This window comes from Drosophila arizonae, chromosome X (genome assembly GCF_054131065.1).
Source record: "Drosophila arizonae isolate 15081-1271.41 chromosome X, UAZ_ARI_1.0, whole genome shotgun sequence".
Lineage (NCBI taxonomy): Eukaryota > Metazoa > Arthropoda > Insecta > Diptera > Drosophilidae > Drosophila > Drosophila arizonae.
This window is the reverse complement of record NC_142927.1, coordinates 30,719,934-30,792,022: the sequence shown is the minus strand read 5'-3', so window position 1 is coordinate 30,792,022 and position 72,089 is coordinate 30,719,934. Positions and strand designations below refer to the sequence as shown.

Below are 72,089 nucleotides of genomic sequence, written 5' to 3'. Positions count from 1 at the left end.
CTTTGTCATCTAAGTTTAGGTTGCAAGAGAACTTTATTATTGAGTATTCGCCATTGAATTGATTTGAATTTAAATTCGAAAAACGGATCGTTTTATATGGATTTGTGTTTCTGTTCAAGATCTTATTTAATTAATTCACACCTTTTGCGCTCACTTTTGTAAAACTGGCTTAATGAAACAGAGGAATGGGAATTCGATTGGAATTTCATTATATGTATGTATATAATCTTAAAATTCGGTGTACGTATTGTGCGCCTAATGATATATATATATATATATATATACATCTCAAATATATTTATGGGTGTGTGTGTGAACGTCCTTTTCGTGGTAACGCTTTTATGTGCGAGGTTCTGTGTATTAGTGAATGTGTTTGTTGTTGTTGACTGCGCTCTAAGTGGGTTTCTAATGAAGGATGCGCAGGAATCTCACTTCCAAGAACTAAAATCACCAACAACAAAGCAAGAACAAAAAAAAAACAGCTCTCTTAATATGCTGCCAGAGGAAGCAAATGATGAAAAAGAAAAGAAACCCGCAGACGAAGAGTGAATTTTGAGTCAATGACTCCATTAAATGCAGTTTGCTGAATACATTATGAGTTTGCCAGGCATCGCTGGGCAACAGGTTGCCCCATGCGTCGCCCACTTACCACTTGCCACAGCCATAGCATGCAGAAAACGCCGAAATACCTTAAACCGGAAAGCACTTTATTAGCAGACAGCCAATGTATTAGAGAGTGAGTATATCTCTCTATCTTTCTCTCTCTCTCTCTCTCTCTCTCTCTCTCTCACTCTATTTCAGTTTGTCTCTTTCTCAGTCTCTCCCACTCTCTTTCTTCTTGTCGCACGAAACACATTAACGACTGCAGCTAATGCTGCTTCACAACTTTTGTACAGTACGGAATGACACATCGGCTGTATTATGTTAGAAAGCCACGCCCATTTTTGAGTTGTTCCAGGATGTTGCAGGCAGCCAAAACAGTCAATAGAATCCCATCTAGATTTATTTGACTAATCTTATTTTATTTGACTAAATTGTGAATAAATATACATACATATATTAATTTAAGTTTATCATAAGTTTATTTTGTCTAACTGAAATATTTAGTGTGTAAGTTCTTTCATAATAAAAATTCGTTTTCTCCATAGAATTGTATTAAATAATTGAGCTGTGCATCATTTGCGGAGCCTATCTCATACACTCAGAGGCACAAATTCATGTATATACATATGTGGAGAATACTATATAGTATATTAACATTTATTCATTTTTATCATGCACAATTACTGCAATTGAAAGATGAGCTTTTGCTGATGGATTTCAAGTGAAGGAGGGCGTAACCGACTTTTAGATAACCTAATAAAGAACTTTACTGTTATTCTATTCATATCATATCTGCTTTATGATATTTACATTACAAATGTCGGCTTCAAAAATACCTCTGAGTGGTGTTTCGTGCATCTTTGCATAGATTCCGTTAGTAGTTTGGTTCTTAGATTCAATTCTTGTCAGCAACAGAATTGAGTAACTACTCTAGTTGATATTACACTAACTAATCTGATGTCTTGGTATACGTAATTGTTTACAATAGGAGCCACAATTCACGTCTAGCCCGTTTGCTAATATAACAAATTAACACTTAAGTTACTGACCCATGACCCATGCTCGCCCGTTGCGAGTCGCGACCTACCCACAGCCAACACGCACACATCTGTCCACATACATGCACATATGTATTTATTCAGTCTATCCGAGAAAAAAAAGTGAAATTACCAAGTGGGAAAACGGTACAAATTTTATGCAAAATTTACTGTGTCAACATTTGTTGTCGCTCTGTATCTCTTGTGTGCTTTGTGTGTTTGGCGAAACTGCACACTGGTTCCGCTTGAATGAAACCACGGCCATAATTACTTTTTATAGAGATAGAGGGCTGAAACTTTTCACCAATGCTAATATGAGATAATGTTTAAATCTGGCGTTAAATGTAATATAATGAGTGATTCCCAACCCCTCCAAAAAATATATTTAAAAGCAAGTAAGAAAGCTCTAGTCGAGACTACGACTACGATATCCCCTGAACCCTTCGAGCAATAGCTATTTCAAACATTTTTCGCGTCTTTCTGCTTACACAACCCATTGAGAATAGGATACCAGGGTAAAATGGTTTTGTTTTTTTAATTTCGACTTTCATATTTTGTATTTTTGACCTCTGGCGGAACCACTGTGCACTGTTTGGCACTGTTTGCTGGCTGGGGTGGGGCTGGTGGGGGCAGACATTTTGCGATTGCAGCTTTGTCGACTTGTCATTGGGGTTTGAGGTGGCATGGGGAGTGTATTAGTTGGATACATACACAGACAGTGAGAGCGTGTGTGAGAGACAGAGAGGCACACTCACGCAGACATCACGCGCCTGGCTTGGGTGCCATGCAAGTCATGGGCATAGAATGAAGCCGTGTTCTTCGTAGCCCGCGGGTTACACAACCGCTCCCCCCACGTAAGCCGTCTTGATCGTGCGTTTGTTTCCCATGTGTATATGTGTACGCATGTATGTGTGTATGTGTGTAGCTGCTGCTGCTGTTATATTGTTGCTGTTGGCTCTACCTCAACCCCTCCCGTTGTTGGTTCATTGAACGCCAAATTTTGAAGGCCATGAGTTTTGAGTTTTTTGTTTTTTGTTGTCTTTTTTTTGCGCTTTCTGTTTAGCTTCTTCTGCACGTTGCTTTTGTGCTTATTGTTGTCTTTGTCGTCGTCGTTGTTGTTGTTATTGTTTTCCCTTTCTGGTAATATACATATGTATGTATGCTTGCCGGCGTACGGCTGGAAGTATATGTGAGTGTGTGCGATTGGGGTTGGTGTGGAGGGGTCTGAGAGGCGTCCATAAGCTTAACATACTTGCGTTTGCCTTAGCTGCGTAGCTACTCTACAATACGAACACTTTGACGCATCTGTATCTGCGTGTTTGCGAGTGTGAGTGTTTGTTCAAGTATCTTGTTATCTACTCCGTGAAAGACTATATCTGTATCTGTATCACGTCTTAGCTCTGTCGTCGCAATTTACGCACTTCTTTTTATTAATTTGTTGTATGTATACCCTTTACATGTAGTGGAGAGTGGAGAACAAAAAATGAAAAGAATTTGGAATACAGGCAATGCATACGCACTAAAGAAGAGTATCTGTAAAGTATTTGTATGAAGTAAGAGTGCTCTAGTTGAGACTGTTCGACTAGTAGCTTTCCTGAAGCCTGCAAAGAAATGATATTCCAAACATTCTTTTCTAGATATAGATATAGATATAGATATAGATATAGATATAGATATAGATATAGATATAGATATAGATATAGATATAGATATAGATATAGATATAGATATAGATATAGATATAGATATAGATATAGATATAGATATAGATATAGATATAGATATAGATATAGATATAGATATAGATATAGATATAGATATAGATATAGATATAGATATAGATATAGATATAGATATAGATATAGATATAGATATAGATATAGATATAGATATAGATATAGATATAGATATAGATATAGATATAGATATAGATATAGATATAGATATAGATATAGATATAGATATAGATATAGATATAGATATAGATATAGATATAGATATAGATATAGATATAGATATAGATATAGATATAAATATAGATATAGATATAGATATAGATATAGATATAGATATAGATATAGATATAGATATAGATATAGATATAGATATAGATATAGATATAGATATAGATATAGATATAGATATAGATATAGATATAGATATAGATATAGATATAGATATAGATATAGATATAGATATAGATATAGATATAGATATAGATATAGATATAGATATAGATATAGATATAGATATAGATATAGATATAGATATAGATATAGATCTATCTGTATAGCAGAAAAAAAGCGAATAATCATTGAAATATCAGTTGCTCAAAGGGTTCAGAGGCTCTCGTAGTCAAACAGTCGACTAGAGCTTTCTTTCTTATGTTCTTAGCGCCTGGCACCAGCGTACAGTATCAGCCGCAAGCGCTGAACAACAATATTTTAAGATCGTTAAGGCAACTACATATATATGTACGTATATGCTGCCAGAACTGCCAACCTGTGCAATCATGTTACGAAGCTTCTTTTTATGCCCTGAACCCATTTTCAATGGGAAATCAGGGTATAATGGTTTTGTTAAATGTATGTAACAGGCAGAAGGAGGCGTGGCAGACCCCATAAAGTATATATATTCTTGATCAGGGCGAAGAGCTGTGTCGATATAGCCATGTCCGTCTGTCCGTATGTTTGAATGCGTCGATCTCAGAACATATAAGAGCTAGAGACTTGAAATTTTTTTTCCTAGGTACTTGTGTGCTTGTGTGCGTGTATGTGTGTGTGTGTGTATCCGTGTGTGTGTGTGTTTGTGTGCGTGTGTATGATGTGTGTATATGTCTGTGTCTATGCTTGTGTGTGTGTATGTGTGTGTGTATGTGTGTGTGTGTATGTGTGTGTGTGCGTGTGTATCTCGCGTAAGCAGAAAGACGCGAAAAATGATTGAAACAGCTATTGCTCGAAGGGTTCAGGGGATCTCGTAGTCGGGCAGTCTCGACTAGAGCTTTCTTACTTGTTCATTCTATTTTGGCTAGATACAGTCGTAATTTTAAATCTTTCCTGATTGGTTTGGCGCTGATTTTTACTTGCGTATACCCTGACAATTTTGAAACCGCAAAAGGGGTCGCTCAACTCTAATTCAACTGACAGAAAGCGAAATTGCTATGCCTTTATCTTTATATATGATATCCAACTAAAGGATTGAAAATCTAGAACGCCGTAATAATATTTTACAGTTATAGTTTTAAGCTTTATTTTTGAAGCACCTTTATTTTAACTGTATTATTAGTTTATTGTTTATTTTAGTTACAGGGTATATCTAAGTTGTCCTCTTTTATGTTTACTGGCATTTTTCGGTTGCCGTTCTCAGAACCCGTCTTTACGCGTGCGGTTTATTTTATGTTTGTTTTTTTTTTTTTTTTTTTTTTTTTTTTTTTTTTTTTTTAATTCAAGAATTTCAGCCTAAGCAGTCACACACACAGAATGAGATCGATATACACACGCACACAGTGAGAGTTCAGCGTAGTGAATGGGACTCTTGGCTGGATGCCTCGTTAAAATGGAAACTACTTGGACTTCGAGGCCCACTTGAAGAAACGGCATAAGTTTTGCCATTTTGCTGATTTAGCAGAAATCAACAAAACCTCAAATCATCGATCGAGAGACAAACTTCCATTTGAGAGATCAGTTAATAGAGCTGATAAATGATAGATACACTTTTGGCTGCGGAACAACAATAAAAACAAAACAGAATACAAAAAAACGAGTTTCAATAGCCGAGCCAACAGATACCCAATACATAGATAATTAATACGAAATCTCTTTCACGCATAAAAAGGAGCACGCATTAAGAATATATGATACATATGCTACTTAATGTTGGTCAGATTACCGACGCCTGCTGCTGTAACGAACATTCGCACTCATTCATTGCATATTTTTTAATGAGCACAGGGTATAAAGAAACTTTGCAAAGCAGTGGATTCGCGCTATAAGCGGAGTTCAGTGTCAAGAAAAATTTAAGTGTATATATGTATATGTATGTATATTTATATATATATATATATATATATATATATATATATATATATATATATATATATATATATATATATATATATATATATATATATATAAATATATGTGTGGGTGTGCGTCTGTGCGTGTGTGTCTAATTATATGGTAATATAGGCATACGAATGTACATATAAATACAAGCATACAAATGTACATATAAATTACTTTTATTAGAGAGCGAAGCCAACACTGTCAAGCGATCGAGCAAGCGACCCTAGCATAGATATATTACGCCATCCCATCACTACGTATAAGTAATGTTAATGAGTTAGTCATGGTATATTGGCTAGGCCTATAGATTAAGTTGCTCGTAATCAAAGCATTGCGAACATGGGTCAATATACTCGACTCTAACAAATTGAATATGCCAAAATCAATATCTAATCAATCAAGTGTGTGTATGTTAGTATACACATGGCATTAGAGTACCAACTCAATGCAGCCTTTGATCTCATCTCGGTCTGTCTTTGAGGCAATTGAACGATAGGGGTGTTCGTAGACAAACAAAAACACGCACGCACACATATTTCTGTCATATGTTTGTGTGTATGTTTGCATATGAACCAATTAAAAAAATAAAAAATCAACGATCGCCATCCGCTGATTCGTCATTAACAAGATGAATCAATTTTTAACTTAAGCCTGACAAATTTGAAATATATCTAGATTTATGACCGTCTAGTCTCTGATTTTATAGGTCTTGTCTAATATTTCGATTGATGGAGCTGACATTGCCACTTGTTAATCAGAGATGATTTGATACTTGCTTATGTCTTTTTATATTCTCACGAATTGCCTTTTAATCTAATAGATTATTTATTAACCTTATCAAAATCTTTATGCGCGCGGACAAGGCAATCTCTGTTTTTTTTTTTTATACCCTGAACCCATTTTCAATGGGAAATCAGGGTATAATGGTTTTGTTGAAATGTATGTAACAGGCAGAAGGAGGCGTGGCAGACCCCACAAAGTATATATATTTTTGATTAGGGCGACGAGCTGAGTTGATTTGGCCCTGTCCGTCTGTCTGTCTGTCCGTCTGTCCGTATGTCCGTATGTTTGAACGCGTCGATTTCCGAAGATATAAGAGCTAGAGACTTTTTTTCCTTGGTCCGTGTATAGCACGCGCATATCGTGTTTTGCTTTAAATATCGATAACTCGCTCCGTTATGTTGTTATCGATTAAAAACATTATCGAAAACCAGTAATAAATGTATATCTCCTACATATTTAAAGTCTCAAAATTTTATATGTATACTTATATACATTTTATACAATTTCGATTTTTATCAAAATTAACCCCCCACCCCTAATTCACCCCCTCACCATCACCTTTGTAAAAGGCGTATTTCAAATACTAAGGACTTATGCTTTGGCAAATACATACATATCTATGTTATATTCATAATCTGAAAGTTTCATGAATATAGTCCAACCACAAGAAAAATTATTAAACAATTAATTTCCCATAGTAAGCCAACACTGCAGCCCATGCGTGTTTATGCGTGGGTGCTTGTGTGGGTATGTGTTTGTGTATGTGTGTGTATGTGTTTGTGTATGTGTGTGTGTGTGTGTGTGTGTGTATGTGTGCGTGTGTATGTGTGTATGTGTGTATGCGTCTGTCTTGTGTAAGCAGAAAAACACGAAAAATAATTGATATACCTATTGCTCGAAGGGTTCAGGGGATACTAAATGAGCATTTTTATTAGTTTGGTACAGGGTAGTATCTAGTCGAGCACTCCCGACTGGAGCTTTCTTACTTGGTTTTATTTTATTTTAATTTTTTTTTTTTTTTTAAGACCATGTTGATGGAAACCTGGTCAAAGTCAAAGCAGAACACTCTATCATACATATACATATGCATATATGTTTGCCTCAAAACCACTCTTCTAACTTTTAACGATCACTACAGTCAATATGTTTAGCTATATGACAATGTGACACCACCTAATGATGGTCTATAAAAAAGCTATTTCTAGTTTGAAAATAAATTAAACAAAATGAAATAATCAGTGGGGCAAGTGCTTAGAAATGTAAAGGCATTATAGCAATCAATTCTTTGAAGCAATAACTTCCATTCCTAATCACATCATTTTTTTTTTTTTTTTTGAGTTCCATGAATAATTAAATAAATACATATGTATACGAAAATTCGAAATGAAATAATGCCCATCATATGGGTACTTAGACATGTGGCCTGTGGCCCCAACATGCGTACATAAGTACGGCTTTATCTATTTAGGTCCAATCTCAATCAAGCTCAGTGCTCGGTTCCATTCATAAAAACTTGAAGCACATACACAACCAGACCCATCTTCATGTTGTGGATCATCTAAACCTCAAATCATTGTCATAATAGTCATCGCTTAGCTCAGCTTACGTAAATTGATCTGTCGCTGATAGCACATTATCAGGCGCCCGTACGGCCTCATGGCTTCTGCTGTCAGGCAAAGAATTGCCCGGCTGCGCCTCAAACTTGGGCGACGGTCCCCATAAATCGCGTAAGTTAACTATGTCTTCCCCACGGTCACCCGTCCTAGCCAGGCAATCAGCTAACAGCTCCCAGGTTTCCAGTCTTCGCGTCGATCGCGCCCCTCGACATATGTATTTATTCATCTCAACAGCTTTTATTTTGATTTCAATTTCGAATTTTAGCTGATCGCCCGTGTCCCGTGTTCCTTTACATGTTGCCCATTGTCGGTTGTTTGTGGCGGCCTCTTTGCAACGACAAGCACGAAAAACTGCGGCAACTTGTTTCTTTTTATAATTTATACGTATTTTAGTTTGATTTGTGCGTTTGGCCTTCTAGAAACGCGCACACGTGTTGCAAGTTTTCAATACCACGTAATTATTTATAGTTGCGCAGGATAGTAACATTAACACATATGTATAGTAGAACACTCTGCAAATAACGAGACAAACACTCACAATACTCACTTTCTTAATACCCTGTAAATACTGTACCTATACAAACGATTGTTTAGCATGGCTTTTTATTACTCTCTAAGTAAACTATTTTCAAATCACTAGATATTTGTAATTTTTAATAATATAATTAGCAACGTTTTGAAAGTTTTTTTTTTTTATAAAGCTATTTAAAGATTTTGAACATTAAAATGTAATATATTCAATATTTGTGTGTATGTGTGTGTGTATGTGTATGTGTATTTGTAAGCAGAAAGGCGCGAAAAATTATTGAAATAGCTATAGCTCGAAGGGTTCAGGGTATCTCTAGTCGAGCAGTCTCGACTAAAGCTTTCTTACTTGTTTTTTAATGAACGTATATAACCTTTAAAATTCGATGAATCATCCCGTTATTTATTTATCGATTAAAATCATTTAAGTTCAGGTCAGGTGCCAGTGTAACTAATTGTGAATGATTTTTAATTTGTTTAAATTTGTCAAATATTCAATAGAATATGTAAATCATATGCAGAAAGTTTCAAATTCCGTTAGGTCAATCAACGTTAAAAAATAATGAAATATTTGGCCAATTTACAAATATATGTACGTGCAGCAGCTACAACAGTTTTCGTATACGTGTGCACACATACATTCAAACTTCTTCTAACACATTCTTAGAATCACAGCAGTTAGTTTGGTTTAGTTTTGCTAGAGGGCGCTGCAGCAGTGAATCTATTTCAATTTTGCCATCATAGTTTCGAAAAGTGAAGTGGCGTTGTGACTAACGGCGAGAGAAGTCTCCGGTTCGAATCTAGAGCATGCAATTGATGTTAATATTTTTGTTTCAAAAAATGTATATATGTATTTAATTAAATGAGTTTTCTATTTCTCTTATATTTTTAAATACATACATCGAAACTGATATTTAAACCATACGAAATGTGCGTTTTTATTAGTTTGGTTCAGGGTAGTATCTAGCCGAGCACTCTCGACTAGATTTTTCTTAATGCTCTCTTACACTCCACAATTAAACGACGCTGGACATCGCTTTGGAGCGCGACTTGCTTTTGTATTGTATGCCCTCTGACTTAATTTGGCTCAGTCTTTCAATCATGTTCACAGCAACGCAACAGCATTGTTGGGGTTGTGGGTGATTTCGTTTAATTATAAAACAAACAAAAATTATAAAAAGACCAAAAGTTGCGCCCACCACAATGTGCGTCGCTGCCTATGCGGATCATTAACTCAGCTGCGCTCCTTTTATGTGCTGCCCCCTTTCCAAAGATTTGTTGTTTTTGGCGGCCCCGCATAGTAAACATTGACAGCATTTAGCTTACTACTGCTGCCATTGCTGCAGTTCGTGGTTTCATTCACATGAAAAACTTCATATATGTATGAACGTGGGCAACTCCCATACGAAAACTTTAGCAAAACACACAGAGACGCAGGCCAGTTGCAGCAAATAATTTGCCAATTGAATTTGATGTGCTCTTCTTAACAATCAATATCTGCGAGAGAGCATTATGTATGCGTGGCTTCGTCTGGCTGGGTCTTGGATTTGGTGTTGGTCTTGGTCTTGGTCTTGCCGATTTCCATTCATTAAATTCGAAGCCAAGTCTGTGCTGGCAATTCAAATGCTTCAGCATTTGTCAGTTTTGGAACGTTCGATAGCGTTATTTAAATGCTGTGCACGAGGCGCAGACGCAGTTTCCACTGACAATTTCAGGTACATTGCCCCCTCCCGAACCCAACGATGACGACGACGGCGACAGCGTCGGATGCCAATTGAAAGGCCTACTTGCCATCTATGCTGCCTCAAATGGCCAACAACTTAATGCTAGGCCGGCAGTCGATCCGCATTTGGCGCTAGCTTTTTGGCCTTTCCGTTCTGCGTTTATTATGTGTAGTTGGTGCCAAATTGCTTGCCCCCACAGTAGTAACACATCAGCTGTGGTTGTGTGTGTTTGTATTTGTGCACCCACAATAGACCACTGCGCATATGTATGTATACATATATACATACATGTACATTTATATATATATATTGTGTATGGCCAAACAATTGGCCATTCTTAATGTGGGCGACGCAAAGCGGCGCCTATCATCTGCGCATGGTGTTATACCCGGATGAATGATAGAGTAGGTCGAATATAATATAAAAATATTTGCTTCCCATCATCACATAAAAATTATTTAATTGACAGCTTAAATATTCTTGTATGGAGATTATCTTTGAAAGCATAATCAGTTTTCAGTTGACTTTAGTTTAAACTGATAGCTTAAACTGAAAGTACATATGCTAAAATATATGTATGTATATGTATATTATTTATATATGTATGTATGTATATATGGATCCTACAGTCTCTGGCATCACCCATATATACTAAGTATTAAATAAATTTAATTGAATTAAAATTGATATTTCCATATTTGAATTTTGTAATTCTTGCAAACTATAGATATATATATATATCTATATTTTGGTGAAAAGTCTTCAAAATTGATTTTCAACAATTTGGTTTTATATAAAACAGAGTCGCTTATCATTTTTGAGCTACCCGAAATGCGATAGTGAATACCCATTTAGAAAAGAAAGGAATGAATTTCTGGGTATCTGCACGTAGAACACTACTCAACACTGTTGCTTGTGTGTGAATTACCGCTAATCAAGTGCTGTAACACATACAATTGTATATGTATATAGTAGAATTTGTTGGTTGTTGAATTGAATTGAATGAAATTGTTGTTGTTGAATGGGCCAATATCATAAATATCGTGACTGGTAAATACTTACTGTCGCTTACTCACCGCATTTACTCTAACCATCTGTCCATTTTCATATTGATAGACGCAGATGTATCTGCAGTGAGGTAGTTATTGTTCTTGATATTAATTTTCAATATGTTTCACATACATGGTAGAATGTTTCCCAGAGCTGGCTAGACGCTTGTAGAAGGTACACCTAGTATATTCGTACATCAATCTATCTACCTTACTATGTCTATATACATACATATGTGTGTATTCATAAACTAAAGTACAATTACTTTTTTGGCATGTGAGGTTTCTAGAAAAGATATATCAGAAATGAAAAGCCAGGCGTTAAATTCCAAAGTTTGTATTTAATCAGTTAGTAAATCATCGGAAATACCTTAAAAGTCGACTGGTTCATATGAATCCTACGCGACTCACGACTGGTTTAATCAAACATATTTAATTGATTAGCTGGCCGTTTTTGCTTCCTAGACTTGACTCGAAAATATACTGAAAATCTCCAACGTTTTCAAACATAAATATACCGTTGCGTTATATAATCAATTGTAAATCAATTTTATAATTATACCCTGAACGCATTGAAAACGAGAAATCAGGGCATAATGGTTTTATTCAAAGTATGTAACAGGCAGAAGAAGGCGTGGTAGACCCCATGAAGCTGAATCGAATCAGCTCCGACCGTCCGTATGCATGAACGCGTAGACCTCAGAAGATATAAGAGACTCAAATTTCTTAGGTCCGTGTATATCTCGCGCATATTGAGCGTTTCTCAAAAGATCGCGTATTTGTGTGTTCGTGCGTATGCCTATGTGTAAGCGTGTGTATGTGCATTGTTTATTGTGTAAGCAAAAAATAATCGAAGAATTAGTCGTAAAATTATCAGTTGCTCGATATATATTGTTGATCAGGGCGACGAGCTGAGTCGATTTGGCCCTGTCCGTCTGTCCGTATGTATGAACGCGTCGATTTCAGAAGATATAGAAGATATACAGCGCGGATATTGAGCTTATCACTAAAAATCGATATCTCTTCCCGTTCTTTTTTTTTATCGATAAAAAATCTTATCGAAAACCAGTTATAAAATTATATCCACTATACCTTTATTGCTAGAATCTCAAAATTTTTATGTAGGCTTATATGCAATTTATACAATTTCGGTTTTTTTAATTTACCCCCACCCTTATATCCAAAGGGCGTATTTCAAATACTAAAAACTTGTGCTTTGGCAATTACATGCATATTTATGTTATAATTATAATCGTATGTCCACAAGAAAAGTTATTAAACAATTAAGTTCTCATAGTAGGCGCACACTGCAGCCCATGCGTGCTTAGCCGTGGATGTTTGTTAGTGTAAGTGTTTGTGTATGTTTTGTGTGTGTGTGTGTGTGTGTGTGTGTGTATGTGTGTGTGTGTGTATGCGTGTGTGGGTGTGTGTGTGTGGGTGTGCGTGTTTCTTGTCTAAGCTGAAAGACGCGAAAAATTATTGAAATGGCTATTGCTCCAAGGGTTCAGGGGATCTCGTAGCCGAGTAGTCTCGAATAGAACTTCCTTACTTGTTTTTCAACTATGTTTTCTTTTGATATTCTCCATATGTGGAAAACAAGTGATTCTATTGACTATATTTATTATATACCACTTAATATCTATAACCGTACTTTTATATTCTGAACCCATTGAAAATGGGAAATCAGGGTATAATGGTTTTGTGAAAAAGTATTTAACGGCAGAAGGAGTCATCGCAGACCCCATAAATTATATATATTCTTGATCAGCACGACGAGCTGATATAGCCCTGTCCGTCCATCCGTATGAGTGCGTCGTCGTCTCAGAAGTTATAAGAGCTAGAGAGCTGAAATTTGAATAAATAGAATAAATAAAAATTCATTTATAGAGAATTTCAGTTTGGAATTTTTTATAAAACTACTAGCTGGCCCGGCAAACGTTGCATTGCCCTCTATATTATTTCTAGGTAAAAAATTGTTGAAAGCTATGTTGTTCAGGCTGGGATACACTGATAAATTTATTAATCGGATTTTCATTCAAGCACCTTGTTGTAAACGACATTCTTCGTTTTTTGGTCGGGTGCAAGAACAAATAATGCGGATCGTTTGCCAACACGTGAGCATGCCACGTACAATTGACCATGAGAAAAACACGCATTTTCTAGATTGAGGCCACAAATAGTCAAAGATTGGCCCTGTGACTTGTTGATCGTCATGGCGAAGGCAAGACGAAGCGGGAATTGAATTCGTTTAAATTCAAAGGGCATATCTGTTGAGCTCATCGGAATCCTAGGAATAAGAACTTCCTCATCTTTAAATTTTCCTTTGAGTATCAACGCGTGAATCACATTGCTCATCAGTTTTCTTATCACCAAACGCGTTCCATTGCACAGTTTTGGTTGGTTTAAATTTCTAAGCATGCAAATCATGGAGAATTGCTCTTTTCATAGCTGTGTTCATTTCTTGACGCCGGTCAAGTTGTTCTTCCATATTGCCCATGAAGTATATTTGCAAGAATTTTTGCTGTGCATCTTCAATAGGTTGCAATGATCCAATGCGATGGCAAATCTGGCCTTGAATCTTTAAATTCAAAGCCATAGTTATAGTTATATTTACAAACACTATTTACAGAAATCTAACAAACTACATTATTCAAAATTTTTTTTTTGGCAGTCATAGAAAATAAAATTTTTAACGTTAATTACCTTAAATATCCGTCTCCAATATTTTCCGCCCCAAATTATGTCATTTGGAAACAGGCATTGTATTTTTGAGTGTTCGCTAGAAAATGTCGTGATTCTAGTGTTTCGCCATAAAGCAGGGAACGCAATGGCTATGGTGACCGCTAATGGCAATGTCACTTTACCACTAAGGCAGCACAAACCGGGCGTTTCACCAGCAAACTTCAATGCGCCACAATGCTAGCAAACAACGTCCATTGGACCAATGCAAACTAAACGATTCAAGCTGTAATCAATGGTGCAATCATATCGAAACGCTGCTCGATTCAAATCAATCCTTGAACCATTTCTTATTGCCATTTCACGGGCTGCCTCTCTTTGAGAAGCACGAATTAAGGCCCTTCTTCCCTGGGTACTAACGCGGAGCCTTTCTCGGGCGATTTCTCGCTCTTCGTCAGATAATTGACTCGCGCTATTCCGTTGCCTAATTGCATTATGGGTCCGCCGGGAAAGATTAGATCTTCTAGGACGCGGCATTTTTATTAATAGTAATACTGCCCTCGCACAAAACCATATAAAACAATCGAGAAATATAAATATAAATAATTTACACAAATTTATGTTTGAGACAAACAAATACCTGAACTTTCGAGATATTTAGCTTTTGTAAAAGTCCAAAAATACAATTTTTAATAATTAACTTTTTTTTTTTTTAATTTCGAATTTTGAATTTTGAATTTTTTATTTATTTTTGATTGTTAGGTTTTAATCTTTTGATTTTTTTTTTAATTTTTGCAGATTTTTGATTTGAAATAGCCAAAAATACACTTTCTAATAATTACCTTATTTTTTTTTTAATTTCGAATTTTTAATTTTTTATTTATTTTTTGAACAGTCAGGTTTTAATCTTTTGATTTTTTGCAGATTTTTGATTTGAAATATTTTTCCTTTTGATTTGAAATTTTTTTTTTTTTTTTTTTTTTTTTTTTTTTTTTTTTTTTTTTTTTGAATAGTCAGGTCTGCTCGAGGTCAGGAGACCGTAGACTGACTGACTACATTTGTTTATTTACTTCTACACTATTGTCAAAACTGTCACTGTTACCAAGCCTACTGGGTATAAAAAAAATTTGAACATTTGGGGAAAAAACCGCGTTTTTCAAGTATTCGGCAAATTTTTTCAGTATTTTTAAGACCCTATACTAAACTCGTTGCGGAGACAAATCCAACAAATCAAAAACCATGAAAATTGGTTCAGCCCAAATCAAGTTATAAGCGGTCTTCACTTTTACACAACTTTCTTTTATATATATAGATTTAGGTTTGATGCCTGGAAGAACTAGAGAGAGAAAAAGAGAATTTAAAAGTTTCTGATACTTAGCAATCAAATCTTAAATTGAATTTAGATATGGCATTCAGAAATGCGTATGTATGTCTGTGCCAATAGCTGATCGTGTTGTAAAACGAGGATACATACATATGAATGTCAAACTTGTCGATGAGAAGCTATCCAACCTGCCTGTGGGCTCGGATAATTTGGTTTAATAGTGAACTAACTGTCGACACGTCGAATACCCAATTGGTTAACCGAGTTCATCAATAAAAGTCGAATGATGGCTAAGCGAGTTAGTTAAATTAGTTGTGCGACTGAGTTATAAAGTACGATTGCGTATCTGAGAATTAACCCATAGCATACAAACTCAAGGCTCAGACATTCGCCGCCCAAGTAGTAAACATACATATCTATACACATGTAAGCTACTTATATACATACATAGTTTTTGATTAATAAAGTCAACAAAAAAAAACAAGTAAACAAGCTCTAGACGAGACTGCTCGACTACTAAGCTCTTCGAGCAAGTGATATTTCAATAATTATTCGCTTCTTTCCTGCATACACAAGATACAACACATTTACATAAATACACAAAAACACAAAAACACACACGCACTCATGAACTGTAGTGTGGGATTACTACGGGAATTGTTTAATAACATTTCTTGTGGATGGACTATCTTCATGAAACTTTTAGATTGTGATTGTATCATTAAAATGCGTGCATTAGCCAAAGCTCAAGTCTCTAGTATTTGATATACGTTTTTAAAAATTTAGAACTCCTTACAGTTCTATGAGTCTACATTTTGCGACCCTAGCTTCAAAGATGTTTGAAGAAAAGCTATATATGCGCGTGATATACAATTTTATTATTCAAGTCTCTAGCTCCTATGTATATCTTCTGAGACCGACGCGTTCAAGCATACGGACAGACGGATAGACGTACATTTAACAAACCCATTCTACCCTGATTTCCCATTGAAAATGAGTTCCGGATATATAATAAATAATATAGACAATAATAGAAAATTGCATTCTAGTCGCTCCGGTTTTAAATGCGCTTTTCAATAATCATGTACGTTTCGGCTATGCGGCAGACACCTGTTGGCCCCCTCAAATGGGCCTAAATAGTTTTTAAGCAACTAATCGGCGAGTGCAGCAGCAGCCGGTTCTTGTGGTGACCGTTGGTCAATTTCATGCACTCGTACCTCCATTGTAGACACGCGTCGTTGACCGGGCCACGGGCCACGAGCCACGCATATTGAACAACTTCCGTTTCGTGTTTGGGTCGACGGTTGACCACTGGGGCCTTTATTGCCGAGTTAACCCAATGAACATAACACTTTGACTAATTACCAATAACCGGACACACATACACACATACATGTGCACTCCCACTTACATAAGCATGCCATATGATAGACAATGATTCGTCGATAGATGCGCTTCTGCATAGCGATTAGTCAAAAAAAGAGATATAAAGAGAGGAAGAGAGCGAGACAGAGAGAGAGTGGAAGAGAGATAGAGAGTTACTGAGAAGTTCGATTATATATAAATTTATTGAGATACTCCACAAATGGTAATGGACCTACCTGGCCATATTTGGAAACACCAACTTGTAGCATTTGCAACTTCAACTTCAGCTTTTCCCCTGCTCGAATTAAAACTGGGGAACAAACGTATTAACTTCACATTTAATTTTTATACCCTGAACCCATTTTCAATGGGAAATCAGTGTATAATGTTTTTGTTGAAATGTATGTAACAGGCAGAAGGAGGCGTGGCAGATCCCATAAAGTATATATATTCTTGACCAGGGCGACAAGCTGAGTTGATTTAGCTCTGTCCGTCTGTCTGTCTGTCTGTCTGTCCGTCCGTCGGTCTGTCAATGTTTCAACGCGTCGATTTCAGAAGATATAGGAGCTAGAGACTTCAAATCTTTTTTTAAATGTCCGTATTTACAGCGCGGATATCGAGTTTATCACTAAAAATCGATAACTCATCCCGTTCTTTTTTATCGATAAAAAATCTAATCGAAAATCAGTTATAAAATGATATCCCCACATCTTTGGAGCTACAGTCTCCAAATTTTAAATGTATATTTATATGCAATTTCGATTTTGTTCAAATTTAAAAACTTGCGCTTTAGCACATGCATGCATTTTTATGTTATAATCTGAAACTTTCATGAATATCGTATGTCCACAAGAAAAGTTATCAAACAATTAAGTTCTCATAGAAAGCGCACACTGCAGCCCATGCGTGCTTAGGCGTGGGTGCTTATGTGTGTGTGTGTGTGTATGTGTGTGTGTATGCGTGTGTGTGTGTATGCGTATGTGTGTATGCGTGTATGTGTGTTTGTGTGTGTGTGCGTGTAAATAGAAAGACGCGAAAAATGATTGAAACAGCTATTGCTCGAAGGGTTCCGGGGATCTCGTAGTCGAGCAGTCCATTCTAGAGCTTTCTTACTTCTTTGCTTTACTTTTTATTTAGCTGTCATTGTGAGTCATTCAATTCAATTTGAATAATTTTTTAATGGTTAAAAGTGTAACGCATCCCAAAGAAGATCACTATAGGCCATGGTTATGATCACCATATCATTAAAATTTAGTTTGATGTCATTTACTAACTATTAAACCAATTTTATTTGTCAAATTGCGAAAAGGTAATATAAAACGGCGTGATCGACTTCATCAATTATGTATATTCTTGCATATTCGATCCGTTCGCCTACACCTATGATAGAGATAAATATTCATCAGCTTCCTACGCGAAGATTCTACTATAGCAGGCGCATGATTTCCTTTCTATCCGAAGATCGATAACAATTTCTATTTTCACGGAATCGATATCTTACTTTGACTATTTCATTATAGTCGATAAATTTGGTATATATGTACATATGTAGGCCTCCGAAGCTTTATAAAATTGCATAGTTGTTCACTTTGTTGAGAATCTCTTAGTTGCACACTTGCGACTGTAGCTATCATACTTGTTTGTACTGTGTATGATTTTATTATTGTTCCTTGAAACTCATCGATCGCTTATATATAATCTTCAATATCATTTACCATCCGGAGATAGATGATCCTTCAAAATTTGATCTATAAAAATGAGTGGAATGGAACACTAGACAACAAATGCCATATATTTCCATGCATTATCGGGCTTCCCTTTGGATAATCATTCCAGTAATCAATACCACAAATGTATGCATATTCACATTAAAATGAATACAGCGTATCTCTGGTATACTCGGCTTACTTCCCCCAATGCTGTTGTAATTCTCGGCTGTTTACAGATTGGCCTGGTTGACTGCTGTTCTTTTATTTGTGATTTATATGTGCGCAATAGCCAAGATGGCAGAACTACCTAAATTGATCGTTGGGTTATGCGACTTTCAACTTTGCTCTGCTCTTGCAGTGGCATTTTGTCAATGTCATGCCGCATAATTGTTGTCACTCATCCCATTCCACATACCTGAACCATTTGTATTTCTATTTCGAAACTCGTTCCCACACATACACGCACATATGTATGTATGTAAAACCATTCATCTGCTCACAAAGTGAAGAGTTTATCATATAGTTCCAAGAATCTGTGGTAAGTAGCTAGATTTCAGCTACCTGCCAATCCCTTGCCATTTCACGGTGTTCCGCTTTATCTACATCATTGAGTGCCTGAGTGTCTGAAATATCTTATCAACTGCCATTGCCAGTGTCAATTAGCTGCCCCACTCCGATCTAGCTCCATCAAGCAAAAATAAAAACACACACACATACAGAGCGTGAACAAGACGAAACATAAATCTCCTCTTTAATTTACTTTGGGCAAAATATATCTCGCTGTCTTCCTGCTTCTAACTTACTCAGCCGGTAGATGGCGCCACTTGTTATCAGCGTACCTGACATTGCCACCCACCCCGTCACCTGATCTAGCCGAATATGCCGTTTAGTTGAGCGTGCGTAATAGACGTCCATGCACAGAGTCATAAAACATTCATTTAATAGCAGAAAACGAAAACCCAAAAATAATATTAATAAACTCGAAATCTACGAACCAAAATAAATACTAAACCAAACAATGATTGTTGCAAAGAGTTCAATAAAACTGCGATTTGAACATTTATAAAGTTAATTTCACTGACCTTGCCGAAAGCTTTTACGTGTTCATACATGCTCAACTTTTGAAATGTTGTAACAATCTATTAGTCAATCTGTCTATCTTTCCTTATAATGTACATACATAATTCTTTAAACTACATTTATGTAGTCGATGTGCTGATATTCCTTATAAACTTTTGATCTATCTTGGTAAATGGCATTTGATTATATTATTTAATAAATATTTCAATAAGCTACATTTATGTAGTCCATATTCTAATTTAACCTTTAATCTATCAATTAATTCAACTAGATTCACAATTTCCAATTCAAAGTTAACTTGGATTATCCCCATCAATAAATACAGTTGAGAACATGAAATTTCCTGAGGCTTTACTAAAGGCGTAACTGCTAGTCGATCATTGTTGAATTGATTTTTTACGCCAATCGCTCAAAAGTTGCAGAGTCTGAAATTAAATTAGATAAGCAGAATACAACAATTTTCGAAATTTTGCTCAAGGAGGACGGGGCACAAGGCGGCGCACGGAACTTTAACCGGGAATGGCCATGGACGTGGGGCGCTATGGGACTAGTTTTTTTTAATGCCCGAGCTGTATATGTATGCTATGTGTGACCGTGGCTAGGTTTGATGTTGCCAAGTCGTCATTGTGGCGTCGTGTCGTCAATGTTGGCGTCGATGCTAGCGCCAGCGCTGAGCTTATCAAACACGGAAGCTTTGCCATACAGACACACACACACAGCCACGCACGAGCGAACACACACTCACACGTACATGCGGAATAAGTTAATGGTCGCGTTGCCGCTATTTGCTTTTTATTTCTTATTATAATATTGCCCATGTCTTTGATGTGTTTGATGCTCTTGAAATCTTTCACAGATTCGACATGTTGCTGTATGTGTTCATATAGAGATGACAGGCTACATATTGTAAGCAGTGTTGCCGTTTTTCCTCGAGCAAAAACAGCTGGATTAGAGAAAAATATAAGCCAAAATCAAAGAAATAATAGATGAGAACTAAGCTAATATATTAGAATTGTTTTCTTCTTTTTTTTTATTTTATACCCTGAACTCATTGAAAATGGGACTGGTATAATGGTTTTGTGAAAAGTATGTAACAGGCAGAAAGAATTATCGCAGAGCCCATAAAGTATATTTATTCTTGATCATCACGACAAGCTGAGCCGATAAATCCCTGTCCGTCTGTCCGTCCGTCCGTATGAACAAGCCGATCTCAGAAGATATAAGAGCTAGAGAGCTAACATTTGGCATGCATATCATCTATACCATACGCAGTACAAGTTTATCTTATTTTTCGATAACTCGCCCGATAACTTTTTTATCGAGAATAATCGAAAAATCGATTTTGTTTTTTTTTCAGCCTAATTTGAACACTTTTAGAACTGGAGACTTCAGATTTACTGTGTATATGCTTTTGATGAATATAAAGATTTCTTAATTTACAGATTTTGGATACCACGCCCCCTTCGCCACCAATTGGTATTTCAAATACTAGAGACGTGTGCTTTGGAATGTACACACATTTTAGCCATATGATCACACTCTGAAAGTTTCGTAATGATAGTCTTACTACAAAAGAAATTATTCAACTAATAAATTGTCATAATATTTCCCACACTGTAGCGCAGCCCAAGCGCAGTCGCTGCTAACTGCGCAGTCAGCAGAGCGCGTGATATACGTGCGTGTGGATGCGTGTATATGTATGTGTAAAAAGTCCAGAATGATTAGAATATCAGCTTAGAGGGTTCAGGGTATCTCCCAGTCGAGCAGTCTCGACTGGAGCCTTCTTACTCGTTTACTTAATAATACCAATAGGCATCACAGGGAAAATGTGTATCATAGCTTCCCAAACACAAAAAATTTATAAAATGACAGTTAGTTTTAAATTAATCAAACTGCCGTTGTTTATGTATTTATATGTGTGTGTGCGCATGTAAATTAACGTTTATTTAATATGTATATATACTATATAAATATAACTGTTTATTCACATGAATATGTTTATCTGAGCAAACATGGTCGCTGATAGATACATTTGGTATATGTATCATTTTCGGATAACCTGTCGCAACAAGATAATGTCTTTTGAAAAGTAGAGCACATACCTCAACTGCCAGAGATATAGTTAGCTACATGCACGAGGCCTACATGTGTGTGTCGCTAATGGGCCTATCTAACTGTTTAGAAAGTTATGACTAACGCAGTCGAGCCATAAATTAATTGCCTAATTTTTGCTCAGATGCTTGTTCAGATACGCACAAACATGGACTCTGCGTACTTTTGCCCGAAAATCACCGGTTGATGGCTGTTCTTGTTGGTTTTTTATTTTTTTCCATATTATTTATTTTTTGTTTTTTTTTTTTTTTTTTTTTTTTTTTTTTGTTACCAAACTCAAGAATAGATATGCCATAAATCAGACCATGTGAACTGAACAGCGGTGTATCTAATGCTCATAAATCAGATCTAAATTCACATTTTAAAGCACCTCTTGAGTGATCGCAATTACTTCTTATAACTTGTTCACATGTTCTAAGTACACAATGAATAAGATGAAGAAGAAGAGATTAATTCAAATATCCTTACACTATAAGTATAAACATACATATATTACAGAATTACACTTTATTACATACCGATATACATATGTCGAAACTTCAACTTAAGCATCAGTTGAAGACTTTAAAGTTATATTTAGCTGACTGGCATTCCTTCAATCATTTCTTTTCCATAGCCCAAATGATCTCAATTTGCATTCTCATATTCAGGCTGTGTGAATACCGCCTCTTGTTTAAGTTGTCATTTATTTTTTAGTTCTACTTTATTAATATGGCATTTAAGTGGCTGTCAAACCTAATTTCTAAAGTTTTTACAATTTGTATATTATAGTTTTATTGCCAACAACACATGCGGCCTAACGCATTAATTTCGAATGATTTATCAAATGTGATAAGATTCCGACGAAATGCTTTTGATTTACCTAACTTCTTCACCTAAATTTTTTAAATGTTTCAGAAAAACTTATTTAGTTATCTCAATAAAACTGAAATCGTTGAAACGAGTTAAAGGCAACAGTCAGAGCGCTTACTTTATTAGAATTTGATATACTTTCAGGAGGGTCTCATAAACTAGTCAATAAGTGTGTGATGCGTAGAGTAATGACTCATGTAAGAGTAAAATATAGATAGATATGTCTGTATATCAATTTATCTCTCTTTCTATTTCTAAACGCATCTACCGCGTTGCTTTTATCATCAATTCATATACAGTGGAGTCTCGACTATACTAAGAAGAGAAGAGACAATAATAAGCTGATTCGGCTTAGTTGATCCGATGGCGCCTATGAGAGCTCTTAGTGCACATCCGCAGTAATATTGATCCGTTGGCATATGTTTATCAAAAGATCACTGGGCTGTCTGCTTGTGCTTAATACATGTTTACGAAATAATCGGAGTATTTTATTCTATATGGACTCAAAGCATTCAGTTGCTATTGCAGATAAAACTTGAATTTTTTAATAAATATTTTATTATACATTTATAAAAACTACTTGCGAAGAGAGGCTCCGACTAAAAACAATCAATGTTGGCAAAACTGTGTATTTTTATTTCTTGGAGAAGCCTTAAGCAGTCGATTGCACCCTAGAGCTCTTATTTGTTTTACGCCTAGGCAAAGCATTTGTCATTGGTCCAAAATCCAACCACATCAACCGCCACGAACAGGGAGAAAGCATTAAATGTGTCAACGAATGCTCGTAAATTTGATGAATGTCTCTCTGCATCGAACTATCTGTATCTGTATCTGAACAGCTGGGAGCCTTTTGATAGATTGATATATGATTGTGTGCGTATACAGCATTTAGCCAACTGTCGCACTCTGCGTAGTCAAATGTACGGCAGGAGAGCAACAGGCGGCAGCAGACTGCGTGCAGTTAGAGCCTGTGCTGGCGTGTGTGGGCCAAAAAGTACATAGATGCGCTGGCTAATGAGGCTGGCAAATGGATTTTTCCTCTGTTTTGTTATTTTTATATAATAGGTACATATCCAATAACAGTTCAAAGGTAATTTGCCATGCATCTGCCTCAGCTTTACAATATGAGGCAGAGGCACAGTAGCCGGACAATTATGCACGGCAAGGCGAGCTCCCAGCTGGACCCGCACCTTGCCCTGAACGATGGTGGTTGAGCCAGCGACGCAATGCCCTGCCTAATTACATTACTGTGCGCGCGCGCATGTAACTGTGTGAGTACGTAGTGTGTATCTTATAGATACATTAGAGGCAACGATTTGCTGCGCTATAAATACGATTCATTTGCTATTTCTGCGCGTCTATACAAAACGGCATCTATTTAGTATCTCTGTATGTATGTATGTGTGTATGTATATATCTGCCGATTTACTTGTGTGCCATTTGCATATCTACATACCTTCGTATCTGCGTATCTAAAATCTATATCTATTTGATTTTGCATTTGTTGTGATTGTTGCGCTATTTCTGTATCCTCAGCCGATACGTATAAAGCCAAATGCGACAGCACAGTACATTTGCATACGTGCGTACTTTTCTTGTGTTTCTTCGAAATTCAATTAAAGTCGACTTAAGTGTGCCCTACAGAAAGCAACCCTTACACAGAAATGTTCAAGTAGTATTCAAAATAAACCTTATTTCAATGCCTAAGCAAACTCAGCAGCTAAATATGCATTGGTGAAAAAATATTTTCAAATATTTTCAAAGAAAACATTGAAAAAAATAAATATATGTCTCGAAGTATACAACACTTTGTTTATTTATGATATCTTAGTGTTTTAATACGCCCATTAAAAAATACATGCGAAAGGCGCAACAACAACGCGGCCTAAGGCCGGGTGAAACGTAGCGGAGCAAAAGGAAGTAAAAATCAAAAGGAATGAAACGTGCGTAGCTTTTTAGAAAATAGGTCAAATCTATTTCGGGTTGCCATAAAATAAAAAAAGAAGAAAAAAAACAATAAAAATAATGAAAAACAGCAATATATTTCTTTCCTGTTTTACTATTCTGACTTCTCTTTTGCTCTCTCTCTCTCTCTCTCTCTCTCTCATTCTCTTTTCTTTTGCGTATTTATTTAGTTTTTTGGTTGCTCAGTTTCGCGTTTTTTGTTGGCACCTTTGTTGTGGAAAATTTTTTGGCGCGCTGATCTCATGGCAGCATCGGCACATCTGAGCATCCAAGCAGCGTTGTTGCTAGGTCGCCGCCGCTGATGTATCCAAAATGTTTCTCATTCTTTCCAAACTGTCCCAGATGCAGCAGCCCACACTAAGCTAAGCCAAGCCAGGCGAGCCAAGTCAAGTAAAGCCACGTCAGCTCAGCTCAGTTCATACTCACAGAGCACACACAAACTCTTAGCCTCGCTTTCACTCTCATTCTATCGCTGTCTGGGTGAGCATTGGTTAGTCCCACCTCAAGCCCAAAGTCAACTGAAATTTAAATAGCGAAACGCTTTCAATTTACTTCCACAGCAAATCCCAAAAGAAAAAGAAAAGAAATTATCTTTGTATTATTTGCATTTCTATCTAGCTATAATTTCCACTCATTTTCCGCATTGAATGCCCCTGGCTGTCGATATGATTAATGACTCGTCGAGCCAATATCTATATGGCGCAAATAATACAGGGAGAATAAACCCAATTGAATCTTTTGAAATTATATTCATACCGAAATATGCTAATTTCCAACTACGATTAATCATTTCAAAAAAAAATGATTTCATAAACTCTCAAGCCAATTACATACATCTATAAGATATTATAATAATAATGAACATTTTATACTAGCAGAACAACAATTATACTGAAAAATAAGCTATATTTAGTAAACCAGAAAGAGCAACTAACGTTGACGAGCGATTTTAGTGAATCTTGAATCTCTTAAGACTCTCCATTAATGAAGTCTTATTATGCTATCCACTTATGTCAGCAACTGAATCCTAATGCGATCAATTGAGTTAGACTTTCTTGGTGTTTAAGTTGCACTGATAAAAATTACAGATAAATAAATATATTATATGTACAAATATATAGACATTCTAGTTCGATATATTATTGTTGATAATTTTATAATGAAATTATTACTTTAATTTTTAGCTTCTGTGATGTTATCTGATTTTGTTGTAGAGCTTCCCATATTTCTTCATATACATATATATGTATATTAAGCTAGAAACTTTAAAAGGTAATCTTTGCATAGCAACAGAGAATTCGGAATTTTTCGCCTTAGCCGTTAGACAAGTCATGTGAAAATTTTAATGTATTACAGCCATGTTACAAAAAAGCTTAAACAAGTTGTAGCTGAACAATCGGGTACTGCTGACTACATAATACTCGTTCACTTGTAGATACACTTGTAAATACATATGTAGTTGCTCTTCATTTTAATATATGATTATTATATTATTATAAATTTAAATACCTCACCTTTAATAGCACCGTACATATAAATAAAACGTAAATGTTCTAAAATAGTCTGTTACAACAATACAGGCCTATCTCGTTCCCTGTCTGTACCTGTGTTCAAAACGAATATACTCCACCTACTTTGGGAGCGAGTATGAAGAGAAAGTATAGAGTTGATTCAACATCTTAAGTTGTTCCTGCTAACTGTTCCGCTTGTCGCCAAATGTATAAACACATACAGATGTTTATACACATGCGCTTATACACATTATTGCGAAAGCGGAGGAAACATGATTGCTTGCAATCGGACCTAAGACAATGGTCAACTTCAGCCGATACTTTGACCTAGATACTTATTAAAGGTATAATAGCATTACGTATATAAAAACTTAACATTCGAGTCAAAGGCTTAACTATATTAATCTACAATTGCAATGGAAGAATAATATTTATTAATTTAATGAAAGACTTGAATATACATACCAAAGGGCCTAGGAAACAATTAATTATATATAGTAATATATGTATAGTATGTCAAACAATGTATTTAAGCACATAATATGAACAAAGAAGATTTGATTCAAGCCGCGGAAAATGAATTGTGGAATAGCTTTTTATGGGAAATCGGGGTATAATGGTTTTGTTAAATGTATGTAACAGGCAGAAGGAGGCGTGGCCTATATATATATATATATATACAATATATACACAAAATCCTGTTGTATTCGATCAACGGGATTTGGTTTCTGCCATGGCACCTTCTGCCTACGTCCTGCAGTCGCGCAAAACCATTATACCCTGAATTACCAATTTGTTTGGTGCATTAAAGCCTAAAGGAAACCCAATGAAATGTGTAGATTATTCATGAGTTTAGTCCAAGTGCTGGATTTGAGGCTACCAAAAATCCTGAGTAGCTATTTACACTATCTCGTAGATATGGCTGCCCGCACCCAATGTTTGCTGAGTTTTTGTTTGAGTTTGGCTTTGTCTCTAGCTCAAGTTGACGAACTGCTGGCCACATGCACTGCAATTGGCCAAGTTGACTTATATTAATGTTCGAGCAAAACAATTGAAAACGAGCGATTGCACTCGCCGGCTTCCTTCAGTGCCCTGAGGCAGAGACAGGATATGCTTTCAAGCCAAATTCCACTTGTCATGCTGTCTGCTTTGTGGGCTGACAAATGCTTCGTCACAATTGAAATAGAGTTTGACACAGGGTCTGATATATGTATGTATCTTTGTACGTGTACATACACGTGTTTACCCATACATATGCATTTGGACTCTACCTGTCAACAGCACCTGTGACTCGTCCTGTTCCATTCATGCCACTCATGTGACAAATCGCAGCTGAAAGATCTCAAAGTAGAACCGAGTCGAACCCAGTTAAGAAGTTTTCAAATCCATTCCACCGTTTTTCCAATTTCTATTTCATTTTCCTTCAATTCTCTGTTGACTAATTTGTATCATTAGCCGCACTATTGTACCGATACTCTATTTAGTAATTTAGTAATTTATAGAAAAGCAAAAACTAAACAAACAGTTTCTATTCGAGACCGTTATTTATTTGTGAGAACACTTAGAGTCCAATTGATGAATAGAGAACAATTGATGAAAACTCTACACGGCAATGATCTATATCAGAATATAAGTACTCATTATCTATCTTTACTTTCAGAAAATCGAAACATAAATGTTAATAAATAAATTAAGTTCGATGTTGATCTTGATCGACTTTAAGAAACAATTATTGTTGATTATTCGAAAGATATATCACAAATATCTTGTGTATCTTCAGTTCTACAATGGTAGTAATAATAATAATATACAACAAAAAGTAACCCATGCGATATTGTTATATAAGTTGCTCAAAGAATTATTAAAAAATAAATAAAAACTACTTTTAAGGTCTTTTGCGAATTGAAGGAAAGGTTTAGAGTATAATATTTAATGGGGATTACTTTTACAAAATTGATCTCAATGAAAAAATAAATAAATATACTACTCAAATAAATATACTACTACTATTTAAGTACCACTCTCTACAATCATTAATCTGAAATATTTGTTATCTATCCATTTTTTACTAAAACCTTTAACATTATTATCATTATTTATTATAATAGAATACTAAACATATTTTTGATAGCTCTTAAAATACATACATATACCAATTTATATAAATAAGCCGAGTTTAAAATTCTAATACAGAGAAGCATTTCATACCTATGTACAGCCACTCTTGCATCCTGTGGTTCTTTGAATATTTGATGTTATCTTGACTTTCTTAGATGCACTCATCAGAGGTTGCTACTGCAGTTGCAGTTGCAATTGCTTTTCTTCCAAGAATAAAAAAAAATGTTTGGCTGTGGCTTATCGCCTTTTGGTTTTTATGACCAGCAATTGTGAGGTGAAAGTGCCATAAAACATGCATCCATAGAAATGCAACGCTGTAGCGTGAAACAGAATACGGAATACTGCAGGATTTATGATTGTAATGCAGATACACTGGCAGAAAACCAAAGAAAATAATAGGAAATTGAAAGATATAATATAATAAATCCTATATATTATGTATAGCCAACTTTTCTTTCAGTGTAAATACAGTGTTAATAAATGCAGCTGAACTTTGAGAAACTCAAAAATAGATTAACAAATTCGAAATTAACAAAGTTTATTTATTACAGTTGAGCTTTCTCGTTCAATATATTTTTTCTCTTTCATATACTTTTCTTAACTTTTACCAGCAGAATGTTAGCTTTTATTAGCTTATTGATGTTCTTATGAATAACAGCTATACGTAAATAAAAGAGAATTCAGTACACTCTAATTTCACCCAGTCTACACCATAGATACACTCAAGTTTTCCTTCAGTGTATCTATGTTGCCAAAGGGTGCACAATTATCTGTTGGCCGGTCATAAAACTTATGCACATAGAATGATATATTCAACTAGTTTTGTCTGCTATTGCCCAGAGAAAATGCCGACATTTAACGAGCTCTGACATCTTGCTCAATGTCATTTGGCACCTAAGTACCTAGCTGGCTGGCGCCTACCTGCGCTCACGACCTCTGCACCTGTCTTACTCAGATCTGTACCCATATATAGAAATATATTTAGTTATTCTTCCTCTTCTTGCTAGTGCTGTGAATCAGCATCGCAATTATTGCACTATTATTACTATATGTACATATATATATAGCCGAGTATATCGAAATGAGTCTACTTTCTCACATGTGTGTGTAGAGTTAATTACACAAGTTGTTTGTGTTGTAGCTGCCGGGAAATTACCAAACGTATCGTAATGCGGCTGACTAATTTAATGCTCCCTCTGCTCTTCCTCGCTCCGCCGTTAGCCCCTACACCTCTGCCGCTTACCGTACCTGAACCACTCAGGTGTGGGTCTTGTTTACACTCCCTCTGGCCAGCTAGCCCTTAGCACGTATATTTTCCCATTTGCATTGAGTCTTTGCTTCCGACATTTTAAAGCTATTTCTCCTCTATTCAGTTATGTTTATTAACTTTTCCCTCCTCCATTTGTTATTGTTTGTTATCGACTGGATTCCAGTTATTTATAAAATGCGGGCGTACTCGGTTCTAATTGAATCGAACACATTTTATATTGAAAACAAATAGAGAAGCAAACATATTACCATATGTATATATAGATATATATTAGATGTTAGGGTTCATAGCCCTAATGATTGTACATCAGATCCACATTTAATAACCTATTTTAAATTGATACGTATTTCGATATATATGTAGGTTGTGCGTTCATTGTTGTCAGATCTCAGGAGTGTTCCATAATGGAAGGGAATACGTTGCCGGTCTCAACCAATTTGTTTTTTGACATTAACTATATTCAAATTATGGTCAGGCCTAAGTCACGGTCTCATTCTATACGAGTCTGGTGTGTAACATCTGTGAACTAAATTCGTGAATCGAACCGAATTAAACTTTTCCGTGCCAACAGTGATCAATCAATGATCTACAAAATAATATATTTCGAATTCATGCATCTCATTTAAGATTCCACATACTAAATTTATTATTTATCGCTTTTAAGTCGACATATACAAATCTTAGGCAAAATATAAGGAGATGATATACAATTCGACCATGATATGTAACACACAAAATTGATATTTTGGTTAGATAAAGCTATCGAACTTATAGATCAACATGATTCCAATCCGATTCCATTAAATCCTTCAAGATACACATAAGTAATTCTTAATTAACCACACTTTGGTTAATTATTCTCGAGACGTAAAGTATATTACCCCTAATATAATGGAATTCGGTTGTAATACTAATAATACTATTATTAAAAAATAGTTATAAAATTAATAATTGTTCAGCTCGTAAATAGAAAATCATAATAAGAATAGTTTCTTCAAGAAATGTTATCAACACGGTGCTATTTTATATTTCGCAAGACAAACTGTCAATTTCAAGTTAATCTAAGCAACATTTTCTCAGCAAGAAATTTTAAGAAATATTTTTGTTATATTTGTAAATTTGTACACACTTTTTTATGAACGTTACATTTTGTAGGTATTTCTTTTACTTATTTGACTGCAGTATTTGCTGTAAATTGTACGTGGAAAATTGCAATTTAAAAACAAATTGCTTGGACTTTGTATTTGTGCACGGATTAACGGTTGTCTGCGTATGTGTTGCATGTCTACACATGCATGTGCACACATATATAGTGTATGTAGCTGAGTGGAAAATGTTCAAAGTGCGAAAATTTCAATTTCTCGCGGGCGAAAGCCAATGTCGCACCTTCTCCATATGGAACTTCTGTCCTGCCAGACGCTGGGAGCAGCTGTGGGAGCTCATCGGCAGCTGTACCCCATGTCGTTACGAGTTCTTTCCCTACATCTTCTGGTTGGTGTTTATTATCAGCGTGACGGGAGCCTATCGAAGCCTCGGCGAATGCGTTCACATCTATTGCATCTCCAGTCAACCACTGGAGATGTGGCGACCCCGAAAATTTTACGTATTCAACATGGAAGTTCTGCGCATGAGCCGAATGGTAGGCGCCATTATCATGAGCTATGCTTGGCTGCTAATGATTTATGCGCTTGTCAATGTGAGTGTCATACAAATATCAGATATATATAGACACAGATGCAGATACAGATACAGATACAGATACAGATACAGATACAGATACAGATACAGATACAGATACAGATACAGATACAGATACAGATACAGATACAGATACAGATACAGATACAGATACAGATACAGATACAGATACAGATACAGATACAGATACAGATACAGATACAGATACAGATACAGATACAGATACAGATACAGATACAGATACAGATACAGATACAGATACAGATACAGATACAGATACAGATACAGATACAGATACAGATACAGATACAGATACAGATACAGATACAGATACAGATACAGATACAGATACAGATACAGATACAGATACAGATACAGATACAGATACAGATACAGATACAGATACAGATACAGATACAGATACAGATACAGATACAGATACAGATACAGATACAGATACAGATACAGATACAGATACAGATACAGATACAGATACAGATACAGATACAGATACAGATACAGATACAGATACAGATACAGATACAGATACAGATACAGATACAGATACAGATACAGATACAGATACAGATACAGATACAGATACAGATACAGATACAGATACAGATACAGATACAGATACAGATACAGATACAGATACAGATACAAATACAGATACAGATACAGATACAGATACAGATACAGATACAGATACAGATACAGATACAGATACAGATACAGATACAGATACAGATACAGATACAGATACAGATACATATACAGATACAGATACAGATACAGATACAGATACAGATACAGATACAGATACAGATACAGATACAGATACAGATACAGATACAGATACAGATACAGATCAGATCAGATACAGATACAGATACAGATACAGATAGCAGATACAGATACATATACAGATACAGATACAAGATCAGATACAGATACAGATACGATACAGATACAGATACAGATACAGATACAGATACAGATACAGATACGATACAGATACAGATACAGATACAGATACAGATACGATACAGATACAGATACAGATAAGTACAGATACAGATACAGATACAGATACAGATACAGATACAGATACGATACAGATACAGATACAGATACAGATACAGATACAGATACAGATACAGATACAGATACAGATACAGATACAGATACAGATACAGATACAGATACAGATACAGATACAGATACAGATACAGATACAGATACAGATACAGATACAGATACAGATACAGATACAGATACAGATACAGATACAGATACAGATACAGATACAGATACAGATACAGATACAGATACAGATACAGATACAGATACAGATACAGATACAGATACAGATACAGATACAGATACAGATACAGATACAGATACAGATACAGATACAGATACAGATACAGATACAGATACAGATACAGATACAGATACAGATACAGATACAGATACAGATACAGATACAGATACAGATACAGATACAGATACAGATACAGATACAGATACAGATACAGATACAGATACAGATACAGATACAGATACAGATACAGATACAGATACAGATACAGATACAGATACAGATACAGATACAGATACAGATACAGATACAGATACAGATACAGATACAGATACAGATACAGATACAGATACAGATCAGATACAGATACAGATACAGATACGATAGATACAATAACAGATACCGATAAGATACAGATACAGATACAGATACAGATACAGATACAGATACAGATACAGGTACAGATACTAATTCGTACTTAATTCTATTTAGACTAAACCCAATTTCATAATGCCATGGCTAATATTGAATACCATCATGCTGGGTCTGGACTTCTTCTTTTGGGTGTTAGAGGTGCTAACAGGGCGATTGACACTGAATTTGAGCTCTATTTTGTCCATGCTTTTATTGCTCTGCACCCTGGCCCTGGTCAACTGCATCAAGACGGTGTTTGAGAATGCGATTAAATACAATATGGTGGAAACCCTAAGTGTATTAGGGCCAGACTTGATATCACTCTTCCTTTAGGCCATGCCAGATTGAGAACAACTTAACTCCAAAACGCATCGCGAACCCCAAGTGGCAGCTCATTACAAGATACAAGCTGTAGCACCTTTTGGGTCTCATTAAATTGAATGGTTATCATTAAAAAGGTGGAGCACTTCCTAATTGTATCAAAAACTGAGTTTCCTCCCCACAGCTGCCTCAACTGACCGCCTGGCCGGCTGCCTGCCTGCTGCATTAAGCTCAATTAACCGGCACGCACACTGACTGCGCGACTGACTGACTGACGGACTGACGGACTGACTTGCTGGTTGGCACCATCGTTCAGACCTTAATCAGTACCCGTGTGGCAGGTACAGCTTCAGTTTAAAGTATAGCTACAGCTGGGGCCCGTGCCTAGCAAACACCTTGCGAAAGCCTAACCAAGCCGAACCAAACCTTCGCCCTACCCTCACTTAAGTAGCATGTTTGTATACAGATCTGTATATAATCGAGGCACTTTAGCTTTATCGTATGCCTTGTCCGTTAGAGTAGCTTATTTCATATTATTCTATTTACTGATCACTGAACAGGCTCAGTTTAGCTCGTCGAGGATCAGTTTTCTAATAACGAGTCTTATTCTCTATCCAGAATTTATCGATATATTTATTAGCTTTTGAATAAAAATTATCATTAACTTTAACTAAATTCGCTTTAGTTTCCAATAAATAAATACTTCAGATGGTAAGATCATCATAGCTCAAAATGAAGTTAGAAATGAAAACTCTTGCTATAAAGGAACATAGATATAACGAGTATATTATATGTATATAAAATTATTGTAAATGTATTATATTGTACATATGTTATTTACCTACTTCATATCCATCTCCTTCATTTTAGTTTCCAGAGGATACGAAAGTCGCTGAAAGCTTTCGTTTCTCATTGCCTGACTCTGGCGATTTGAGGAATTGCACCTGTTCTGCTCAAGCTGCAAGCTGCAGGCACCGAAATCTATACTCAATTAAAAATAAAAAGAAAATAATAAACAAAAAACAAGAAACAGAAAATTGAAACACAACCTGAACGCTTAACATGAGGGGTAAAAAAAAAAAAAAAAAACAAAAAAGAAGAGCAAAAAGCCGCTGGGCCAGTTATGTGACAGACGCAGATAGCCTCAAAATGCGGAGCAGTCGACGACGTTGCAACCAAAGTATACAGCTGGCTACTCAAGTGCCTTCTGAAGCCGAAGTTGCCTTCTGCTTCTGTTTCAGCTGAGATAAGCAATTTGACTGAGATAAGATCGATAGATTCAGCTCTATCTATATGATTAATAACAATTGAGAGCTTTGCTCAAGTTGCAGGGTACTGCCACACCTTAATCGGAGACCATCCAATTATAGGCATATTTGAAAGAGACCTAGAGTAATCCACCTAAACTAGGTGATATCGGCTCCATGACTCTATTACTCCGAAAAATATTTGATAAGTTAAATTAAATCATAATGAATGATCTATATCTATATGCACTAGAACTGTGGAAGGACGGTGAACAAGTAAATATTATGCAGCCGATGGCTGCAGATGAAGGAAACAAAACACTCGTCTCTGTCCATCCGGCCGACTATCCAGCCATCCGTCTCTAGTCCGTTTCTTCGTTAATCCATCCGTCGAATTGGGAATTAAAACGAAAGTGAAACGCCGAATGCGTTTTCGCATCAGAGTCAATGCAAGATTTTGTGACTCGCCCTCTCTTTGCAATTCTCTTAGGGTAAATGACGGCCGCAAAACTCTTCGCATTTTCTGGAGACTCCGCAGAGACTTCAACTACAGGAAATGTATTGTGAAAATGGCTGTGAAGGTGAATCAATAACAGGCTGACGACAGCAATACTGAGGAAAGATTAGGCAATCCAACGAACTCCACTCAATTCGAAACTCTGCTGTAATTCCATTTACAAATAGTCGAGCAAAGCTTGGGGATGACCTAGTGAAGTAGTGGAGTTTCTGAGTGGATGTTGATTATTAGGGTTTTTGATTTGACGAGATGCCAAATATCAGTTATTAGAGCATATCTCGTGCATTGAAAGAGCTGAATATGGGGCATACAAAAGTACTTCCACTGCACTAGTAATAAAAACACATTTGTTTGCGTTTGGCTTTACTTTTATTTTATTTAATTAACTTTTCTGCTCTTCTCTTATCTTGGAATTATACATTAAGCCCTCTAAGCAAAACATTGCAAGTCCGGCAACAATTCCATGGGATATATGTATACATATAATACAGTGTATCTTTCCAGATGATGGCAGAAAAGGCCGCCTACAATTTGTTAGTTGCTATTAAATATAAAATGTATCAATTAATGTATATGTATATAGATGTCATAATTGTACACTTGTTGATTTTTATATAATGTGGTAAGATTTGTGTACCTAATGAGATGTGTATGTATATACTCTTTATAAACATATATACTTTATTTATAGTTATACTTGAAGGTTTGTTAAAGCATGGTTAAATATTTTATTTTCTGGATTGGTAATATATTTTTTGGTATATATAGATGTATATATTGTATTTAGTTTTGTTTTTCTAAAAGTTTACAAAAGAACCGTATTTTTATTCATATATACATATTTAAGTTATAGACAAATATGTATAACTTTTCATTAATATTTGTTTGTATTTCGTATATTGAAATTCCTGTGCCACATGCCTACTTATTCCTGTATGTATTTACCTAAAATTTGTTATCATATATAGTTAATTTTGTACTTTCGGCTTTACTCGGCCAAAAATGGAAAAAACAATTCGGAACAAGCTGCTTTCAACATTTCGTATAATATATTTTGTACTTTTGCATTACCTATAATATTTTGTGTGTGAATATGAATGCATGTCTGTGTGTGTGTGTGTGGGTGTGTGTGTGTGCTAACTTGATTCGTGGTCAAGGTCGAAAACTAGACAAAATCTTCAGTACTGTGATCCACTCAGCCAACTGGAAATCAAATTTAAGCCATGAATTAAACAAAAATGTATATTTAAGAGTGATAGCCATAAATATCTGCACAAAGCGACGAACCTCGTTCATGGCAGAGGCGTTAAAATTTATGAATTTTAAAATGATATTCACGCAAGGAATTAAGTGAAATGAAATGAAATTAAATAAAAACCAGACAGCAATTCCATAAAACCAAAACGAGTCAAATAACAAATGAGACAAAGCGAAGCTAAATCAAATAAATGACTGCAACGCTTCAGCGCTGAGCCAGTCACGGTGACTGTGTGTGAACGTGTCACAGTTACTTATATATGTATGTATATATACATATATCTGAATATGAAAGTGATTCGACTCTCAAACTATACACGTATATCAAACTTCATATAAGTTTGCATCTGTATCTCTATCGACGTCTGCTGCTATTGTAGATGCATGTCATCATTTGTCTCAATGCGAATTAGAAAATGTATCTGTACCCAAAATCCTTGCATAAAAATGTATCTCTATCTATCATCTATACCTCAAACTGGGTATGAATGGTCATCGAATACAATGCAGTATCTCGGGCTGCACCTGAAACTCTTTTACCTAATTCTGAATCAATGGCTGTATCTGTATCTGCATTTGAATATACATACATATGAATGTGTATCAGCCTCAATCGAAGTTGAGAAACTGATTTGTTTTTTATTTCGGAACATGACTTTTTATATGTAATGAATGCATCTATACTAATATAGATTTCAATCAATATGTACCCGAATTCAGTCTTTTGACTGCAATTATATATGTATGATGTATCTAGCGATAAACAATGGGATCTCTACTATATCTATAATCGCTCCGCATCAAAATGGCAAACGGCATCCCTGGGGCTCATGTTGTCAAAGCAGTGAGCACTAAAAGTAGCCGAGAATAAAAGCAACAAAAGCCGCAACAATATGCCGGCAAATGAAACAGAACAGAGAGAATAAAATTGAAACAAAAACAAACAGCAAAACTAAACAAAATACAAAAACGCAACGAAGTAGCTCAACATGACCTTCACCCAATAAAGCGATCACTGATCGCGGTCAGAGGTACAAAAATTTGCAGTCAAATACAATTGCGCAATTTAGTCTCTGTCTGACTGCCTATATATACATATATATATATATATATATGTGTGTGTGTGTGTGTGTGTGTGTGTGTTAGACTTTTGTTCCATTCATGTGAGTGTGCACGTATATGTGTGTGTGCATACTAATCAGAAAGATTGCCAATGGGAGTTGAGTGCGAGCTTATGCATCGAAATACATACACACATATGCATACATACACAGGCATGTAAGTCACTCTTCCAAAAAACTAGATCTTTACGTATACCGTTAACTGCGAGCTTTTTTCGTATTTCCCATTCTCATTCACATCAAATTGTTATATATGGCCGTATTTGAATGGAAAGGTCAGGCGCTTGCCTCGGACACGTATTCGAGCGAAGAGTTGAAAGTGCAAATTGAATATCTTTAAGCTCGAACTGATAAAAATATATATTACTCTCAGCCACTCTGTATACAAATATAATATATGATTGATATAAATATATACAAGAATGCAATCGTTATGTCACGCTTGTGTTATGTTACGCTTGTGTTTCGCGGAATTCGCAGAACTGTTTCGCAAAATCAATCAGTCAATAAATTATTTGGTCCATTATCGAATCACTTATACTCAGCACAGGGTATCTTCTAGTCTGTTACACTTGTTCCTTTCCTTTTTCTGGCTTATACTTTACTTGCTTGTTTCGCCGTCAACTGACTCAATGTCCCCTTTTTTGCATACCTCATTATACCCTGAACCCATTGAAAATGGGAAATCAAATTATAATGTTTTTATTAAAATGTATATTATAGGCAGAAAGAGGCGTGGAAGACCCCACAAAGTATGTATATTCTTGATCAGGGCGACGAGCTGAGTCGACTTAGCCCTGTCCGTCTATCCGTCCGTATGTGTGAACGCGCCGATCTCAGAAGATATAAGAACTGGAGACTTGAAATTTTGTTGTATATACCAGTATGTATATCGCGCATATCGAGTGTATCTCAAAAAATCGATAAGTTATCAGGTTATCAATTATAAAACCTTATCGAAAACCGGTAATAACATTTTTCTCCTACATTTTCAGAGCTAGAATCGCTAAATCTTAATTGTAGATTCTTGTGTGTTAGAGATTATCCATTTTGTTATAGTAATAGAGGGAGTGGCAAAATGCATATAGCATAGAGTGTGTGACTGTGTGTGTACTTTGTTAACCCGGGTCGTGCACGATAGCAGTTACTGCACTTGATTAGATACGGCGACAGATCAAATTGCTTTCACACGGTGGCGAGGAGACAATAGCTAATGACCCCAAATGGCGCTAGATGGGGTAGAGGGAGCAAGGCGGGGTGCCAGAGAACAAAGTGGAAGCTCAATTGAGTAGTGAGTGTGAATCATACTTGAAATGACGAAATTCCGCTGATGTAGCCAGCAATTGGCACCAGAAACAATAATTTCTATATACATACATACATATGTACATTCTATTCAGACCCAGTATATGAATGCAGATACATCTGTATGAAGCACATGTTAAGCTATCATTATATTTTTAGCAAGCTACTCACGAAGAGAGAACTTTGGCTGCTGCAGCTGTATCATATACAAGGGTGATTCATAGCATATCGAATATACCTAGATGATATATGGCTATATTTCATATATTAGAAATAAATAACCTGATGACGAGCGAGTCATTCCTACAATTTGAACATTCCCCATTTTGACAAATGCTGAAATTTCTATAAAGCACATATAGATCTGGATTAAAAATTTGGCGACTCTAGCGTTAAAGATGTAGCAGATATAAATTTATTACTGGTTTTCGATAAGGGTTTTCATCGATAACAAAATAACGGGGAAGGTTATCGATCAGCTCGTCGCCCTGATTAAGAATATATTGTATGTATGTACATATATACTTTGTGGAGTCTGCCACGCCTCCTTCTGCCTGTTACATTCATATATGTATGTATATATATATATATATATACATATATATATATATATATATATATATATATATATGAATGTAACAGGCAGAAGGAGGCGTGGCAGACTCCACAAAATATATATATATATATATATATATATATACACTCATGGTCAAATTAATAGGTGTGACCCAAAGATTCTAGCATATTTTAGAATAATTACGGTTTGACAACATCTATCAGCACGAAATTGTTTTTGTTAGGTATGGCCACACTATTTGAAAAGGAAATAGGTAAATCTTCCAAAAAAAATTTACTCGCTAAAAAGTTTTGGCTGTTATACATTCTCTACCTCAAAATTGACCTGGACACATTAATAGGTGTGTTTAACTTAACAAAAAATTATTAAAATATTAAAGACTTTTTGAGTAAGTAGAACTTCGTTACAAATGCTCTAAAACCAAAAAAAGATAAAAAGAAGCCGGGTGCCCGGAGGAAAACTACCGTAAGAGAGGATTCCCGTATAGTCACCTTGGCTAAAAGGGACCCATTTAAGTCTTCGAGAGCGATTGCCATCGAAATGGGCAATGTTGTATCGGCACGAACTATTCGTCGACGGCTATTAAGCTCGAATCTACCTGGGAGAGTTGCTCGCAGGGTTCCTCTATTGCGTAAATCAAATATTCGGATGAGGCTTAATTTTGCTCAAACTCACAAGGCCTGATGTGGTTTAGAGGGAGAGCGTAAATGGAGAAACATTCTCTGGAGTGATGAAACAAAAAAAAAATTCTTTGAGAATGACTCAAATAAAAATGTTCGATGACCTAAAGGCAAGGAATTGGATCCTAGATATACAAAAAAGGCGGTTAAGCACGGAGGAGGTGGCATAATGGTTTGAGACTGCTTTTCATGGCATGGTTTTGAAATGCACCATCGACCATTTTCATAATAAACAGATTTCTGTAAAAGGAACTATTGAGTAGTGTTATGCTACCATATGCCCACGCCAACATACCACTAAAATAGAAATTCCAACAGGATAACGATTCTAAATAGGACTCCCCAGTAGTTAAGGATTGGTTTCATGAAAATATAATTGAAGTTTATGAGTGGCCAAGTCAGTCTCCAGATCTCAATCCAACTGAGAACCTTTGGGGACACTTGAAAAGGCAAATTTTCAAGACTACCTGCTTCAATTACACCCAATTATTGGAAAATACTCAGGAGGAATGGAGCATCATTCCTGTGGAAAGGTGTAGAAGGTTAATATCATCTATGCCCCAAAGAATCAGCAAAGTCATTGCGAATAAAGGCGGATATACAGGGTATTAACCATACTTATCTAAATATATTCTAAATATTCTACAATATTTCAGAATTTTTAACTTTTTTTTTTAATTTGCTGGGTACACCTATTAATCTGGTCAGCAAAAATTTGAGTTTTTTGTGAAGTATGCCAAAATTATGCTAAAAATTATTATTTTTTAAACTTGTTTTTTTGTTGTTGTTATTCTATAATGTGTCTATTTTTTAATATAAATTAAATTTTTTAGTTATATGAAAAAATATAGACGTTATTCCCATTTAAAAAAAAAAAAAAAAAAAAAAAAAAAATTCACACCTATTATATATTTGACCATGAGTGTATATATATATATATATATATATATATATATATATATATATGCATCGATACTATCAATTTAGCCATCAATTGCCAATAACTCCTAAAAACTCTGCCATAGACACACCTATTATATGTAGATAACATCTCTCGAAGCTGTAAAAAAAAAAAAGCTTTAAAAAAAAAATAACTTTAAAAATGATAAATAAAAGATAATGAATTGAATTTTTCTTGGTATGTTCAAATATTTATTATAGAATTTTATAAGCATAATTTTGAAAAAAAAAAATAATAATTAAACATTTTTTTTGCTTGATTTGCATACATATGTATATATGGGGTATTAATAGTTTTGTATATCCATACAGATATATGGATACAACATTCATATATACATATATGTATGTACTTTATATACATTTATTAGATCGAAAAATCGCGTCTTTCAATGAATATAAGTAACTAAATAACGATTTAAAAGTATTAGATATAAGTTTATATAAGATAGCGTACATATAGAATATTTATAATTCTTTTCTTTACATATACAGTATGTTTAAATAATGTGTGTTTAAATTTTATATAAAAAAAATTTTTTTATTTGCCAAATTTAAAAAAAAAATTGAACAATTTCCAAAAAAAAAAAAATTTTTCCTTTGATTTATTTTTATTTTTTTATTTATTTTTTTTTTTTTTTGGATTTCATTGGTTTTTTTTTTTTTTTTTTAATTGTATATCAACAACTATGGGTATATATAAACATACATTAAACATGTATGTATATATTATGTGTATAAAAATTGTAAAATAAAAAATAAACGTAAAAGTGTTTATGCAACAGTTGCTTGTTGCAAGTTTTTTTTTATATTTGCGAGGATTTAGAGGTTTTGGTTGTTGTTGTTGTTTTTACTTTGTTGTGTTTCACTTGGTTTACAAAAAAAAAGTTCAATAACTTAAATTTTAATTGCAAAATTGCATAGCTTATTTTTTCGTTTTTTTTTTTTTTAATCTTTAGTTTAACAAATAATAAACGAAATTGCTTGTATTCCTTTTTTTTTTTTTTTTTTTGCTGTAACATTTTTCCATTTTTTTGTATTTTCTTTTTGTTGGTTTATTTTGTCTGGTTTGTTTTATTGTTGCAGATAAATTTGTACGGTTTTCAAATTGTATTTATTAAGACTCTATATTTTGTATTTTCATATACATATATATATGTATATCTATTTACTATAGGAAACTAAGTGCATTCGTATTGATTGGCTGTGTCTATGTATGTGTGTGTGTGTGTTTACATGTATGTATGTGTTTGTGTTTGTTTATTATAAATTGTACAATAGTCTTTTGCTTATCTTGTAATTTGTATTTAGGATTTTACTGGTATTTTTATCTACTGTATTTTGTATTTCTTTTCATTCTTTAACTGCATTTTTATCTATTGTATCTTTCGTTTTTCATTTCTTTGCTTCATCTGATCCTAGTGTAAATTTTAAGAAAATATTGGGTATCGATTTCCTTTTTATTTTGGTTGTTTTTTTTCCTTTTTTTTTCTTTTTTTTTTTTGTCACTAGCATTTAACGAGATTTCTATTTACATTAGTTTTTTTTTTTAACAACAACAAAAAAGTACTTTTTTTAGATTTACATTTTGGGTTTTTTTATTTTATTTTTTTTTTTCTGTTCTTTTGTATAAAAATTGATTTGATGTTTCTCCGTAAATTGCTTAAACACCTGAATAGTATTTAACATATATATAATTAACAATTTTTTTCCTTTTTTTTTTTCTTTATATTTTTTAATATCGCGTTAAATGAAGTGTATAAGATACATATACTATATATTTTGTATGTATAAAATATATATGTAAAAAAAAAAATATATATATATATATATATGTTTAAGGGAGCAGTGGCGCTAGATTATAGTTTTACCCTTATCTTTTATCTTTTACTTTTACTTTCATCAAAACACTTGTAAAAAAAATGTTTGTTATGTTTTCTATTATATTTCAAATGTTTCTTGTTTATTTACTCGTAAGAACAAACGCGTTTGCAAGCCTTGGGGATAAATTAGCAAATATTATATAAATCATCAAATTATCCCAGCAACTCTACTCTTATGTTTCTTCTTCATTTAATAACCCGAAATTAAAAATTTGAAACTAAGCATAGGTTAGGAACCCAGCGATACTCAGGTAAAACATCAAGTATCAAAGCAAAACTAAAATTTTATAATATATATATAGTTATTATAGAAAGATAGAATTTGTTGTGAATCCATGGCGCTATTTGTCTAGAAGTTCGTTGAAACGTCGCTATGAATGTATCATATTTATAGTTCATATTAGTTCTACTAGTTACCTAATAGTTTTTAGTTAGTGTGTGTTTCCTTTCTCATTTTCTTCTTTCCTCTCTTTCTATTTCTCTTTCTTTTTTATCGTTTTTATCAGTGTAAAAAAAAATCAAAACTAAACCTAAATAACAGTTTTGCATCAAGTTTTGTATGTTTAATTTTTGTTTTGTTTTTGACTTCAATTGAATAGTTTAGATTATGTATATGTATATGTATATATAAGTTTATACATGACAATAACTTCCTTTGCTTTTTTTTCAATATATTAAAGAACTATATGTATATATACATACATACATATACACATCTCTTATTAGCAAAAAATCGACAGTTGAACAGCTGACAAAGCTCACTCGGCTTTAAAAAACCTTCGCAAACTAAGCAGCCAATGTTTTCTTCTTCTTAATGTTTCTTTTCTTCTTTCTACAATTTATCTTCTCTTCTTTGCGGTTGCAGTATATATTCCTAAGAAAATAATATATTGCTCCTATCATCATATCATCTTCTTAGTGATTCTATTTTGAATTGATATTTCTATCTCATGTTTTCCTATTACTAATTCTTAACTTTTCGTTTCGTTCACTCTTGTATTATTATTATTTTGCGCATTTCATATGCGTAGTTAGAAGTTTGTTAAGAACTTTAGTTGTCCTAAGCATATTCTTAAAGCATGTCAGGACGACAACAACAAAATCAGGAAATTAAATTAATTTCAATCATGTCTAAAATGTTCACATCTTATTAGATATATACATATCTATAGTTTTTCATTTCGAAAATATGCATTATATATTCAGAAAAAAAGAACAAACCACAATGTGTTTTCTATTTAGGCAGTAAAAAATGGTTTAAGCGCATTTTGCGTATGTCTAGGAAAGCTATCGATCGATTTCTTTTTTTGAGACGCTGTCGTCGTTCTGCTAGCTAATAATTATATATATACGTAAATATATATATATATATATATATATATATATATATATATATATATATATATATATATATATATATATATATATATATATATATATATATATATATGTGTGTGTGTGTGTGTGTGTGTGTGTGTTTTTGCAAATAAAAGAAATTATAAATATGGACTATACGGCTAGTTTTATAAAAAGATATATATTAGATATATATAATCATATATATTTATATCAATGCTTGTATGTATAACGCATATGCTTACGCATATTTTAATTTATAGTAACTTTCTATATAACTTAATGTTTATAAATTGTTTTTCTTTTATTTGTGTTGTAATTTTTATTTTTTAATTGTTTTCCTCTTTGAATTTCAATTTTTGGCGCTGCTTCAAAATTTGCGCTCTTCCTTTTCGTCTAATTTCATTCACCGTTCTGTGCAGTTTGTTTTGACTCTTATATTCGCTTTCGCTTTCTCTGCGTCTCCTCTAAATATACTTTCAGTGAGGCAGATCCCCTCTCTCTCGCTCTCTTCCCTCTCTTTCACTCCTACGTGTTATTGTTGTTGTTTGCTTTTAGTGGCTCATTCGTTGCAACTTTGTCTGTTTTTCGTTTCCGTTTCCGTTTTTTTTTTTTACGTTCTACTTTTTTTCGTTTGTTTTGTTTTCTCCGTTTGTTTTGGGTCTTGTCCATCTTATTTTTTTTGTTTTTTTTTTTTTCGTTTTTGTTATTCATTTCTTGGTTAAGTAAATATAAACTAAATTCCTAAGCATCTAATATTTGTATCTATATCTATAGCTCTATACATATTCAATCAAACAAAATACAAAATAAAAATATTATAAAAAACAAAAGAAAAGAGAATATGAAGTTGTTTTGTTTCCATTTGAAATTCCCCTTTCATAGTTCTACGTTCGATAGAAACATTATAGTTTATAGTTTTTGCTTCCAACTTGCATTTTGTTTCACTTCAAAATCAAATCAAAAATATCACATGAAAGAAATCCAATTTAAATCACTATGTTATAGTTATATAAGAAAATATATATATAGCATATATAACATATATAAATATAGCAATATATAAAGCCAAAGCTGAAAGCTCAAGGATGTTTATATTTATTATATAAACGAATATATATATACATATATTTGCTTTTGTTTAAATATACTATTCGACGATCGTTTGTTATGTATTATTTGTAGCATCCGAAGCAGTAGATAATGTCGGTAGAAAAGCAATCATCTATCTGACTATCTGACTGCATCGTCATCATTATCGTTATGGTAATTATTATCATTGTTATCTGTTGTTATCTCTCATCAATATCGAGACAGTTCGATCGATCGCTCATACGCTCTACTGGCTAATACTAAAATCTGATATTGAAGTTCAAAAAATGCTTATCTGAGCCTACGTCAAATTACACATAAAAAAAAAAAAAAAAAAAATCGTAGTCAGTTTGCGACTACTCTCTCTCTCTCTCTCTTTCTCTCTCTCTCTCTACATCGGTCTCAAACTGTCGTCGTTACCGATTTATCAATCTATCGGTCTATCGATAGTTACCGCTAAACATGGATTGCTTGCAAACACGTTCTTCACTTGTAGTCCTATCTTACCCGCGCTTGCTTCCATTCCCCTCATTTGCCCTTCTTCTTTCTCTTACTCTCTTAAGGCTATCATCATTCAGCAGCATTCTTACTCAGACTCATGCGCAGACGCGCCAACAGCTCTTGCTGCTGCTTGAGCTTAGCCTTCAACAGCTGACGCTTGACGTTCAGGTCCCGCTCCTCGCTGGTCAGCTGCTCGCAGAGCCTGGCCGCCTCCCTCAAGATGTTGACCTTGGGCGCACGCTCCTTGTCCCTAATGTTGGGTATTTGCGTCTTGAGTGCCTCGAACAGATTCTTAAGTCCAATGCGACGCTGGCGCTCCATATCGTTATGCAGATTACGCTTCTCAATCGTATCCGCCTCGTCGACGCTCAGATGACGTTTCAGCGCGTTGCTGTTGATGCTATGGATGTGGATGTGGCTGTGGCTGTGGCTGTGGCTGTGACTATGAATGCTGCTGCTGCTGCTGCTGCTACTGCTACTGCTGCTGCTGACGTTGCTGAGGCTGCTGTTGCTGCTGGTGATGGTGCTAAGGCTGGGGCAGTTGCTGCCATTCGACATGACGCTGCGGACGTCCTTGGCATCGAAGCCGTTTGAGCTGAATTTTCCACGCTTCCGGGGGCGCTGTTTGGAGAGCAAATAGGAACGTGGCTGGCGCTTGGCCGCCGCCAGCAAGAACTCATTGCAGTCGGGCATGTAGAAGCGCTTGCGGTTCTTCTTGCCGATGGGGGCCACGCCAATGACGCAGGGCGGACTTAAGCAGTCGCTGCTGCTGCTGCTCTCGGGCGAGTAGGTGGCTGCCACTGCGCCTGAGCCCTGGTAGGGCGTGCTCGAGGGCGACGGGTAGCGAGAGTTGGCCACAGACTTAACGGGGCTGCTGCTAGCCGGCGTATAGGGCAGCTCATAGCGCCTGGACGAGCGCTGGGCCACGATGCGATTGTCGCTCGAGATTTTGTTGGCCACCTTTGTCTGGAGGACGCGTCGATCGCGGTCCGAGGGATTCGTCGGCAACTTCTTATCGTTCAGCGAGACAACGTCGATTTCCTCATCTGCGGCGAAAACGAGAAGCGAGAATGGAAAACACAATGAGTTAGTTACCAAGACACCAAGCAGTCTAAATATACATCAATACTATGGTAGGGTTTATGGTTTATGGTTTATGGCTTACGGTTTACGGCGTATGGTTTATGGTTTATGGTTTATGGTTTATGGTTTATAGTTAATGGTCTATGGTTTAAGGTTTATTCTAGTAGTTGCCATAGACAAGAGCAAGAGCAGCAGCAAACGAATACTAATGGTTATTTGGGGACATTACAACACTCGAATTCGAAAACTATTTTCAACTAAGACAAAGTACAGGGTAAAGGCTGCATCTAAGTTAATGCCGAGTAACCAAGGCACCAAGGTCACTAGTTGGCTAACGTTAGTTGTGCTCGCGCATTTCTGTCTCCAATCAGCCAATCAATAAAGACCATTCATAATTTATTACATATGTATGTAGATAAATATATGTATGCACATATCTCGTGTCGTGTGTCTTAAGAAAGCCCTGCAAATGTCTGGCATTCGCGAGCGACAGTTCAATGACTACAGCATAGAAACATGGTGATGTCATTGTGTGCGTGCTGGGAGTGTGGGTGGCTGAGTGGGGCTTTCTGGCTGACTGAACGACTGGTTGGGGCATGCGCTAGGCTCCACGCAAAGCGGATTAGTGTGTCAGCGTTGCGAGACAAGTGGCCTGACACCACTTGCAACAGTATCAGAATTCAGGAAGTAATAGATTTGCGTACAGACAATGGGCATCCCGCGACCGAGGGAGCGAGACGGCAATAGCAACCCTCGACTGTACCGGCTCCTTGACGTCAGACGATGCACAACGGAAAACTTACTTTGGCAAAAGTATTGAAACAACGATAAAATATAATAATAAATAAAAAAAAAATAATAAAATAAAAAATAAATAAAAAAGCTATCGCTGATAAAGCTCTGCGCTGAACTAGCGCGACAGAGCTGGCGGGGGCGAAAGATACGACTCTTTCCTCTCGGCCTCGATCCCTGCCCAAACCCCAAACCATGCGGAATTTCAGCTTCCGTTGTTAATTTGGCTCTTCCGCTGGAGCGTGCGCGCGTTCATTGAACCAAACGAAGTAGAGACGCTGTCGCCGTCGCAGTCGCATTTGTTGCAATCAAAATGTTGGCCCAGCCATATTTTGACTGCCTTTGATCAAATTACAAAAATAACAGCAAAACAACAAACAGAAAAAAATGCATATATTAAATTAAGAAAAATTTTTGATACAGCTTATCAACCGTTACTCTAATCCGTCTCCCTCATTGCCAAATCAAACACACACATATACATTCTACATATGTATACACATAAATGCCACATATTTGCACATATGCTGATTGTAAACATTGTGTGTGTGTATTTTGCCATTTGCCATGGCAACTGTGCAAACAGTCGAGAGACAGAGGGAGACGTGGTGCAGAAGAGACCACAAAGAAGTTGGAGACTGCAAGCAAAAGGCATAAAAGCAACAACTACATCACCGAGCTCCAAAGTTCAATTAACAACAACAACTGCAACAACAAATCTTGCAGATCCACGTTCAATATTTCAAGTCCAAGTCCAAGTGCATCGAGCGAGCGACCGCAATGAACGAAATCGAAACCACGCAAAGCAGAAGCGAGAACGGGATGGAATTGGGCTGGCGAGGGGCGAGGGCGAAGGGCAATGGCAGCCAAGCGTTGCCATAGTGGGCAACCACCTTTGGCAACATGTTGCATGCATTGTGGCGAAGTGTTCCATTATCAATACACGTTTCGCTGCTGCAAAAAAAAAACAAAAACAAAAAAAAAAATCTTACCCAACCACCAAACACGATAATGAACATCATCATCAGTCTGCTGGCTAGACAAGCAGCAGACCTTACTGGAGACCCCAGCAAGAATGTTGCCCAGCGGCCATTTTAGTTTTTTTTTTTGGAGCCTGGAATGCGACTGCAGCAACAATGTCGCTCCTCATGTTGCTGACACAGCAAAAAGCAGAGAGCAAAAAGAACAGAAAAATGTTGCTGTGCATTTCTTTTGTTGTTCTTGTTTCGCAGTAGTTTCAAGCGGATATGGGCGAGAGCGCGAAGACCCCGCACGCAGACGACGCGACGTTGGGCTATGAATGATTTGAATTTTGAATTGAATTGTGAACATGCCCACAGCACGGAGCAGGGGCAACAACAACAAATAAAAGCTACAAAATAGCTTTAAAGCATTTCAAATGTTGAGCAAATCGATCAGCGCAGAGAATGCAACTAATTCACAACTGTCAGGGAGATTTCCTCAAAAGTAATTTATGCGAACTGCAATGTGCAAACAAACAAAAAAAAAAACAAAAAACAATTATAATAAAAAGCAGACGGCGAGGGATGCACACGCACACACATCCATATGCACACTGATTTACAAAGTAAATACATACATACATATGTATGTATGTATTTAAATCTGAAAGCTCACTCACAGCTTTACTGCCGCTGCGCTGCTGACGTCGCCGTCAGCAACAAAAAAAAAAAAAAAAAACAAAACAAACTCGAAAAACCTGTTTGCAGCGATAACCGACAGCTTGGCAACTTTTGTTGCTAAGCGCGCCAAGATCAAATCAAGACACAGCCCAGCTGAAGTAGTAATAGTAATAGTAATAATAATAATAAAGCACAATTGCTAGCCAACGGCATGGAGGAAACAGCTTGTTGTTGCTACCGGCGTAGTTAATTACAATTGCAAATAAAGTGCACAAACACAGAGCAGATATGGGCACAAGCACAGACACAGACACAGCCACAGGCACACCCATACATGCAAAGAAACGAGCATGACTTTTAAGTTGCGCAACTTTTATGCAGCTACCGGCTGTCGGCGTCAGTGGACGTTATACGAAGAGCTACAGCAACTGCGGCACAGACACTCGCTCACACACACAAACACACACAGTCAGTGAGATTCATTCACTCGCTCACTCACACTCACCCGCAGCCGCAACCGCCAAATCTCCTGCCCTACAAAATTTTCATATTGCGAAAAGGGTCAGCAAATGACAAGTGCATTGTTCAATTCGATTCACGCGAATGCAAGATGAAACGGTAAAAACAAAACAGAAAAGAGTGTTGGCTGTAAGCAAAGGAAGCGCAACGAGGAAGAGAACTAGTACAGTTCAATACACACACATGCACGTGCATATATATATATGACATATGCAAAACTGAAGCGCCCCAAGCAACAAAACCTACATATCTATATACATATGTATGTATATGTTAATTGAGGCGCAGCAGGCAGGCGTCGCGTCGCGACGTCGGCGTCGGCGGCAGCGTCAGCATCGACGTCATTGCTGCCCTCGGCGATGACACCCGTTATTCTTGATAATGCACACAGATAAAGAGCAGATAGATAGAAATATATGTAGGGGAAAGGCTGTCGCAAATTCTGTCTCCCACACACACACACACACACACGCTCACTGCCACCCTCTCTTTTTTTCGAGCGCTCTCTCTCTATGTCTCTGCCGTCAGCAATGCAAAACGAACGAAAAAAATGCTTAAAATTGAGTAATGTAAACACAACTATGTACGAGGCGAAAATGAAATTGAAATGGAGAAGTATAAAAATAAAAATGGCATATGATGTAATTCTCACATGAGGAATTTCAAGCCTATAAAAGACGAAAAGGCAACAAAATCAAATAAGTTAGACGAAAAGCATAGTGGTACAAAGCATTTTATCTATGCTTGAAATTGTTGCCTACACTGCACGTACACACATACATATGTACACATGTGCATAAATAAATAAATAAATAAATAGACAACTATTCACTTAGCTAACGACAAATTGCTAACGCCCACGCATCGGGGCAGAGGGGTGTGGCTGTTTGTCATTTTTTTTTTTTTTTTTTTTTTTTTTTTTTTGTTGTTTGTAAATTGTTTAATAACATTTCTTATGCTCAATTGTCATGCTGCTGTCTCTTTCACTCTCTTCTGTTCTTGGACCTTCTTCCAATTATTTCAATTCATAATAGAAATCAACACCAAAAACAGGAAGAAGCACAAAAAGAAGAACCATACAAATTTCACACAGCTTGTTCTCAGTTCCTTCACTTCCACCTCTTCTTCTCTCAGACCCTATTCCGTTTTGATTGTGCTTATTCATATTCCTGTATTGGCATCAACTGGAATTTCACGACAATTCCAACAAAATGATTTCATTTCAATCCAATTCGCAATGTTTCTGCTTCTACTTCTGCTTCTGCCTGTTCTTGTTATTTGTTCTTCCTCTTCGTGTGTTTCCCAAAGCTTTTACATGCGTATTCATTATAAATGTTTATTATACTTGCGCAGCGATTCTACGAAATTTCAACCGTTCTCAGAAATTTCGAATGACAACATTTGCCATTCATATTTGCATTGTGCAATTTGCCGTACAGTGAGCGCCACACTGTGTTCCCACGCTCACACAGTGGCACCAAACCAATTGCACACACACACACACACACACACACACGCACACACACACATAAACACCAGGATCAGGAGGGTCCCGGTTCCATCAGCATATGTATGTATGTATGTTGGCAACATGTGTTAGCAACATGTCGCTGGCACTTTGCGGTTTCTCCAGTGGGCAACAGGAGAACAACAAATTGCAGTTGCAATCTTAAAAATAAAATGTTTATTGCATCTAATCTATTCAGCCGCTGCGCAGTCGCCGTCGCTGCTGCGACTGCTTCCCACGACTCGTTGATTGCAATTACATATTGTTGCGCACAGCTTGTTGCCGCAACACTTGACTTGGAATCTGCAGCTGTTCAATGCCACGCCCTATTTTCACTGAAGAAGAAGCAGCAGCAGCAGCAGCATGAGTCATGCTCGCCAAACTCTATTTCAAGTGACAAATGTCGCCAAAAATAAAAACGCAATAAAAAAAGAATAAGAAAAGTTAAGAGCGGGCAGAGCGGTGTCGCCCACTGACAATGCCGCAATGCGCCAGCTTCTAACATCAATGCTTCAATATCAACACACACACACACACACACATCACATGAATTATTAAAATTACAATGAATACCGTCTGGCAACATTTCGGGCAGCAACATTCCTTCTCTTCTGTTCTGTTCTTGTTTTTTGGCAACATTCTATTCACATGCATACATACAGAACACGCACATATGTATGTATGTATGTATTTATGTGTTTGTATGGACATGTACGAGGCTGTGTCTCCAGTTAAGGCAACAACACAAACAGCCGACCAAAAAGGGAGGCTCGTTGGCGTCGACATCGTTGCAAAAAAAAAAATATATATATATATATAATAATAAAACATAAAATAATAATAATAAAAGCAGCGACGCATCAACAGTGCCAGTGTAAAGAGCAGCGCAATAGCAGCCGGCAGTCAACGCCGCTCTCGCTCTCGCTGTCGCCATCAACGTCGACCTTGAGCATAACAATTTATTGCTTCACGTGTACGCGAATAAGCAGCATAATGAATGCGTGAGTGAGCGAGAAGCACGAGCCGAAAGCGCCAGGGCGAACGAGACGCACACAAAGAGAGACCACAGTCAGCGGGAGGGCGGACGGTCGGGCGGTTAGTCGGGTATATGTGAATGTGTGTGTGTGTGCGAACGCAAAAGACGCGCCTAGCAACATCGCGCAACGTAAGAAGCACGAGCATTGCCGAAATACGAAATAAAAGAAGACAAAAATTTTGTTAGTCGACAACGCCACAGCCTTTGGACCATAGTTAGAGCTTTTTACGTTGTTGCTGGGTGTTTTTTTTTTTTGGGTGGTTTGGTGGGTCGGTCGCATGTTATAACTGGGCGCTAAAAGCCGCCCGAGCCAGACGCATAAATTTGATGCCCCAGCGAAAGTAAAATAACAGCAAAACAAATTTCGCCAAAAAGGCCGAAAAGTAAATGAAATGTATATAAATATGTTAAAGGAATTTCGAATGACATTTTGCCGCACGCACACGCACACACGCACACATGTATAACCCTTGGGCAGCTCCCCCCGCCGTAAGCGTTGTCAGCACACATCACGCATCGCCGCACTATTTCTGGTTAGTTTTATTTAATTGGTAATTCAAATAGCAACAACAACAACACTTAAGCTTATTCCCATAAACTTTTGCGTTCCTGTTTCGTTTTGGTTTCTACGCACTATTTTATGATTATTCGACCTTCGTTCAGTTCATTAACATTTTTCTATACGCATATATATATATATATATACACACATTTTTTTTTTTTTTTATTGGTTTCGGTACTCGAAATAACACACGCAAAGCAACAACAACAGTTCGTTTAGTTGTTTTTGCTCTACGCACAAATCAAAAGGTGCGAATATGCCAATAAAGCAATAGCAACAATAACAGCTGGCCGCCAAAGCAGCGGCAGCAGCATCAAGCAGAGCTACCCACACCTACATACATACATGCAAATGTATAACAATATAAATTATAACAGCTACATATTTGAACATAACTATTACAATTCGTTGCTTCATCTTCGTTTCGGCGTCTCTCACGCTATCACTTTCGCTTTTCACATTACCATCTCCGTCTTTCAAATTGCTAATGAACTGTCACGCGCACACACATACACACACACGCACACTATCTGCAGCACGCACCTGTTGTAGTTGCTGCTGCGCTGATTTAATTTTTGTTTCCTTTTTGTTGCTATGGGTTTCGCGCGCTGGGTGTATGTTTTGCTTTTGACAAATTATTCATACGCATACGCACACACACACAGGCGTACGATTTCAATTATCAGCGCTGCCCAACAGCTGCTATCAGTGACAACAACAACAATCTGATATCGGCTTTCGCACATTGCGCGTTTTCGGTTTATCATCATCTCACGCGCTTTGCTTTTCGCAATCGCATTTGAAAAGTCGAGCAGCAACAGCAAAAAATACATATAAAAAAGAATATATAAAATAAAATAAAATAAATAATGTTTATTGTGTGGGCGTTTTTCGCTAATAGTCAAATACACACACACACACACACACACACACACACACATGTACACATGATTTTTTACATTTGTATATGAAAATAGACGAGAGCAGCGAATTTTGCGCGCTTGGTAACAAGGCAACACCCACGATTATGCTTCTGTTATACATGTACATATGTATGTATATATAACAGAATTGATTGTGTCATATCAATTATAGCTGAAACTACTTTTTTCCATTTTAATAACGCTAATTCAACATATGTATATACGTTAACATTTAGCCTCACACGAAATACCCTCGAAAAGAAAACACGAACGACAACAAACGCAATGCAAATGCACTGTGAAAACTGTGTAATGTTCTCTCCTTTAACGCCGCAGCGTCCGCAATTGAATCTCTCGCTCATCGGCAGACAATGCGTCAAGCACAGCAGCAATCGCGGCACTGACTGCGAGTGTGAGTGCACTCGGCGTAAGCAGTTAGCGTGCGAATGTGAGAGAGCGAGAGCGAAAGCGAAGAGCCCACATGTGCACTTTACCGGTTACGCTACATCGACGACGACGCCAACGCCGACAGCAACGTGCGACGGTTGCTTTGGCTTTGCGCTTTAATGCATGTTTTGTTTTGCTTTTGTATTCGTGTTTTATTTTATTGACAGAAAAAAAAAAAATAAAAATAAATAAGAAAAAAAAACCAAGAACGATAACAATAATAAAAAAAAATAATTGCGAAGGTTGGAGCAAAAGTAAGACGCTAGGAGGGAGATTTCCTGTGTGTGTGTGTGCATGCGAGTGCAGTTTGTGAATGAAAGCTTTACGCGCCAAATTGCATTTGTATTTGCGCCAGTCATAGCAATACTAATAGTAATAGTAGTAGTACTAGTAGTAGTAGTAGTAGTAATAGTAGGGAGTACATAGATTGGCGAGGGTAGCTCGATGTGTTTAAGAGAAATGGTATGAAGCAAAGAGCGCGAATGGCCAGAAGACATTGAACCCAAAAACTATGGCCAAAATAGTCAAGGCAAGCGAGAGGGCGTAGGGTGTGGCGCTGCTGACGCCACGTGGCTTTTAGAATGTGGCATGAGCGCAGACATCCTTGAGCCGTGGCGGATGGGCGGACGGGCGGTCGGGCGGTCAGACCGATGAGAATGAGAGAGAAACAGCTTTTTTTGGGCGTAGCACAAACTGCGCAAGATGGCGGCGTTTGGGGATGCTTCTCCGCAAATGTGCGAGAGGATGACGCCATGCCTCCACACACACACACACACACACAGACACAGAGAGAGACACATAATGAGCAATGAAAACCACGCGCCACGCCACGCGCGTGGCAACAGAGGGGATGCGGGGGCGGAGGTGGCATTGGGTGGGGGTTGTTCACTGTTATGCGTAGGCTACAAGGCGCCAGCGAAATGTGCAAATAATGGGGGTGGGGTCGGGTGCTATTTGGGAGCTCGAGTGCGCTGGGAAAGGAAAATCAATGAAAGCTCTGCCCAAAACTTGGCAACGATGCGCAGCGAGTGGGCGTGTGGGCGTATGGGCGTGTGTGCTACCAGCAGCAGCAGCAAACAGTTTACTACGTTTGCTGTTGACGTAGGCGATCGATTTTTGGGCGCGTCATCAGCCACCCACGCAGAGCGCGGCACACACTAGTTGAATGCCTCTGGGCGAGGTGAGGCGAAGCGAGGGAATATTAACGAATCGAGTCAATCAGAAAATGCATCAAGATGCACTGATATTGAGAGAGGGCGAGAGGGATGGATCGAGGGGCTATTGACCCCTAAGCCTTTATAATTATCCTAGGTATAACAAATGGGCGTACAACACTCACCAGAGTCTGAGGGCGTGTCCAGGTTGGCCTCCACCTCGTTGCAGCGCGTGTAGCTGTGATCGCTGATGTGGCGCATGGAACAATCTCCGTAGTCCGAGTCGGAGTCCGAGCTGGTGGTCGTTGTAGCCGGGGGGGACAGTGTTGCGGCAGCTGCCGCAGCCGCCGCCACTGCCTCTGCTGCCGAGCGGCCCGACTGCTGCGCCTGCTGGTTGAGCACCTCCAGCACGTCCGTGATGATGGGCGGATCGCCCTGGATGCGGTAAGGCAGGTCGATGCGCTCCTTGCTCGTGTTCTGCAGCTCCCGGCTCAGGTGGTCGATGATGTTCTCGTCGGAGCTGCTCCTCAGTGAAATATTGTTGCTGCCCATCACACAGGCGCGCAGGTCCACGTTGTGCTTGAACACCTCCGGCATGGGTTCGTCATCCGGCAGGCTGTTGCTGCTTGTTATCAAACAGCTGTAGCGCTGCTGCTGCGACTTCTGAAGCAGCTTCTGTTGCTGTTGCTGTTGTTGTTGTTGTTGCTGTTGCTGCAGCTTGTGCTGCGTGTTGCTCTTGCGCAGCAGCGAGGCACCAGGCGGTATATACGGCTCGATAGTGGCTTCCCGCTGTGTCGCCCGACTGGGTATCTGAATCGTGGGCGTTACTGTCGCCGCCGCAGCGGACTTGCTGCTGCCGCCAGTTGACCTGCAACTGTTCATCCTCATTCTCTTGCTGCTGTGGCTGTTGCTGTTGTGGGGGCAGTTCTCGCTGTTGCTGTCATTGTCGTGGTCCTGGTCGAGATCGTGATGCTGATCTAGGTCCAGTTCCTGGTGCTGTGCCTGCTCAAGCTGATCCTCATCCTCCAGCTCCTGCTTGATGCACAGCGCGCTGCCGCTGACGAAGGCTGGCGGCACGGCGCTGCTCTCACTGTAGCTGGACGCGGCCGAAATGTTGTTGCCACCGCTGCCGCTGCCGCTGGCGCCGTGTGTGCCGGAACTGCCGAAGGTGGGCCACATACAGTCGCCGTTGCGAATCTCCGGCTTGAAGTCTATGTCGTCGAACAGCGTAAAGCTGTTCAGGTGGGAGTGCTCGGCGGCGATCCTCTCCACGTCATTCTGTATGCTGGGCAGCCTGTAGTTAATGTTGAGTTCCATCAGGTCGCTGAGTTCCATGTCCAAGTAGTCGAAATCGCTGCTAATGCAAATGCCGCTTGTCACGGTCGTCATTTTGGCCACTTTCTTCTCTTTCCTTTCTATTCACAAATTATGTCCGGAGTTTGGGGTGTGTCTGCTCTATTCTAGAACAGTAGCACAGTAGCACAGTATCCAGCTGCAAAAACTGTTTGAAGCGAAAGAGAGAGAGAGAGAGAGAGAGAGAGAAAGAAAGAAAGAGAGGGAAGAACAGGCCATAAATCATTTTATTCAATTTCAAAGTGTTTGACGAATATTGGAATATGTATATTTCAAATTCATATCTCAATTCAAATTATAAACTTCCTACACGAGTTTAATATACTATTACCAACTATGTTTCATGCTCTTTATCATTGTGAACTAATGTATTCATATATACATATCTATATTTTTGAATTTTTTTTATCATATATATAATATAAAAATATATTTTGTATACATTTGTATTTGTTTCCTTTTGTAAATAATTATTGTTTTTATTTTAAGAATTTTTATCGGTTTCTAATCAAGTTTTGAAAAATAAAATGAAAACTTAAATACCAAATATTCCAAAAAATATATATTCATATTCACATATGTATTTGTGTTTATATTTTATTTTAAGAAAACATAAAAAAAGAATAAATGCAAAATATATATTTATATATTCTTTATAAATGTTTTTATTTTTTTTTCGCCTACATTTTATAGTTTATTTAATTGTAATTGCATTTGATAATTTGATTAATTTGATATTAATTTCGTTTACGAATTTCATTAAAAAATATGTTCAATTACATACATTTTCACTTTCTACCTGACTTCCGTCTATCTAAATTAAATTCTTTGGATTTCTAATCCTAACTAGTTTTTATTGTTCGTTTTCACTGTGCTTTTCAATGCGACATCCTTAGGAAAAGGCAAATGCATAAAAGTAGGTATCACACGACTCACGCAGCCATCTTGTAAAAAGTGAAAGAGAAGTGAAGAAAGGGAAAAAAAGTTTGACAGCTAAATTGACCATTGTAAAAATGATGTAAAATCGAATTGATGTTCATTCGAAGCAACAGCAACAACAGCTGCTACTGCTGCTGCTGACGTCGACGACAGCAGTTCAAAAAAGTTATCAGAGCAGTGCGCACTGGCTCTTAATTATAAATAAATTGTTTGATTCTATTTGATTTCCGATTCAAACTGCTGAGCAACTCGCGCAAAGTCTGTTGATTTGCTTCGCAGACAGTCAGACACATAGACATACACACACACAAACACACACTCGAACATAAGTACACACACTTGCGCAAATACGAAATGACAGTTAAACCGAAAGCTAGTCTCGTCAAACGATTCTGATGCATTTGCCTCTCTGTCTATCCCGAGTAGCTAATTCCGTTCGCTCTACCCACACTCGAACAACGATATCGGTAAAAGAAATTAAAGTAACACGTTGCTCTCTCTAACTTGACAGCAGCATGAAAGCGAATGTAAGGATGTGGCAAAACGAGAAGTGTCAGCATACTCACAAAAGTGTATGCATGCATGTATGTATGTATGTATGTATGTATATATATATGTGTGTGTGCGTGAGTCTAACAGCTCTTGTTTATTTTCTGCCTCTGCGTTTCTTCTCTTTCCGTTTCACTAATATTCGAAATTGCACTCAGCTTACCTCCGCTACACGTATGTGTGGGTGTCCGTCCAGTAGTAAATGCAATGAAAATTGTAATCCAATTCGTTAATTGTTGCTTCTTCTTTTCAGCAATATGCTTGATCGGCCAAGCCAAATATGATTGAACAAAACACACGCATAAATTGGTAACTGTGTGAATTGTCAAAGCTCACTGCTAGCAGGAACGAAAAAAAAAAGAAGAAAAATCACACGAAAAACTTGTACGTCGAGTCGCGCGTCTATGAGTAATTTGCAATTCCTTTTAATTTCGCCTCTTGGAACTTTAAAATTCATTTACGATGCGCTGATGGATTTATTGCTCTCCTTCGGCTTTCCTTTTCAGCTTTCGCACAACTCACACCACGCACGAACGCAATAGACGGCGCTAACCAATTGTCTAGTAGTTGTAACGGTATTTGACGCGCTACGCGGCTTCACTTCACATTCACTTTTACTCGACGCAGCAGAAGTTTTGCTCGAGAAGACTGCGGCGGCTGCTGCTGCCTTGCTGCGATTTAATGTCTAGAATTTTTCGCTTATTTTTAGCGATTTCAGTTAAAAAAAAAACACACGTTTGATTTTTTCTTTATTTGTTTGAATCACTTTCTTCTTTTTGGTACTCTCTATTTGATTTAAGTAAGTCCCCGATAGAATTTTTCAACTTATTTTTGGTAAACATTTATTGTATTATTTGTGTTGTTGCTGTTGTTGTCGTCTATTGCTTTGCCTAATCATTGCAGAATAATTCTTAATATTTTGTTTCATTAAATTACTTTTTATAATATATATTTTTTTGTTGAGCGGGAAACAGTCAAAAACCTACAAAGACGAAGAGCCAACTGCGCGCAACACGTGCAACCGATCCGACGTCTGGAATAAGAGTGTCTGTAGTTGCTGAAATATTGTGGTGGGATACCTATGCCGCACATTGAGTGAAACTAATTCCTCCGCCTCTGCCAACTGCTGCTGCTGCTGCGGCGGCCTCTGTCGCTTTCTTTGTCTCTACACAATTTAAATTCTCTGTTTATTTATTTTTGTTGTGCTGTTTCTGCCGGCCGGTGAGAGCGCACAACTGAGTGAGCGAGTGCGCGAGCAAGCAAGTGAGTGAGTGAGTGAGCATTTGAATGAGTGAGTGAGATTTTGAGTGATTGAGTGTGAGAGCATTACCAGTTCTGGTTTGTTTACAAATGAAAAGTATAAATGACAATTAGGTAAAAATATGGTGCAAAATATGATGTATTGTTTATTTAAAATTACGCATACACATATGTACATATGTATATACATACATATACATATATACATATGCATGTATGTATGTGTATATTCATACATATGCAAGTATGTACGTATATTCATACATATGCATGTATGTTCTTATATTCATACATATGTATGTATGTATGTATATTCACACATATGCATGTATGTGCGTATATTCATAAATGTGCATGTATGTACGTACATATATTCATACATATACGCACACCAGTGATGCCAATTTGTCCTTTTTCCGGACAGATCTGTTTTTATGATCTTCTTCTCCGAAAATCTGTTTTTTTTTTTTTTTTTTTTGAATGCGAATCGTGTTCATATTTTCCCAATTGGTGGTTGTTTTTCCAGTTGATCGGTTGTGGATGCAACAGAATTCTATTAATATACTAAATTGTGTGCCGATATTTGGCTAAGAACCGAGCCAAAATGAGAATAACAATGATAAATTTAATTGTGTAGGTGCTTTGTATGCATTATCGATATCGTTGGATTTTCAATGTTCAGTTCAATGCGAAAAGAGTGATAAAATGCCCAAGGAGGCTTATAGGCAACCAGATTTCAAGTCATGGATAGCCCGAGATGAAGACGACAACAACAGGGCGTACTGCAGAATCTGCAAATGTATAAATTGCAAATTTTTAACAAATATTTGTCCTGTTCTCTGCCCTTTTTTAATTTTCAGCATTTTTCCCGTGTTTATGAATATTTTTGCTATTTTTTTTTTAAATGACATCACTGACGATGTCTGATCACAATTTGCGTATGTTGTATAAACATATGTACATATGTATGTATGTGTGTGTACTCATGTATGTATGAGAGAATACCCGCATACATACATATGTACATATGCACACGCATTCATATGGAATGGTGCGAGCGCGCTCACACACATACATACATACACTGCATGCATGTGCATGTAATTCTAGCTCCTTTTGTTTTCTGCCGCTCCCCCTGCATTGCTAAATAAATACATACATACATATATAGTTGACTGAACCTCTGAACTTCTGAGGCAAACGGAAAAAAAGCTTAAGCAAACAGCAGCAGAAAAGGAAAACAAAACAAAAGGAAAAATAACAACAAAGTTATGAGACATTCGAGGTTGAGGTAGGTTCCCTATCTAATTAAATTGCGCTCAAGTAAATGAAGATAAATAAGCAGAGGAAGAAGATGTGCTACTTCTAGGCGGAATATGAATCTATAAGCTATGTATGTAGGATATACATACATATGTACATATGTATAAAGAATTTAATATTTTTAATTAATTTGTATTTATTTATTTAATTTTTTGTAGGTTTTTATGTTGCCGCTCTCTATATGTATTATCTATGTATGTATGTATGTACATACATATGTACATATGTATGGGCATAAAGCGGGCCTATTAAATTTAAATTCCTAGAAAACTTGTGTGAACACACACGCATACGCACACACACACACAAAGAGAGAGAGAGACACGTCATCATATCATAGAACCAACAGTGATAACATCATTAAAGTGGGCGTGGCAAGAACGTAATTGCATCAAGCAAAGTTAACTCGATAAGGCAACAGCTGGCCAGGCCACGCCCACTAGCCCACACGTCCACGCACTAGTTAGATATCCTGAGCCCAGCAAAGCGCTGATATCCAATCTGATATCAATTTGTATATATGTACATACATATGTACATATGTATGTATGTATGTTAAAGTCCAAGTCTTTAAATTTTAATATTAATATCAATGCAATAAATTTTCCCACATTGCAAAGATTCAAGCTTTATGTGAGCGTAGCAAATGCCTTTCGGATATTGAAATACTCTTCACTCTGTTGGGAGTAGGGTAAGTAGGCAAAGAAAAAGAATTGCGCATAGCGGAACTTTGCCGATCGACCTGCTCGGCAATGTTGCCGTTTCAGCTTTTTTTCGCGTCAGATCTGGCTTTTTTTTAAAGTCAGACTGCAGGTAAAATTGGAAAATAGCGGCAAGAGGGAATTTAAATTTTTTTTTTTTTTCGAAAATCGAAAAAGCTTTTTTCAGATATTTTTATTTTTCTAATTTCATCAGTATTTTTTCAAACATTATTAAGTGATGATGATCAACCGATCACGCGCTTTCTGTAGCTATTGCAAGAACAATATTACAGCGAAACGTAGCGATTTGCAGCAAGCACTGATCGTTTACGCGATGGTTGCGTTCCTTTGACATTTATGTACATATATGCATGAATGTATGTATTTACATGCACTCGACGGCAAAGATCATTTCTGTTGCGCTTTTCAGTCAAACTGAACTCTCTTTTGCTGAGAGTCTTTGCATGAGGAAAGTCGTATTGCCCTTTACGCGAGCTTTACACGAATGAGTCAATGCAAAGCGCTTTACCAAAACTGATTCAAAACAAAACAAAGAGAGCCGCTCAGAGCGAGGTCGTGTCTGCACAATCTTTTCGGTTATGCTACGAAGCAGAGCATATAACTTATAACCAGTGAGAACGTTACAGTCGGGCGTTACCGATTGCAGAATACTATTCACATCCCAAACGCAGTCAACCCGAGTATATAGTGCAATTTTCAACAAAGAGCAAGGCATGATCCCATTAAAATTGGCAAATCATCTAGAGCTATTCCCTTTTTTGGAGCTAGGATCGTCAAATTACATGTAAAATTTATACAATTTCGATTTTTGTTCTATTTTGGTTACCGGCCCCAAGCTAGCAGTAGCTCGGTGCTATTTTTACGTGTGCACTAGGGAAATTTCAATTTTAGTTATTAGTTGCTTCAAATATTGTTTATGTTTTTCTTTTTGTATATAATAGCTATAAATGTAAATGAAGTCAGAAACATTTCTTTAAATGCAGACTTTATATTTTAATTCTTTTAAATTTTCGATCGTACTATCGATATTATCGATCGTTTTAACTATCGACTGTGCAAAAATCGATGGTGTGCACACATTCATCGTTTATTCTCTGCGTACAGACAAAAGCTCACCTTCTAGCATATTCTAAGAATTGGGTTGGATTCCTGGATTTTCTAGCCCTTACTGTAATTTTGTCAGACGCTCTGTTCTTAAGTTATTTATTTTAGCTACTAGCTGATCAAGCGAATCGATGGAGCGGATGGTTAAGGCGACGCAAGTCGTGTTAGAGCAAAGATATCAAAATCGCTCTGATGCTGTTTTCTTCATACGTCTTCAGTTTTTTATGAATAAGATATTTTACTGGGAAGGTTATATAAGTTTCAATTTGTTTCTTCTTAAATAACCCCCAAATGCTTATACGTATGTGACATATAAAAATACACGTATGTACATATATATATATATATATACCATTGATGCTGATTTGTCTTTTTTCCGGACAGATCAGTCCTGTTTTTAAGGGCTTCGTCCGGAAAAAGTATCACAGGTTCCCTATCTGGAAATCTATCCTTTTTTTGAGAATTCGAATCGTGTTCATATTTTCCCAGGTTGGCTGTTTTCCCTGTTGATCGGTTTTGGATGCAACAGAATTCTATTCATTAACATTACAGAATAGTCGAACAGAGCTTTAGCATAAAATATACCAAATTGTATACCGATCAGTGCTGCCAACTTTTCCGGGAAAGAAAATGCTAAATTAAGCTTTCAAACCTGGTAGAAACGGCTAGATTAAATTCAAGAATAGCCAGAAATATAGCCATTTCAGTTTTTATACCCTGAACCCATTGAAAATGGGAAATTAGGATATAAAAGTATATATATTCCTGATCAGAGTGACGAGCTGAATCGATTCAGCCCCGTCCGTCTGTCTGTCAGTCCGTCTGTCTGTATGTAAGAACGCGTCGATCTCAGAAGAAATAAGAGCTAAAGACTTGATTTTTTTTAATGTCCGTAAACGAAAGTCCATCCACAAGAAAAGTTATTAAACAATTAAGTTACAATAGTAAGCACACACTGCAACCAATGCGTTTTTATCCATGCGTGCGCATGTGTGTGTGCATGTGTTGCTTCTTATGTAAGCAGAAAGACGCGAAGAATTATTGAAATATCAGCTTCAGGGGATCCGTACTCGAGCAGTCTCGACTAGAGCTTTCTTTCTTGCTATGAATTATATTTTTATTCGAAAATTGACACACGATTATCGAGTTCAATAAAATCTATTTTTTCCTCGGCAGTGTACGAATTGCCAAATTTCCCGCCAGCAGTTAGTTTAAAATTTTTTCTGCATTTGGCAGTTGAAAAAGGCCAGATCGGGGCGGTAAAAGGCTATGCTAGTATCCCTGGTACCGATATTTGATCAAGAACAGTGCCAAAATGAGTAGAATTGAATTGTGTAAGTGCTTTGTATGTATTATCGATATCGTCTTTTATCTTAAATTTAATGTGAAAAGAGTGGTAAAATATCCAAAGAGATTAATAAGTAAATATTTCGGGACTGCTGGCTACACTAGCCTGATTTTAAGTCGTGGATAGTCCGGGATGAAGAGGACACCAATGAGGCGTGCTGGTGATATTGCAAATGCATTATAAATTGCAAGATCGAAATTCGCGCACATAAAATATCTGTACATAAATTTTTATTCTTCAGATTTAGATTGCGTCGGCACAAGTTATGTATGTATGATGTTACAACTACATACATACATATGTACATATATGTCATATTAATAGCGACGTACGAGACCCGGGAAGAAGACTCTGAGCACTTAATTGACAATGCCTTGCAATTGCTGGTATGAAGAAGAAACAAGTAAGAAGGCTCCAGTCGAGACTGCTCGACTAGGAGATACCCTGAACCCTGTAAGCTCATATTCAACTTATTCTGAACTTATTTTCTGCACACATGCATACACATGCACTTAAAGCACGCGCTCTGCAAATTGCGCAGTAAGCAGCGACTGCGCTTGGGCTGCGCTGCAGCGTGGTCAATATAATGAGATTTTATTAGTTGAATAATTTCTCTTGTAGTAGTACTATCTTTATGAAACTTTCAGAGCGTGATCATATGGTTAGAATGTGTGTACATTTCAAAGCACAAGTCTCTGATCAGCTCGTCGCCCAGATCAGGAATATATGTACATATGTATATACCTTATGGGGTCTGCGATGATTCCTTCTGCCTGCTATATACTTTTCACAAAACCATTATACCCTGATTTCCCATTTTCAATGGGTTCAGGATATAAACACGATCAACTGTCATTTGCGAGCTATGTATAATGCAGACAAAGGCTTTGAGGGCTATGCGAGAAAATCAATGTTATCACGAAGAGGCTGTAACGAGATGATAGCAATTGTATAATTATTGTTTTAACATTGAATATTCTCTTCATTAATGTAATACAAATTTGTTGAATTTTTATCTTTGGTTGATCTAGTTTTTTTTTGCGAAAAGCTTAAGCGAGACCCGAGCCAATGCGAAGCTCAGTGGGAGAGTCGTGTTCGGTCTAGATGTCCACATTCAGAGGTACCTCTGAGTAGCAATTTCGAATAGATCAGATGTAAAAAGCTCGCAGATAATTATCATGTTTATAGCAGTATGATGATCATGTTCCCAAACACAAGGCAGATAATACTAAAATGAAGATTGAGAATGTGCATTGAAAAATGATCAGAGACTTGAGATTTGGCAAATGCCCAATTTGCCCAACCAATGCAACCAGTGCTATAATCTGAAAGTTTCATGAAGAAACTCTCTTCGACAAGAAAAGTTATTAAACAATTAAGTTCCCATAACAAGCCCACAGCCCAGTCGTGTTTATGCGTGTGTGTATTATGTACATACAATGTATGTATGTTAATGGATTGTACATCTACATATGTATGTGTGTGTGTATGTAGATTGACTAAAGCTGGTTGAGCTAGGAACTATTATTATCCATTTTGAATATGACTTTAATTATAAAATTCACTTTAATTTCTTGGCAAGTTGTTTCTGCAGATATTTTTTCCATAAAGAAATTTGTTATTTTTGCATTGCAATGCAATTTGTTACGCACATGCATGTGTATGTGTGTGTGCGCGCGCCAGTGTGAAGAGTGTGTATGTGTGTTTGCGTGAGTTCGGAGTTCGCTTTGCATTGATTTGACCGTTATTTTCCTCAAAAATTCGTCTTCACATTCGATTTATTTCGTTTTCGTTTTCGATTTCGATTTCGTTTTTGTTGATTTTGCATTTTACACTTTACATTTTACATTTGTTGCCGTTGGGGTTGGCCCTTTGGCTCTTCTAGTTCTATGATAGTCGCTGCCGCGCGTACGTTACGTGTTACATACACACATGCACACGCACACGCATACACGCATGCACGTACATACATATGTATTTACATATGCAGCGAATGAGCCATAAAGCAAGAGAATAGGTGCAGCAGCAGCAGCGGCAAAAGCAGCGGCCGCGTCTAAAGCTTTCTTCAGGCTGCCGCGCATTTTTGCCCATGTAAACTTTATACCCATTGAATATGATAAATCTGGGTATATTGTTTCGTGCAAATGTTTAGTAAGTGTTTCTAAGACCTAGAAGGGGGCGTGGCAGTTCTTGATCAGAGCTACGAGCTAAGATCTAGAAAGTTGAAATTATTTCGATTACTATTACCATTTAATTGTTATCGATTAATACCTGTATCGAAATTCAGTTTTCAAATTATATCTCGTACATCTCCGTAGATTGAGTGTCCAAAATAACAATAATGTTGACCATTCTCATCACTTCAGTAGAGGATATGTTATTCAATGAGTCGTTGTGTAAAAATATCCGTAGTTTTTCTGTATTTTTTGTTTCAACCTCCTTGTATTATTTATAACTTCATTTGTTTGTGATATTTCGTAATTGCTATTGAGTTTCGCATCATTTTACACTGCCGCACGGACTACAGGGAATCTGCTGGTCGGGTCGAGTAGAGCTTTCTTTCTAGTAGTCACTTTTCTGTGCTTTCCACAAAGTTGCAGTTGTGGTTTTTGTTCTTGTTGTTGGCGCTGCTGCTGCGATTACACTTGCATACATACATACATATGTACATATGACTGTATGTACATATATACATACGTAAATACATACATACATGTGTACATGCATATGGATGTACGTACATATGTGTGTATATTCATATGTATTCGAAATGCTGTTGTTGTTATTTTGCGCAATTATTTGCGCGTGTTCAATTTTTCGCTCGTTCTGCTGTTGCCATTTGCCATAGTAGAAAATGCTACGCCATTGCGCCAAAGCCAACTGCGTAAATAAAGGCAACAAGTGTGGCTGCGCTGCCAGCGCAGTCGGCGTCACACTTGTTAGTTGTTGTGTTTATGTTAGTAATGGTTAAATGCTAAAAATTATCTAATTCAAATGCAAATTCGACCAAGAAGCAACAACAACAACAAGACCAAGAACAGCAACAAAAACAAAACTCATTAATATCGCAAAATGAATTGCTAATATTGTCTCTATCTTGCCTCTTCTTCTCTTTTTACATTTTACAACTTGCCATTTGTAACGGCGTATCGATAGCATTCTATGACATGTACATGCATATGTATGCGCGCGTGGTGTGTGTGTGAGGGTGTGTGTGTGTGTGAGGGTGTGTGTGTGTGTGTAACTTACGAAACCGCTTTTAACCCAAAGGCGCCACCAGACACAACACGTGCATATGTATGTATGTACATATACTGCTACGAAATTACTACACTCTCTCTATCTTCCCATATGCCTCTCTCTCGCTCGTGCTCTCTCTTTCTCTCCCTCTCCACTAAGCTAGCTGCATATTTAACGACTAACACGTGTGATTACATTGTAGTGGGGCATGCAGGGCGGACACATAACATGCTGTCACAGTTTACAGTTGATAAGATGGCGTTGTTGTTGTTGCTGTTACAGTTTTTGTTTGGCAGGTGTTGGTGTAATTGCAATTTTAATGCGTCGCAGCAACAACTGCAATGGAAACAACAAAATTTCAATGCATTTGTATGTATGTACATATATACATAAGTATGTCTGTTAAGCATACATAAATACATACATATGTAACTGATTGAAGATCAAAGCACAGTCCAAAGTGTGACAGCTGGAATCCAACATTTTGTAGAGTAAAAACTATTTCTGTTATTTAACAAACAAATTCTTAAGATTTCGTACATTTTTTTATAAAAAAAAAAAAATAAATAAATAAAATAAAATAAAAAAAAAACTCTACACCTAACTAAAAATAATCCAAGTTCTTTTCACATTGAAAAATTTAAAAAAAAAAATGCTCTCAAAATCCAATTGTTATCAAACTCCGTAAATATGTATATATGTATGTACATACATATGCCCATAAAGACTATGTATGTATATATGTATTTACGTATGTATGATTCAATGCAACTGTCCACTTGCCACACTTAAGCGTTTATGGCATTTACTTTAACAACTTTGTTGTAAACTGCGTCGTTTCAAAATTCCTAAATGGAAACGCAAAAAGCAAAATAAAAAAGAAAAAAAAAAAAAAATGCGAACGAGAAAATATTGGCAATAAAAAATGAAATATGAAGATTATCTTGGAAAAAAAAAGAATAATAAATAAACAAAAACATAAAAAATAATAATAATTATAATATTACCATTCATAATAATAAAAAAACTTTTTTTAATGTTTAATTATTTTATTTAAGCGGAGACACACTACACTTGGCTAAAAATAAAATATAATAAAAGCTAACATTAGCAAAATAATTTAAAAGAATTGAAACAAGTTAATAAACATTATCATTATCATTATTTATATGTAATATTAAATTAAACAATATGTTTCAAGTTATTATATTTAACATTTCTTGGACATATTAATTTTGAACGGCAAGGGTGTGCGGCAGTCAGTGCGACGCTTCCTTGTGCCCTTGCCACCTACACAGTTAGGCTTGCATTAAATATTGCAATGCTAAGCTATCAGACAAAAGCTTTCGAAAGCTGCCAACAATTCAGCAATAAGTGGCGCAAAAGCTTTTTGTGTCCAATTTCATAATTTTGCGAATAACTGCAAACTAATATGACATTATTTTGATAAACATACATACATACATATCTATTAAGTATCTACATACATTTATATATACAGTATGTCCAAGTTACAAGTCCTAGTACAAATTCAACTTTGACATATTTTATTAGGAAAGACACTTTTTTTCATAATTTATTTTTACATTATTTCTGTTTTATGTATTCTTAACGAAAATAAATAAAAGAAACAATAACAAGTAAGAAAGCTCTAGTCGAGAGTGCCCGACTACGAGATTCCCTGAAGCTTTCGAGTAACTGATATTTCAATAATTAGAAGGGCATGGGGTAAATTTTAACAAAAATCGAAATTGTATAAAATACATATAAGTATACATATACAATTTGGAGACTCTAGCTTTAAAGATGTAGGAGATATAATTTTATCACTGATTTTCGATAAGGTTTTTTATCGATAAAAAATAATGGGATGGGTTATCGATTTTTGGTGATACGCTCGATATCCGCGCTGTATATACGGATATTTAAAAAAAAATTGAAGTCTCTAGCTCTTATACGGGACGGACGTACAGACAGACAGACGGACAGGGCCAAATCGACTCAGATCGTCACCCTGATCAAGAATATATATATATACTTTATGGGGTTTGCCACGCCTCCTTCTGCCTGTTACATACATTTCAACAAAACCATTATGCCCTGATTTCCCATTTTCAATGGGTTTAGGGTATAATAAAAATATAAACAAAAACATACAAAATAGTTGTAATTATATAATTATATTAATTGTTAAATTAATTTACAAAATGCAAACATTAATATTATGAAATTTGTAGCTCTCAAAGATGAGTATAGAATTGTCTAATATTTGGAATACTCCCATTAGCTTCCATTACACATATACATCTACATACATATGTACATATGTGTGTACATACATATGTCGTAGTGTTGAGGTATTTTGCGCCACTCCTCATGTATGCAACAAATTAACTCCTTTTTGGTCTAATGTAAAAATAAATTATGAAAAAAAATGTCCTTCCTAATGAAACATGATGTTAAAGGTGAACTGTATATTATATTTAAGTAAGCAACTAGAATCCACTTGTCTTTTGAAGTGCATTTACTTATTCATAGAAAATGAGTTTAGCTGTTCTTCTGCCTTCGGGCAGCGGCGATGACAATTGGAAAGGCAGATGTAACTTTCGCAAGGATTTACGCACAAGTGCAAAAACAAAAGGCGAAACACAAAGGGGATATGGACGAGAGCAGCAACAACACAAGATCAACAATAATATGACTAACGCAAGTAACCAGAGAGAAACAGCAGCAACAGCAGCAACAGCAGCAGCAGCAGCTGCAATAATAACAATACGCAAAGGAGGCAGCGACAAAGACAATGCCGAAGACGCCGCTCGGCATACATAGTACAGTCGCGGTGAGGTACTCATGCACACTCTTGGCATAGCCGGCCGGCGTGTAGTAAAAGAAGACAACGAATGCTGCAGTAAGCTTAATAACGGAACATGCGCACACCAAAGCGCGCGCGCAAATACATACATATACACATTTATTTGTTTGCTAAAAATGCACTCAAAACAAACGAAAAGCTGTTCGGTCGCAAGTGACGTCGCCGCTGACGCTGGCGCTGGCGCTGGCACCGCTACCGCCTCTAATTCTTGTGTGCGTTCTCTCAGCTTTTTATTTCACAATTCGCCATAGTATATGTATGTATGTTTGTATGTATATAATGTATTTACATATATGTATGTGAGTATGTGATGCACTTCAATATACTATTTGCATGCATGCGTTGAATTTCACCAACAAATGAAAAGCGAACAAATTCACTAATTATAGAACTTGGGCGATTCAGTTTGTTGTCTCGAGAGAAACACAAAGCTGCGTGAGAGCGAGCGCAAGAACGAAACTCCAACACACCACAGTGTGGTGAGCCGACTCACTCTCTGAGTAGTTGAGAGTTGAGCATTTTGCTGTGGAGAGTGAGCGGGAATGCGAGTGTAAGCGCCAGTCGCTTGGCAACATGTTGCGGCAGCATGCAGATACGCCCGGACGTAGTACTGCGCAACATACGGGCATCAATAGTTCGGTAGGTAGCAAGACGCTCTCCTTTTAGGCAGCCTAAGTTGACGACGCATACTAGGGCGTGGCATCGGCATTTTGTTGTCTCTGTTGTTATTCATTTGCATTTTCCACTAATCAAGGACATTGTCGTTGTCCTTTAATGCAAGGAAAGTCTGCAGCGAAATTACATTAAACATTTAAAGGTGTCTGTGCGGCAAGGCGTGGCAAGTGCGGGCAGGCTGTGTATCCTTTTGTTTTTTGGTATTTTGCCTGTCCTGCGGGCTGTCTGCAAATGTGGCACACAAATATGCGAGGGGTTTGCTGAAGCTGCCAGGCGAAAGTGGGGCTGAGCCTGTGGGGGCGTTGGGGTGCCTTTCTCTGATTAGATGGCACGTGTATGTCTCTGACTCTCTCTCTCTCTCTCCGTAGCCCTCGCTCGTTCTCGTCGTGCGTGCTGTCTGCGACCTTCAAAAAGCATAATGAAATCCGAGCAGCGAGCCCAAAACAAACTTGCCAGACAACAAAAAGGAGCAGGACATTCAACCGGCTGCTTGGAGCTGGGGGCGCACAGACAGCCCCAGAGCCATCCCAAGCCGGGCAGGACTGTGGGCCAAAGGCGGATTCCCGATTGCTGCTTGCGTGCGGTATTATCGTTCCCCGACGAGTCGTCCTTGGTCGTTCGCGCACTCAATCCTTGAAGGTCACCCAGCAGCAACAGCAACAGAAACAACTGGAATTATAATAACATCCTTGCTCTCAGCATATTTTCCTGCTCTGCATCCTGATGGCAGCTAGGGTAGAGTCTGCCCCCAGCCTAAGCCAATTTTAGGGTCTCTGTCTGTCCAACTGCGGGGACTGGGTAAAGGCATGCAGACAGCTCCAGCTCCAGCTCTAGCTTCAGCCTCGACTGAGACTCCAACTCCAGCTCGAGGGCGCTGCCAGGCTCAAGGACAACGGCGCAGGGCCAATGCCGAAATAACGTAATTGAGGCAGAGTCAAGGATAAACATCTTGAGAGTTGCGTCAATTCTCTAATCCTTTCGTGTCTGCATTCAGATTGCTTGAATTCCTGATTGAGTGATTGAATCAATGATTGAATTGACTGATTGATAGAAAGTAGCTAAAGGTAATTTTTGCAAACTTGGAGAAATGCGGATGGAATGAATCGATGCGGGTTGAATTCAAAGGGAGAGAGATGGAGAGAGAGAGAGAGTGAGAGAGAGAGAGAGAGAGAGAGAGAGTGAGAGAGAAAAAGCGGTCGAAAATAGTGGGAGAAGAAGGCTGAGCTGAAGAAGGAGTGAGGAAGAAAGTGAGAAGAGAGCAAAGACACACAGAGACGGTGACATTGGGAGAGAGAATAATAGCTGGTGGGTAAATTGAGCAGAAGAAAGGGAGAAAAAAGGAATTGAGATAAAGAGAAATGCAATAGGGCACGCGATAGATAGATAGAAGTAATGAGAT

General features: G+C 36.9%; 2 protein-coding genes and 2 long non-coding RNA genes across 5 annotated transcripts in view; 2 read left to right on the top strand and 2 right to left on the bottom strand.

The window, feature by feature from the left end:
* Positions 1-13,385: 13,385 nt before the first annotated feature.
* LOC149268144 (uncharacterized) lies at positions 13,386-15,731 on the bottom strand. The gene is made up of 2 exons (XR_016271104.1): positions 14,105-15,731; positions 13,386-13,979 (listed from the first exon to the last, which is right to left on the bottom strand). It is a non-coding gene; the product is annotated as an uncharacterized LOC149268144 (long non-coding RNA).
* Positions 15,732-30,439: 14,708 nt separating this feature from the next.
* LOC108620366 (uncharacterized) lies at positions 30,440-35,709 on the top strand. The gene is made up of 2 exons (XM_089474217.1): positions 30,440-31,082; positions 32,901-35,709. The coding sequence occupies exons 1-2, from the start codon at positions 30,522-30,524 to the stop codon at positions 33,153-33,155; spliced, it is 816 nt and encodes a 271-aa protein (XP_089330343.1). The 5' UTR covers positions 30,440-30,521; the 3' UTR covers positions 33,156-35,709.
* Positions 35,710-41,541: 5,832 nt separating this feature from the next.
* On the bottom strand, positions 41,542-59,229 carry Myc (bHLH transcription factor Myc). Of its 2 annotated transcripts, none has more exons than XM_089476044.1 (3): positions 58,310-59,229; positions 55,491-56,806; positions 41,542-46,685 (listed from the first exon to the last, which is right to left on the bottom strand). In XM_089476044.1, the coding sequence occupies exons 2-3, from the start codon at positions 56,692-56,694 to the stop codon at positions 45,709-45,711; spliced, it is 2,181 nt and encodes a 726-aa protein (XP_089332170.1). In that variant the 5' UTR covers positions 56,695-56,806; positions 58,310-59,229; the 3' UTR covers positions 41,542-45,708. The 2 variants fall into 2 exon arrangements, with proteins under 2 accessions (XP_089332170.1, XP_089332171.1); XM_089476045.1 differs by lacking the exon at positions 58,310-59,229 and adding an exon at positions 57,443-57,598.
* A 7,043-nt stretch (positions 59,230-66,272) lies between these two features.
* LOC108617782 (uncharacterized) overlaps positions 66,273-72,089 on the top strand; it is a 9,004-nt gene continuing 3,187 nt past the window's right edge. The window contains exons 1-2 of the long non-coding RNA XR_016271392.1: positions 66,273-70,654; positions 71,059-72,089. The exon at positions 71,059-72,089 is cut by the window's right edge and continues 2,342 nt beyond it. This is a non-coding gene — a long non-coding RNA (uncharacterized LOC108617782). The remainder of the gene's footprint in view (positions 70,655-71,058) is intronic.

Bases quoted from the DNA above. Each gene is read 5' to 3' on its own strand.
- LOC108620366 (XM_089474217.1), top strand. From the start codon at position 30,522: ATGAACGTTACATTTTGTAGGTATTTCTTTTACTTATTTGACTGCAGT. The intron at 31,083-32,900 runs GTGAGTGTCATA...AATTCTATTTAG, and splicing joins TGATTTATGCGCTTGTCAAT to ACTAAACCCAATTTCATAAT.
- Myc (XM_089476044.1), bottom strand. From the start codon at position 56,694: ATGACGACCGTGACAAGCGGCATTTGCATTAGCAGCGATTTCGACTAC. The intron at 46,686-55,490 runs GTGAGTGTTGTA...TTTTCGCCGCAG, and splicing joins GGACACGCCCTCAGACTCTG to ATGAGGAAATCGACGTTGTC.